At 35.6% G+C, this 60,948-nt stretch overlaps 1 protein-coding gene and 1 pseudogene across 3 annotated transcripts; both read right to left on the bottom strand.

The window, feature by feature from the left end:
- Positions 1-628: 628 nt before the first annotated feature.
- LOC114512921 lies at positions 629-4,015 on the bottom strand (annotated as a pseudogene).
- A 7,077-nt stretch (positions 4,016-11,092) lies between these two features.
- On the bottom strand, positions 11,093-54,141 carry CAPS2 (calcyphosine 2). Of its 3 annotated transcripts, none has more exons than XM_036018665.1 (17): positions 54,081-54,141; positions 49,983-50,090; positions 42,850-42,902; positions 40,912-40,957; positions 39,254-39,430; positions 38,355-38,477; positions 35,187-35,254; positions 33,942-34,061; positions 28,923-28,997; positions 28,017-28,112; positions 27,835-27,928; positions 25,080-25,198; positions 23,987-24,063; positions 22,312-22,466; positions 19,492-19,611; positions 16,997-17,093; positions 11,093-13,158 (listed from the first exon to the last, which is right to left on the bottom strand). In XM_036018665.1, exons 2-17 carry the CDS (start codon positions 50,058-50,060, stop codon positions 12,983-12,985), a joined length of 1,674 nt encoding a protein of 557 aa, XP_035874558.1. In that variant the 5' UTR covers positions 50,061-50,090; positions 54,081-54,141; the 3' UTR covers positions 11,093-12,982. The 3 variants fall into 3 exon arrangements, with proteins under 3 accessions (XP_035874558.1, XP_035874557.1, XP_035874559.1); XM_036018664.1 differs by lacking the exon at positions 54,081-54,141 and adding an exon at positions 53,660-54,049; XM_036018666.1 differs by lacking the exons at positions 39,254-39,430; positions 40,912-40,957; positions 42,850-42,902; positions 49,983-50,090; positions 54,081-54,141 and adding an exon at positions 36,478-36,555 and having other exon boundaries at positions 38,355-38,469.
- Between the last annotated feature and the right edge of the window lie 6,807 nt (positions 54,142-60,948).

The following is a 60,948-nucleotide window of genomic DNA, read 5'->3' as shown; positions in this document are numbered from 1 at the left end:
GAGCTTTGCAAAAAAATTTTTGATTTTTTTCACCTCTTTCATACTATCATTCCTGCCAAATTTGTACAACAATCTCAACTAGCCCTCCAGCCCCTGGATTCTCTTTTTTAAAAAAAATATTTATTAGTTCAGTTCCTAGGCTTCCTTCCTTATTTACCTTGGGTTTCTAATATCACCAGCAATCTGCAAAACCCAAATGTTAAAGCAGCATCAACCAACCTTTTTTGTTTCCACCTATCGGTAGTTGAAACCACTGGACTCTAGCCTCAGCAGATTTCAGCCCCTACTTCATGCTCATCAAGAAAACAAAGGCTCTGTCCTTCAGCTTCCCACATCGTTACCCACAAATCCATTATCTCCATATAAACAAGTAACCGAAGATCTTTTTATTCAGAGAAAAACATGTAAACGATTTTCAATCATTTCAGAGGCCCTAACTCATTTGATAGCTTAGATTTCTTAGAATATAGAAATAGACCCAAGCTGGTCTGAATAATTAAAGACAACAGGTGTTCTAGTCTATGTATTCCTGCCTAAATGACAACTGGACAAAAATACTTCCTACTCCCCCATTTATTGTTTATAAACCGTACACATGCTTTAAATTCTGACACAGTACAACAGACTTCTAAAATGGAGAGCATTTCAGAGACCATGCTTTTTCAAGCTGAGAACGATGGTCTATCTTTGATGACTGGGTCATAGAGAGAGCTGCTGAGACTTCATTCTCTGCAGCTCCCCTGTCAGAGCCCTCACTTTCATCAGGACAGCTGCCTGCTGGTATTACTGACAACTCAGGAACACTATAGTTGCTGTCTTGAAGAATCTGGGTTCTCTGCCTAGAAACAATCCAAACCAATTTTTTTTTTTGCAACATTCAAGAGAAAACGTTCAGCTAACCATTTAGAAACTGCTTCCCTCCAGTAAAAGAACTCCGTGTCATTAATCTTTGAACACTTTACAACAAGCAGGAGGATTTGCAATAGTTTAATGAGCTATATTTCTACTTCCCCATTGAGAAAGCAAAAAGTGAATACAGATGGCTTTGCTTCTGAAAAGACTAGTAGAAAATTTTATGCTTTCAGCTGAGCTTCCAGTGTATCAGGACTCAATATTTCTTCTCTTTCTGAAATATAAAATATAATGTCTTATGTAAGCAAAAAAAAATAGTATAAGACACCAGTATGTTTCATTTCATAAGTCAGATTTTCTCCCCAGGAGAATTTTTCTTTTCATTCTCTGTTAGAAGCAGTGCACTTACGTTGACTAATTGAGATTACTCCATGAGTGGATGAAACATTGCATTCTTCTTCCACTGTTCTGGAAACCAACAAAATAACAGACTCCAATGTAAGAAAAAAATTTTAGGTTTCCTTTCATAAAAACCCAGGATCTGTCTAAAATATTGGTAGCCAGGTTAAAGGTTATGTGCAAGATCCACCCCCCACCAAAAAAAAAGTTGGTTAAATACCTTATTTTTGACATTTTCTTGTCTTTGATACAAAATGTTTTTGTTCTCAAAGGTAGCTTTCACCAAGCTAAGCCCTTTTTCCTTGGGGTTGGAATTTCTACTTTTATTCCAGGTAGAGTTTCAACAACTCAGATAGTGGTGCCCATCCACACTGCTAAGGCCTAGGCTCCTGGCTCCTTCACCAAGTGGGAGATGCAGCAGCTGACCCAGGCAGCGCTGAGCATAGAGGGGCAGAATGGACTCTTCCATGGTTCAGGCACTGGCCAGCTCAGCATTGCCCCCAACAGGCATCCAACCCTCCACTGCCATTGCCATCTTCTCCCCAGGCTCACAGCCCAGCTTCATGCCACTGCCCATGCCCACCCTCTTGCTGGCAGCCCCTGATCCTGCAGACAGCTGGCCTCTCAGCAACCCTGGGGCCATGCCATGCCACCTGCAGAGACCAAAGCAAACATCTTTTTGTTTATTATATTTTTAATTTCCAAAATTAAAAACTGTTTTCTGGTTTTTCTTTTTATATATATATATATATAATTTTTTATTGTCATTTGTTTGGTGGCTATTTATTTATTTATTTATTTATTTATTTTAGAGAGGAAAAAGAGGGAGAGAGAGAGAGAAACATCAATGTGTGGTTGCTGGGGGTTGTGGCCTGCAACCCAGGCATGTACCCTGACTGGGAATCGAACCCTCGACACTTTGGTTTGCAGCCCGCGCTCAATCCAGAGCTACACCAGCAAGGCTTTGGTTTTTCCTTTTTTTATGAGTGTTTTTGTTTCACGGGCATTTTCTCTTTTCTTATATCCTTGATGATATTAATTTATTTTTGTTTCTTCTATTCCATTGTTTTTTGTTCAGTTTTTTTCTGTTTTTGTCTGTCTTCTAAGTTATCTTTTCTCAAATGTCTGGTGATTGTTGGACATCTTTTAATACATGAAAATCGGAAGCTTCCTGCAGGAAGTGCAGTGGTGGGTATAGGTGGGGCAGTCATGAACCTGGATGTCTAGGATTCCAGGACCAAGGCAGGAAAAGCAGCCTGCTTGCTAGTCCTGTATTTCAATATGTAGATTTTTCCATAATGCTACTATCCTTAGTTCCTAGTCACCCTACCTTATCCTGTGTCTATGGCCTCTGAAGCCTGAAGCTCCTTGGCTCAGTTTCTTCAGACTAAGCCTATTGCTTCCTGTATGGATGTGAGTAGGGTAGTTCCCAGAATGTTCAGGGAAATACAGAAGAGCTGGGAAGCTCCAGTAATTGGTACATAGATTTTTCACTCAACCATGTGCCAATCATACTTCACCCCATACTATGAACATTCTATAAGGCAAATTAGATCGGATATTATAGGAATTCCACCTCCTGCAGCCACTCACTTCCTATTCCTTCTAGTCTGCTAGGTCTATTAAGTCTTTGCCACCAGTTTATTGTGCAAATATTTTTGAAATTTTTCATGCACTATTGTCTCTTATGTTCTCTTTGTCCTCATGGTTAACAGCTCTTTAATTCTTCACTGATATTTCAATAAAGTTTTTGAGGAAGAGATGCTGAACAGGATGATCCATCTGTCGAATTTAACTGGAAGGGCTCAGTAGTTAGCTGTTGACATTTCTGCAACACTGGACATCGTAAGTGTATATATGACCTGAGAGCAATATGTGATGCTATATACCATTTGTGGCATTAGCATACCTTTTTGCTCAACCTTCAATGTATAATCAGCATTTAATTCCTCTAGCAGCTATCATCCTAATCCAGTGATATCATCCTTGATCGAGACATTACAATCTCTCTTGTGAATGAAAAACAAATGTAGGAAATGACAAAAACTAACCTGGATTTACCCTGATGCCTGAAATCTGCCCAATAGCTGACTTCAGCCACACACCCAGCATTGGAGGAGAGATCCTATTTCATGCCTGTACCATTCAACGAGCAAATACCTAGCTGTCATTGTAAGTAATAGACTTCCAATGTTCCCCAGTTTTAAATTTGACCTAACATTCATCTGCCACCTTCATATGTGTTCACCCGCTTGTTAACTGCCTTTCCTGCCTGCCTTCAGTAGGAGGGGTCTGTATGGCTGAGAACCCTGCATTCTATGGCAAGAAGAAAGGGGTGCAGAGTGTGAGAGAGGAAAGCCTCATGAGTCCCTTTGGGCAGGAACCATCTTGGCTGATATTTTTTAGTTTTGTCAAAATAACTGTAGTAACCTTTCATTGAGTAATCAGCCTCCCCCTGCTTATGGAGTACTTGTGGTTCTTAGTTTTGCTTTTAACAAACCCATAAAGAGATGTGTAAACCACGTGATGCTAAGGGTAGGTAGCTGAACCAGTCCTAAAATGAAGACCTTATCCCTTAACACCCAAACACGAGCACAGCTAATACAGCTCATAGAATGGGTTCTGGGAGCATGTGAAGTACCACTTTCAAGTGAAACATTGTCAAAAGAACCCCTCACCTTCAGCATAAAATCCAGGTTTCTTTACATGACAAACAAGGCTTTCCAGGACCTGCCCCTACCAGTACCTTTGAGGCTTCTGCCATTCCTTATCAGATGAGTTAACTTTCAGGAAAACTGAGCTGTACACAAGCATGCATGTGTGTGCACGCACACACTGCGCCTTTGCTCATCTGGGCCTATCTAGAATGCCTTTCTCCTCTACACATCTCCCATGCCCAATATTCCCCAATATTCACGAGCTAACTCCTCATCCTTTAAGAAGCACCTCTGGCTTCAGCTCCTATAAGTATTTGTCTCTGATCAATCTCTACCACCACATTGCTGGGGCTTTAACATTTTAAATGTAAGTCTTTTATATAGTACAGCTGTTTCCCACATCAGACAAATAGTCACATGAGTATAGTGACTGTGTGGTTCATGTTTGAATACTCTCCATGTCTAGCACAGTGCTTGCCAGAGTACTCAATATATATTTGTTGAAGTAAAGAACAAAGGAGACGAAGCACTGGGCTTGTTTAAGGGTAAAAAGCAATTAGGCTAAACACTTTCAATTAAGATTAGTGTTTATCTATAGCTTCAGAATTATCCAACCATAAAGAATACCATTGAAACTCTTAATGAAAGAACTAAACTTCAATACTTTAATTGGGAAATAATACTTGCACAGGGACTGCAGAAAGTTAATGTCCCTGTTGTGGGCATGTGTACACCTACACACATATTCCTAGGTTCTGTTTTTCCAAGATAACTTCTCGCTGAGCTCTGAGGAAAAGCTGGCTCAGGGGATGCACTTGTTAGGTCCTAACTTGAGGTGGAGGGAAGAGAGCTTGCAAGTAAGAGAGGAAAATGGGGAAACATGCATCTGACTCCGGTAGGAAGTATCTTTCATGTAAAAAAAGGTGTAGTGATACATAAACATGCCTGTTATAAAATATAACATTGGGGTTCAAGAAAAATATAAGGAACAGAAAAAATTATATGAGAATAAAGATATGGCTATTATGCCATGAAATAAAATCTTAAAATGGGAAAAAATCTGATTAATAGAGGAAACTGATCAAGATTACAATGAAAAAATTCTGAAATTAAAAATAACACAGATGGGCGACAGAAAAAAGTAGAAAATATGTCTGATATCAAGTGAACAAGCTGAAGTTAATACTGTGATAGGTCACACTGGCTGTAAAACTCAAGAAGAAAAATAAGAAATCCCCAAACTTTAAAAGTAGTAGGAAAGGACACAGATTACTCTCAGGACACCACACTTCAGAGAGCTCCTGCCTGCAAAAGACAGCTATGTGACCTCTGCAATGGTCTTACTTAAAGAGACAGCACGCGACTGAGGCTGCTGGGCTCTCGTTCCCAGACAGGCCGACTTCCGATATGTTTTCTACTCCCGTGTCTTTCTTTAGAGAACAGTCGAGTATTGTACTTAGAACACAAATAGCTAAAGGAACACTCAAAATAAAATTTTCAAATGCATTGTAAACAAACTACTCATTCTAGTCAGACATAAATAATATAAAGGAAGAAAAGATAAAAGAATGATCATTAAGAGAGTAAAATACAAACACCCAGACAGAGAAGTTGGTATAGATTTTAAATAACTCCAATAATTTTTGGAACAAAATCATACTTTAAGTGTCAGTTCTTTTTATAAAAATCATTAAGAATATGACAGGACAGAAACAGAAAAGATTAAAAAACATAAAATACCCGATATAAAAATATTCAAAAGTTTGGGGATTGCTGAGGCAGATGCAATATTATGTATTATATCAGTCAACAAATATTTATTGTGTATTTATGTGCCAGACACGAAGACAGAAACTGCACTAGATAATGAGAACATAGTGATAAACAATAAAAACAAAATGCCAACCGCATCTCAAGTAAGAATAATTGATGCAAACAAATGGAAGTGGCAGAGTGATCACAGAGGATGCTCAGAGGCTATGGAGGGTATAAGGAGGGGTCCTAATGTTCCTGGCATTACAGGTAAGAACTGAAAGTATGATTTAAATTGTTTACAAGAAATTTCATACATAGAATGCTTACATTCTGAATACTTTTCCTTCTAGCCTTCATTGCCCTAGATTACTCCATTCAAGCTTGCTCAAGCATCATCTTCCTCTCTTCCTTCATTTTCACAACGCACTTCATTTGCACTCACCTAGAGTGTTATTGTGACATCTGTCCATGCTGCCCATCACTTATCTCAACCACTATAGTCACTGATCTCTCAATCTGTAGGCTCCATGACACAGAAAGCTTCTCGAGGACAGAAAACATGTTTGTTCCACTTCACACCACCAGGGTCTAGCATAGGAAAACCCCATCCTTCTCCGTCTCACTGTAAACTCTCAGAAGTCCCCTCTTCCACTTCAGGTAGGCCTGTGTGCATTATAATCTATTTAAACAAACTCATCTAAAACACACACACACACACACAGCCACTCAAAGACAGAGGGAATATCAGATCCTGAATTGAGTTCTTGGCATTTCTGCTGCCAGCCCCGGGACAATAAAACAAAAGCTTGCTTGTGTTCTTGGAATGGGTTGGGAGGGGGTCTCCTTTATTCTTTTCCGTGTTTTTAAGCAATGAGAACCAACATAAATTATTTCTACAAATTATCTTGCCATATTTATTATGGGCAAAATTTTTAGCAAGAAAAGTATATACTACTTAACACAATAATAAATAAACTCACCAATTGCCATAATAAATACAACATAATGAGTAATTATTAGTGGTAAAATATATGGTCTGCAAAGCTTCAACTTTATGTTACGTTTCAATTCAGTTTATCTTGAATGAAGTGTGGCCTTTTGCATTCTGTGCATGACACAAGCCATCGGCTCACTTTCCTGCACACAACTGAGACCACATAGACTTATCTTGCCATTTTCACCTATAATGTGTCAAAAATTTTTTCATAAACGTGGGCCATATTAATTTAATCCCCTGAATATTTAATAAAATGTTTTAATATACTTGCTTTATTAGAATTCTAACTAAAGATTTGTTCTAATTACTATTTTCACATAAAAAAATAACCCTACCTCTTAGCAGCTTAAAGCAACCATTTGATTTTGCTCACAAAGTTATGGGTCAATTACACATTAATAAATCTGAAGTAAAACAAGGAATATGAAAGCGCTCAGCTGGGTGTCTGTCACTGGGGCCTGTCATGTCACTATAGGGAGACCTTGGCTGGGGCTGCAATCCACCCAAGATGACTCACTCAGGTGGTAAGTTGCTGACACCAGCTGGAGTTCCTGTAGGCTGTTAACCAGAGCCCTTACATGCAGCTTCTCCAGTATGGCAGGCTCACACAGTCTGACTTCTTACCTGGTGGTTCAAGCATTCCAACAAACAAGGCAGAAGAGGCTGTCTGTGGCCTAGTCAGAGATGTAACATAACATAGCTGCAGCTACAAACTATTGTTACAAAAATGTAATGTCACCCAGATCTAAGGAGAGGAGATGCAGACACCAAGTTCATAACATAAGACATGGGGTGAAAGACACTACTGCAGTCATCTTTGGAATACACAATGTCTTAAAAGGGTTCAAGGCCATCTATTGTTTTGGTGTATATACCAAAAATATTAAGAATGTTTCCTAAAGTCTCTACAGATATAAAATTAGTCATCCACATGTATCATCTTTTAATTAATTTCAGTAACAACAAAGTTTTGCTCTTTTTTATTGTTGTTCAAGTACAATTGTCTCCATTTTCACCCATCCATGCCCCCCCCACCCCACACATCCCCACCGTCCACCCTTGAAACCGCCCCCTTTGGCTTTGTCCATGTGTCCTTCATACATGTTCCTTGATGGACCTTCCCCTAATATCTTTAAGGAGGATAAGAAGGATATCCTTAAGAAGGATAATACCATTATCCTTCTCCCCCCTCTTCTCTGGTTACTGTCAGATTGTTCTTTATTTCAGTGTCTCTGATTGTATTTTGCTTGCTCATTTGTTTTGTTGATTAGGTTCCACTTAGAGGTGACATCATATGGTATTTGTCTTTCACTGCTTGGCTTGTTTCACTTAGCATAATGCTTATAAATTTTGTTACTAACGGGCTTTTTAACCTGTCACTTCACTACATACTTTGAAGGAAAAGATTGTTACTAGCCTTAATACTAGATTTGGATTTCCCTTCATGGGCTCTGATGAAGGAAGATATAATAATGTTTATTAGATTCATGAAGTAAGAGTGACAAATTATTCTTACAGATTAAATTATGTCTCTTTAAAAGAATGGCTCTTATGGTTGCTCTTTGAGATTAATCAAGAAAAGACTAAGGTCATTTCTTCATTAGTTTTTTATTAATTCCTTTAAAACTTCCCATTAAAACAGAGATAAAGTGTAAGTTACATCTGTCTGCTCTGCTGTGATAAGTACTATGTATCTAGACATACATATATCTACATCTACATCTCCAAGTGTATCCATATCTATATTCAATCCTCATATCAACCCTCAGGGGAAGTAAAGGCTCAGTGACATTAAGCAGCTCCCCAAAGTCACAGCACTAATCTGCAGTAAAGCTCGTTTTCTGTGACTTTAAGCGTGTGCTCTTTCCACATCATCTACACTAAAATACTAGTATAGATACATAATGTTTCCTGATTGAGTGGTCATCTGAGGACTTTCTCAAATTTCTTTTCTTTGACAACATTTATTTTCATCAATAAGTATCTCTTCAAATGCTAGGTAAGTATATAGCTTTCATAAGTGACACATAATGATTTCCTTGAATTGTAGTCATCTGTTTCATATCGACTTTCTCATCAGCTGAAAATGTCAGGAAATTCAACACACAGTTGCAGAGGTGAGAATCTTTTCATTTATATCTGCATTCATTCAGCCATGGCTCAGAAATTCCATTCTAACCTGATAAAAAGAGTACTTAACACAACAAGGACCTTAATTGTTTTCTTATTGAATAAAATTTGTCACCAGATAGGTAATTTTATAACTCAAATCCTTCCAAATAACTTTACCTTGCTTGGATATCCAAAAACAATACTGATCAGCTAGCATATATGCATTATTAGAGAGTATTTCAACTAATACATTCCTACAATCTATATGATTGAATCTCTAAAATTTTTGCTATTTCAGTTTTTATGTAGAACACTTTAATTGCCACCTCAGTAATACTTTAATAAATCACATGTTTCCAGAGCAGTGAAGTATTACTTCCTAAAAGGATAACAACAGTTCTTCCATGACCCACTGTGCCTCGTTTATGCTTGTGTTATACTAATCATGGACTAGGGGCGTTTGAAATCTTTGATCTTCCACTTTAGGCACTTTACCGTATCATTGTTGGGGTCTGTGAGGACTACTGCAGTGTCTGACAGAGAACTGCAGCTGTGAACTGACAACTAAATTAAGAGCAATTTAGTTGTACACAAGTAATAAGACTCTTTATGGTGATTAACTGTCATTCCCCACTAAAATCTTTAAGGTAGGTGAGAATTAGCTGTTTCTCCTAACCTCACTATCCAGTTTAATGAAAAAAATTTCAGACCAAATTCTCCCATACATACAGTCATGTATTAAACCAGTGTGTCCTAGCAAGGAGGCACACAGACTGCACGCACTGTTCTGTAAGCTCAGTGAAATCCCAGCAGTTTGTCCTTGGGAGTTCCAGCCACCACTGTGCACCACTGTGCGTGAAAGGCTCACCAGAGCTGAGTACAGGAAGATGAACTCAGGGAAATGAGATCATTTTGGTTTTATGTGTTAAGGTAAGCAGTTTGAACTTTTCTGAAAGATAGGCGAAACCATGGGAGAATTTTAATCATGGAAGTACCGTACATTTCAGAAAAATCGCTCCAACAGCAATGCGTAGGATGGACTGAAGTAGGCCTGCGAGGAGACAGGGCTGATGAGGGGTTAATGCACTGGAGAAGTGGTAAGAGCTGGGTGGAGCAAAGCACTGGTAAGAGCATAAGCATCTAGAGCAGTGAAGGGGACAGATTCAGAAGAAATAAGCCAAAGGAATTGAGAATGAATGTGCTATAGGAGTGTAACAAAGTTCTAGAATTTCTCAGAACCTTGGGCAATTGCGTGGATAGTGCTGCACAATTAAGCAGGAATGACTGAAAATCAGTGACTACTTAGGTCAACAGTGGCTTTAACATGGGGCATTTATTCTTTATATATGAAGCATCCGATGAATTAGTTTTCCTTACAAGTTTTATAACCATAAAACACAAGCGGAAGGCTATGACTAGAGCTTTTTCCCATTATCAGATACTAATACATCCCTGCCAGCCCACTAGATTCTCTTTTCTCTTGCTTGGCTTGAGTGACATAGGTCCAGTTCTTTTTCCTTCTTGAAGCACATTCACTACAGATGTTTGCCCTCATTGGTCAGCCTCACAGTAATGACGGTTTTTCACAGTGTGTGCGTTATTGTGAGGTGCTGGGAACTCCAGTCCCACAAATGTGTGTTAATCTGCAGTAAGCATAGCTCATTGTGTACACATTTCTCCTGAAGTAACTGACAACTTAGACTGACTGGAAATCGAATGTAATTAATAAAATGTGTTTTATATCTGTATCAAAATTGTGAATTATTCTAAGTGATTCTTCCTGTGCAATCACTTCATCAAACGCTATATATTTATATACCATATAGTTTAAAACAGTAACATACACTTTTATCTATAGTTGCTCCATCATGTAAATACATATTAATTTCCTAATTAAACATAGCTAAAAAATTCCTAAAGGATATCCCTTGTTTTCTAATAAAATGTGAATTTTTCCTGACCATCCTGTAATACTTTATTTATAAGAATAGAAATAGTAACGTAAATCAATATACTGAACTCAATAAACAGTACTGTTAACTGGGAAAGCAATGCTGTATCAAAATAAGTACTTTTTAAAGATCTAGAGAATGATAAAATACACTTTAACTATGAAATTCACGTAACATCATTACAACATATAACAATATTTGAAAGTTAATCAAGAGATATTTCAGAGTCCTCAAGACTGTTAAGAATGCAATTTCAATAATCCATTATCACGTTTTAAATGTTTGAAAATATAACTTCTATTAGATGCTCTTCTATTAAACTGAATACTAAACAATAGATTTTATACACAAAAGTCAAAGAATGCAGACAGTGAGGCAAAAGCAGAATGATTTATTGTGCCACCAATTCTAATTTAACAAAATACACTAAATAACATTGAATATGTATTTTCTAACTTTACACAGAAATAACTGTGTAAGATAAGAAATTAACTACTAAAGTTACATCTTTTAAATAGAGAAACTTCCTATAGCTAACCACATATGAATATTTATACTAAGAGTGTAGAAGTTTATTTAAAAGTATGCGATCATATTAATATGTTAAATCCTAGAAGAATCATCCCCCTTTTTTTATATGTTTTCTGATTATATTCACAGGAAAATATGACATAACAATATCAAAAATAGAGATGTTAAGGAGCACTAAATACCACTTTATCAATGAAAATACTACAAGCATAGTGAGCACCCACAGCATTACTAGTCATTTCAATAGGAAAGCCATCCATAGGCTTAGGATGACTACACTCATGTGTTTCCAAGTAAAAGAATGATGCAGAGAAAGCGGTAAAGACACATCTGCCAAAATGTCTTCCGGCACATTGTCTTAATCACAGTAACCTAATTGAAAAAAAAATCCAAAGAATAAAGAATTTATCTACTGAAAACAGCACTAAAATAATTATACATATTTTCTTTCTGATATTTCAGTAGTGAGTTTTGGTACCTCCTCAAATATTGAAAAGGTACTACTTTGAATTTATTTAGTTCACACACATCACATTTTTTATAAGATTGCCAATGGTATAGATGAATAAAAGTATCTGCCAAAGGTCATTTTCAACAAAGTATTTTTACTTTTTAACCACTTATTTTGTTCAATATTATTTTTTCTAATTTATATTGACATATCAAGATTTTAAAAAAAATTATGAACTCAGAAACAACTTTATAAAATTCTCTTCTTCTTTATATTTCCAAAGAGAAGTGAGAAACAAAAAAATTTAGAAAATTGATTATAATATGTCTAACCATTAAATAAGATCTATTCAGAAAAAAATGTTTCAGTTGTTTCTATGCCAAAAAAAAGGGTGTTTAGAATAACTTACATTCATCTTAAGGCACAAAATATCTTTTTATATTTTCATTGAGAATTACTAAATTATCCCTCAGTACATGTATGTGATAATGTACTTTTTGAGATGCTTATTTAATAATCTAAAAAACCATCCCATCTCTTATTTTGTATTTTTTCTCACTAAATAATTCTGTGCAGGTTATAAGGATCACGGTTAAAAAACAAAATAGAAAGACAAATAGAACTGATCCCTAGAATAATTACATTGTGTTCTATTGAACAAACAACAGCACATAATTTAGAAGGCAAGGATTCACAAGTCTGTGTTTAAATATGCATTTTAGGGGTAGGCCTCCATCATTCAAAATATTTATGTGACAGAAAACATCCGTAATCACCCTGCACTGAAATTTTCTCTTGCATGTCCCTTAGTTCCGTTAACATTTTCATGTTTTCAACAAGTTGAACTAATTCAATCTTAAAAGCCTTGAGCCCAATTCCAATTTATCAAATTGAGAATGGTAGCAATTTTATTTTGGGAAATGAATAGAAAAAAATGGAAAGAAACTTGGTTACTACAATAAATGATTTCATATAATCTGATACAAATGTTACTTTCCTATGAAAGTTAATAAAAATAGCTCTGAAATATATTCAAAGTAAGTAAATAAAAAATAAAGATAATTTCAAACTTATAGACAGGCAAGTACTCATACTTGCACATAAATATATACATACCCCTATATACTCCTTTCCGAATATTTCTCTTTCCAGACTCAACTTTTTTGAGGGGGAAAAAAAACAGAGTAGAGCTCTAGACAAATATATTCTAATGGTTGATCATACTTTGCATTAAATTCATCTCTCCTTTAAAATGCTTAGGGCTAATTTTAAAAAATTAAATCCCCCATGGAGCACGTAAGATAGTAACAAAGTCCTCATCCTCTACCACTCCTATACTCAGACCTTCGTAGTAATCTTCAAATTCCCCATATGACACTTCATCAGACTCGCTGCAGGTGCCTTTTAGTGTTTCTAGAAAAGATAATTTGATTTCTTCCTCTGTGGAATGACCTGCAAAATAGTACTGACCATGTAACAATCTCCTTAAAATTTCAGGAAAATGACTGATGGTGGTAAAGAAATACTTAATCACCCTGTAAAATCTTTTCAACAATTCGAAATCTTACATCAAACTACCCTACAATTTATCTAAACATTTTCTTGCATAAACCAGAATTTAATGATAATGACTTTAACAAACATTGGAGGCATCTTTTAAACTTCTGATAGGGTGCGTCCTCTCTGTAGAGGCAAAATAATAGTTAACTACCACAGATATCCTGATATTTCTTAAAGTTTTAAAGGACTCACCTTCATTCCCATTAGAAAGAAGAAAACAAATGCTTTCAAAGATTAACACAGTGATGTGATGTGTGGAAGATATCTCTACATTCAGGCATTAGTTATGTTGTGAATCAGTTACTCACAACTGCAGCTAAAAAATATAACTGCAAATACAAGATTCAAGGGCCTATAAAAATGTTTGCTGGAAGAACTTACACTTGATAAGTCATTCTATTTCCATCTCTTACATTAAGTAGGCTATTTTTATTGGCTTATATTAAATGTGATTGACTTTATCCTATTAGAAGATTCTGAGAATCATATATGTATATAATTGCAATTCTTTAGTTTGTTATTTAAAGAGAAAACATAAAATATCTGAGTCTTTTTAAAAATTCACTTGATTTTTTAATTCAGAAAGAGAATAAGCTATTTAAATAAGTAACTTTGACCATAGTAAGGTCAGTTGGAGCAGAAATCGATCTCAGCTTAAACACCATTCTCTTGGGAAGTTTTCACTGACCACCCCGAATGTAGGTTCTCCATCATAGAACTCTTCTCACTAATTTGCCACCCCCCTCACTGCCTACTCTTGCTTGCACTGACCTACTCTCAGGATCTCAGAATAGAATAGGAAAAGAGACATTCATTAATTTTTTGATAGGAAAAGAAGACTTAAGAGATGAAAGGAAGCTACAGATAGATAATAAAGAAAACAGAGGTCCATATACAAGAGCAGAAAAGGTGTCTAAAAAAATCTTTGGACTCCATAAATGATTTAATATTTTTAATTTATTTTTATAAGGATAGTTGGTATAAATCATTTTAAAGTCATATTGCATTTTAAAGTAACAAACTTAAATTGAAATACCACGTTAACTAAGCTGGCTCTTTCTCAAACATAAGAGGTTCTCTGACGGACTCAGGTAACAACTTATTGTAAAGTACCTTTCGAACTAAAAGAATAAAATTTGTTTTGAATAGCAAAATGCTTGCTGTCTCTTAGAAACATGAAAGAAATAAAGAACATTGACTATTTAAAAAAAACAGGTCAAATAAGGACTGAATACTTATGCTACACAGAGATAGTAATATAAAACAATAAAGTGAATTTATGATTGAATGTCAATCATGGATAAAAATTAATCAAGATCTAATCTATATAAAAATATATAGGGAGATTTCCCTCTCTTTATAATCCATATGTTTGAACAGATAAATTTTCATACTATTTTTCTAAGAAAAAGATTTTTTATTTAAATTTATTTCAAATACTCAAGAAATTTGTATTTCCTTTGCATTCTCACCCAGGAAATACCTATCTTCTGTCATTTGTAACTAACCCTTCTTTCGCTTCTCTTAATATTTTAATAAACAACATTAGATTTCTACTACAATTACACAGAAAAACACTTGATAAATTCCATTTCTATTAAAGCTAAATATACTTTTTAAAATAAATTATTGAAACAAAGTAAAATATGTTTTGTAGTTAAATTAAATTATGTCTGGCATAAAAGACTCAATTTGAAATTAATTAAAATTATAAATGCTCTATATCCCAAAAATGGGCATGTGAATAAATTACAATTTGCAACGATACTTTATAAAAAAAATTTTTACACGGTAACAGGTTTTCCTCTTTTTAAAACTGTATAGTTTATTAGCTTATCTTCTTTAATCTGAATATAAAGACAATGGACGTAATTTCTTAAACTAACAAAAGTTTATCCAACTACAACACAAAAACCTTCACCAACAATTCAACAACAATTTAAGATTATTAGAAAAGACAAAGAGAGCCCTGGCTGGCATAGTTCAGTGGATTGAGCGCAGGCTGAGAACCAAAGCATCTCAGGTTCGATTCCCAGTCAGGGTACATGCCTGGGTTGCAGGCCACAGCCCCCAGCAACCACACATTGATGTTTCTCTCTCTCTCTCTTTCTCCTTCCCTTCCCTCTCTAAAAATAAATAAATAAAATCTTTAAAAAAAAGAAAAAAAAGAAAAGACAAAGAGAAAAAAACAGATGGTGTTAAATCACCTAACTTTGAAATACGTAAACTATCTTGTTTTTATCTTTAATATGATTAGTTAAAGGAGTAAAGCAGAGAATGACATGGGTTTTAAGGGAAAGATATAATATGTATAACTAAGTAATTCTGTAAATTCTCTTTTGGCAACTGTAGTTCATTTAAAGTCATTGATAAGCAAATGAAGCTATTTTGACCTAAAATATATTTTTAAAAATTGGGAAGTTAGTGGTGATTATTAACTTTAATCTTTGTAACAAATTCTGTTTCTTTTAACTTCACAATTAAACATAATAAATAAACTAAAAGGGCTAATAACAGTAATAAACCTAAATAATTACAGTATATTTTTAATATTCAAAAGGAAATTCTAGAATAGTGTTCTGTAGTATTTAATTATATAATCTAAAATATGAATTAGAAATTATTCATTAAATGTAAATTATAAATGGTCAACAAATATACAAAAAATATGTTTAACTTCCCTAGTAACCACAGAAATAAAAATTGTAAAAATTTAGTCTATTGGATTGTCAAAAATCTGAGGTAAAATGAATTCTCCAACTAATGGCAGTACAATCTGGTACAGCCATCTCACAAAGCAATTTGGAAGTATCAGTTAAAACTTGAAATACACATATTCTAAGTCATGATAGTACCCCAAGAAAATAGCATAATATAGGCCCAGGTAAATTGTAGTACATTGATTTTCAATAGAATATGCAGAAGAGAAAAAGAAGATAGCTCAATGTGGATGAACATAAAGAGCTCTAAAACATATTGTTGAGTATAAAAAGCAAACTACATAACACTGTGTTTCATGAACACTATGTTCATGAAAAAAACTTCAAAAAGTATTAGATATTTATAGCACATGTAAAGCTATGAAAATCCATAGAATAAGGACTAAAACATATGTATATATGAAAAAAATAGTAATTGCTACCTTTATAGAGGGAAATGTAATGTAAAGAGGGGAGTTACTATGGCCAGATGCTTTCTATATAATGAAAATTCACTTATAAGTCAATTATGTAAAAATTAAGGTCAAAAGAAATATAATAGATAATAAATCTCTAGAATCACTTTGAGATATGTTCTATATCCTCACATTTTTATAGACATATGTATATTCATCACATGTATAGCTCTATCCCTAGAGAAAGACATCCCCTCATTCTGCCTTAAATCTTCAAGTATAAACACATTCAGTAAAACTAAATCAGAGAATTTGCACATGTACTTATCTGTTCTCTATATCTATTCTGTCCTTTTCAACTCAAATTTCTCACTATCTCAATAGGAAATAAAAGTTCACTATTGACTATAAACATCAAAGAAAAAAATAAGTACATTAGACCCAGGAATTTTTTAATGAATGTTAAATAGCTCTCACTTTTTCAGTTTTAAAAATAATTGTTTATTCCTCCCTTAATGGCCTCAGGTCCACATTATGAATTAATATTATTTGAAGATACTGCTTTTTTTAACTAACATTTTAGAAATCTAATGCATTTTGACTCATAATAATTACCTGAAATCACTTCAGGATGCTTCTTTGCACAGTAACATTTTCTTATGTCCATAATAGGCACACTTCCAGTTTTGTTGAAATCCAGTTTCATAAAGGCCTAAATAATGGCAGAAATATTATTTTCTCTATAAAACCACTGGGCATGTGAACCTAACTTTTTATTCTGCAGTAGTTATTTATAGGTTCTTAACAAGACAGTTTAAGAATACTAAACTGGTATAAGATGGCAGAATCATGAATACAAGGAAGAAAGGTATTGGAGCAAGATGGTTGTTGGCACCGGTTCAACACCAACTGGAATCCCCAATCTGCACTACACAATGAAGAAGGAAAATGTATCCAGTGCAAACAACTCAATTGTGATGTAGCACAGCTGTGGAACAACTCCATAGCGTTACAACTCTATATGAAACAGCAGGCTGTGCAAAAGCATGGCTGCAAGGTGGTCCTCAGGAGGGGTGGCCCTTGAGTGAGGCCCCTCTCACAAAGCTCTGCTCCCATCCAGTCTGCTCCACTCTCCTCTGGTCTGGGTCTGCCTGCTCTGCTCTGGTCTGCTTTGCTCTAGTCTGAGGAGATGTTTTCAATGTTTCAACTACAACTGGGGGAAGCAGTTTCAGTCTTCAACAAAAAAAGAAAGTGCCCCGAGTCAAAGGAAAGCTGACTTATAGAGAGAGAAGACCCCACCCATGGACCCTAATTGGTCCATCCTCATGCAAATGAGGACTCCAAATCCTAGCAGTTTGGTTTAAAAGGCACTGTCCTGATTGGTCAGAATGGAGCTTCTCTGATTGGTTGGTAGTATGCTAATGAGAGTATAGCTGCACAGCTCCAATTGGCAAGGAAAGCCTAAGTCCTATTGGTTGAAATACAATCCCAGGAACTCCTTTATAAGGGCTGGCTCCTATAACAGGAACACACTGCAGCCAGGCAGTTCCCTGCAGGCTTCTCCCTGAAGCATGGGCTGTGTGAGATGCTCCTGTTTAGGAATGGCTGCTAGGCTCTGTTTACTCATTTGAGAACAGTCACCAGGAGCCCTTCTGGATAGGTATCTTCTTTCCAGTTTTATCACTTCTTAGCACTTTGACTTTGATAAGGTAACCTAACCTCTGTTGCCTTGGCTCTCCTCCTCTGCACACTGGAGTTAGGTTAAAAATCTGTCTGGTAAGTTCCAATTTAAGATTCACATGAAACTGATCAATGGCTAAAACAAACTGCCAGAACTATTTTGACATACAAGTGAATTTCCAAATATTCCATCACTAAAATCTAAGAAGTTATTAAGTTAAAAATGGAATCATTGGGGTGGACCTAATCCAATGTGACTGGTGTCTGTATAAAAAGAGATTAGGGCGAAGACAACACAGACTGAGGGATGGCTATGTGGACACCCAGGGAGAAGACAGTTACAACCCAAGGAGAGGAGCCTCAGGGGAAACCAAACTTGCTAAAACCTTGGTTTTATGCTTCCAGCCTCCAGAATTTGGGGACATAGATTTCTGTTGTTTAAGCCACCCAAACTGTGGCTCTTGTTATGGCAGCCCTAGCAAACTGATACAGTACTTTATAACACTACTTTTGTCCTCTACTCCAAACACCAAGATAAACAAAGGAGACAACTCTCAGGTTTCAACTTCCAATACTCAAACCTGTCACCAGGATATGTAAAGTACCAATAAATGCAAATTTATAAATACTATGAGGTGAATTTGTTTGGCTTAAGGTTTTTTTGTGTGTCTGTTGGCCAGTTAAGATTTTGATATTTCTCTATTTGTGATTGATACTTGATGTAATTGTCTATACGCCTCTATGTGCAATAGCTTTGTTCAGTATTAGATACATATACATTTTATATTAGGCACATGAACAAAAGGAAAAGAAAACTACGTTGCTCAAAAGTACGTTCTAAAACTGGCTACCAGAACTGGATTGACTTGTAGCTTCCTGTAAAAACCAGGACTCCTGTTTTTTAATTCCAATTTAACATAATTGTTTTAATCCACATTTTAACATTTAGCATGCATATGATAAAAACCAGAAAACCATCTTAGTCATCCTAAGATAGCACATACTGAGTGCCTTGACCACAGCAAAGCCACAACATAAAGCTGTATATATTAGCTCATTCAGACCTTGTAACAACTCTGTAAGACAAGGAACTGAGGTTGGGGATATTTAAAAACACATATAGTCACAGAGCTAGTAATTTATGGAACCAGCAATTTATGGAACTAGTAATTTATGAGCCAAAATTTGATTCAGATTTTATTTTCCTTTTATAATATTTCCTAAAACAAATGCACAAATTATTTAGCTTTATCCTGGGAGAGTTGTATTTGTACATGTTTTTTTTGTTTGTGCTTTACTAAAACCAAAATACATTATAGGTAAGGGATTTAAACATTTTCAATGGTAATTCATTAAAGTTTTAAAATAAGGAACCTAACAATCTACTAAAAGAAACTACATGCATTTGAAAGATCACTTAACAAACTTACCTTTCGAACAAACGATTTCCTGTATTCATTCATTTCACCAATAGTGGCACGTTTGAATTCTCCGTAATCAACCCTGCCATTGCCACTGTCATTCAGAATCAGCCACAAAGACTCAAAATCCTAGAAATAACACACAGACCAACCATTCTTATACCCTCTTAAGTTGTACATGGCTACACGATAATAATATTTCATTACATCTTTTGTAGTCCTAGACAAAGTAAAATATTCTGTATAAATCCAACCAAAGCCACTCAGAGAGCTCTTTAAAGCAACTCTGTGGTGGGCAGTTCTGTAGACTTAATAACCATTTCAGAGAGGCATTAAGACACAAATTAACTTTAAATTCAATTCCTTTCTATACAAAAATAAAAAACGCCAGTTAGTTGCATTTGAACATTTAGTTCTTTTTACATATTATATCTGTGACAATTAGAAGGTCACTTCAGGCTCTGGGATGCCTCCAACAGCATTAGGACCACTATTTCTGCTCGTCTTCATGCTTGAAAGTATAAAACATATTTGAATAACTCTAATATTGTTCCATAATTTATACCAAAAGATTTTACTTTGAGTAAATCCCTTATGCAAATTTGTTCATTTTACCATTGCCACTTACTGTTTTTGTAAATGCACTATTTAATAGAATGCTCTATTCCCACCCAACTGTTCTATTTGCTCACCCAATTCACAGAACACTAGAAATAAAAAGATAACACTAGAGGCTTAAAATAAATAATTTTCAAGAACTGAATAATTTATCCAAAGTGGCAACAAATTTATGTAACTCTTTTTCAGATATGGTACAAAATGAAAAATGATAATTCAGTTGAAAATAACTGAGGCTAATTCAATCATACTATTTCTATAGAAATTAAGCTATTAAGTTGTATACCAATTGTTTGTTTTTTTTTAATTTTCCATCAGGGAGAGCAACTATGCCTTATGACAAACTAGTTCTACAATTAGGTTGGTGATTCTTATCTTCTTATTTTACAGTCACTTACATTTGTTTATCATTGTAGGGTCAGTCTCCAGGGATATCAGAGAGGGAAAACAGGGACTATTATTTAAAACATATGAAAAAGGAGGAAGCTTACTCATATTTTCATTATGTATGTTCTCCCTATAACGGGTACCTTATATAATTTTTTTTTAGTTTTTAATCCTGAACCTAATCATAGAAATATAGCAAACCAATCAAAAAGGGAAGTTCTGTGGTGATACAGAGAATACAGCCTGGTCCAGATTATCTGGGTTCTAATTTTACCTCAGTTATTAATTACCTGTATAATTGCTGATAAAGACACCAAGGCTTTCTAATTCTCTATTGCTGTCTTTTTTGGTTTTGGTTTTTGTTTTGTTGTATGAAAGGAAGAGGCTGTTCAATAACTCACAGTGTGTGTCACAAGGTGGGCAGTGAGATTAAACAGTGCAAAACCACAAAAGTTAGGTCTGTCACAACAGTAATATACAAAATCACACTGGTACAGGTTTTATAGTCAATGAAGTATATTCCCATGTAATTTTCTCACTCGAGCTTCACAGCTCAAATACTCTGACTCTAAGCATTATCTCTGGATTGCCCAGGCAGAGCCTATCAATTCAAAAAGTGACAAGACCTACTCAAGATCACACAGTTCAAGTAGTAAGCCTAGGACTTGAACCTCTATCTCATAAATTCAACTTCCAGTGTTCCCTCCACAAAATACATTATATCTTGTGACAAGACTGTTGAAGCCAAAATGAACAATGAAGAAGATTTTTTAACTAAACCTCTTAAGGTAGATTTGTTCCAAATTCATACTTTTATAATAAAATCCAAACTTCTTAGCAAGGCATGAAAGGCTTTAATGTAATAGACCCTCCTAAGCCTATTTCCCTTCATTCTTCTCTTCTCCTCCCACCCATCTATCCATTTAAAGTAATGCATTGTATATTTATTTATTCAGTGTTTGCTGTATGCCCGATTCTATTGAGAGGTGTTAGAAACAGAGCAGGAAACTAGAAGCACCCTGGTCCCTGCCCTGATGGGGTTAACATTCTACTTGCAGATGAAGTGGCACAAAGAAAATAAAATGGGGAGTGCAGAGGACCAGATATCAGAGGGGGTTCGCCTATAGACAGAAGTGTCAGGGCGTACTCTCAGTAGGGAAAGCTGTGGCCTGAATGATGAGAAAATCTAACCATACAAAGGTCTAGAGGAAGATTACTCACAGCAGAGGGAACAGTATGTGTGAAGGCTCTGGGGGCAGGGAGTGAGGGGACACTGGCAGTTCCTGGGCAGGCCACACTCCCTCTGTCCTCCATGCTTTCACAGTGTGCTCCTCTTTTTGTGAACTCTCCAGTGTCTGATCCACACTCCTCCCCTGTTGTCTGCTTAATTCCTCATCTTTAAAATTCAGCTCAGATATATCCCTTGCCAGGAATCTTTCTATGATTTTCCCTCTCCTTCCCTATAACATGGTTTGGAATTTATGTCGGGTGTTCTGAAAGCATTCTCTATTTAACACATATCATATTGTTTTGTAATCATTTATATTTTTCAATCCTTTTGTTATGAAGACCTTACAGTGTATCTTCTCAGAACTTAAGACAATGGCTAGTTAATATGCTCTTTATATATGTATATATTAATATAATAGAAGAATGAATGTTGAAATTTTCAAAACCAACAGGGTTTGTTACCTGATGGCTGAACAGTAACATCAGGGCCTAAAGAAAAAGGAGACAAATGAACTACTAAAATTTCAGTAGAGAAGTGAATATCACCTAAGAATAATAAATCATTTACTGCAGTGAAGTATCTGTGGTACATACCTTTTCAGACACTTGTAAGTGAAATGCTTTTAGAGCTTGCTTAAAATCTGATTTATCTAAAAGTCCATTTCCTTCTTTGTCCAATTGTTGAAAGTATTTTCCCAAACCAGTCAAAATACGAACACCTTTCTTACGTAGCTGTTTTTTTAGCTCATCTGTTTAGGAAGAGGAGAGATGGGAACTAATACTTCCTATTCACAAGTGTATCAAATTGCAATTGTCTCTCATGTAAGAAAATTAAAGTGATGTCACTGTTATAAGAAGTGCCAACCAAATCATATGTATGACTGACAAAAAAAAAACTTTGGAAAATAGATTTCCTTGTAATAAAGGTTAGATATAAAATTATGTGTAAATATACCAGAACTATAGCACCACTGTGTGGTGAAAGTATTGTATTTTAAATGTAGGAAAATAATGTCACTTGAGCAGTATCAAAATAACCTAAATGTTACAAATAAAATCTTATTTTCTAGGCATTCTCTTCATCTGATAACACCACATTTTTCAACTCTTTCTTCTGTCTTTGTTGCTACCAACTGAATTACAAAATTGACACCAGTCAAGTCACTCAAAAATTATCAGTTCAAAATAATTTGCAATTTTCAAGTTACAACGTATATGTGAAATGGCATCAAGGCTTTGGAGTGTTATCCCATGCTGACCCTTTTAAAGTAACCCTTTCTTCCAGGAATTCATACGAGGTTATATTCTCAGGCCCCAGCATTCTCTTTGTGGGTCAATAACTGGTTTCACTTAATGAAGTTTGTGCCATTTTAAGAACATATAGGGAACTTTACTAAAGTAGTTACTAAATGCAATACATTAGAGGAAGTACATGTCACCGGATAAAACAGTGACAAATACTGCTTTGACCATGATAGAATAAACAATTTACTAACAATGACATCAGGAAAATATGAGACTTCAAATACCAATTCCAGACAACTTTGAAAATTTCTAGTCTTCTTACTCCCTGATTATCTTTAAATGATAAACCAGAATTTATTAAAATTCATAAATTGCATGTTGATTTCCTGTGGTTACTTATAGACTATGAAATTGAGTGCAAGAATTATCTGAGCCTATTATACTATCATAGTTAAAAAATTAGGATCTAGAAACAAAATACGCAACATGTTTGAGTGTCCAAAGCCTGCATATATTACAACTCTCACAAGTTAATAAAACAGATTATTTTCCCCATTTTAGAGATGAAGAAAGAGGTACAAGAGATTTGCACAGTCGTATGTCTAATGAATGACAGAGTCCAAACAACTGTGGCTTCTACTCTCAGGTCTTTTACACTAGGTCACCACCTGTCTCTTTAGGATGTCATCTAATGCATGAGACAAGTATTATGTTACAAAATTAACTACATTTGATTCAGTTCATGAATAAAATCCATATCACCGAGTTATTTCTAGAATTGTTAAATTCATAATTCAAAGAATACCAGTTATTCAATTAGAATCATTAAAGTAGGAGAAACCTTAAAAGTATTTTTAGACATATATATATATATATATAATTAACTTTCAAAAAGATAAGCAAATTGGAAATATAAATTAAGTGCCACAAAACTAAGAAATATCTGAAAAATACTGTTTTACTATGTACAAACAAAATTGTTAAACATTTGAAATACTCAAGAGTGCAATAAAATGATACATACCTTGAATGGCTTTAAAGACCAGCCTATCATTGGCTTCTTGACTGGTTGTATCATCCTCATGTTCCACAGAATCTGTCCTGCAATTGACATGTTCACAGTGATAAAAATACATTCTGTTTTGCAACCTTGAGTATGGAGACTCTAAGCTCTTCCCCATTCTAGATTAAATGAAAGTCTCATCAAAGTTGGAAGAGTGCCAAGATTAATCACATCCCACCTACTACCTACTGATTTAATTCACAGGAAGATTAAATATACTAAAGGCTAAAATTCTTAAAACTTTCCAACAAGTATCTTTAAGATTATATTCATTTTTTAGCTTTTTTGGTATCCTTTTAAAATAATTAAAACTATTAAATTTAAAAGCAGTTTTGCCTTATAAAGTATAAAATATAAAAATGTTATATTAGAAAGCCAAAAAGTGCATTCATTTTGAGCTACACAGTAAAATGACATAGTAAATAAAAACTACCTTATAGCCAGTTTGTGGGATATGGCCTCTGGTGCACATACAGTACAGCAATTATTAGCATTCTGAATTATATTTATTACCAAGAAATACTTGTAAGAATAGCATGTATTTACCACTAAGAATCACTCAGCAAGAATAACAGCACATAAGAGCATATATAAAATATAATTGAAACAGCTCAAATTCATTTAAATGCATTTTTCATTCATAGCATTATTCTTTTATTATTCATATTACCAATAAATACTATAACATGTAGAAGCTGAGACATTTTTTAGTGCTAAAAAATATCACACTAAAATGTGGGGAATAATCTTGTACTGTATCCCATCCTTCAAATTTTATTGCTTTGTTAGCATCTCATAAAAGTGTTATAGCAAAGGCAAATTAATAAAGTACCTTTAACATAAAATGGGACATTTTTGTTTTTTACTTGATTGTAACTATTCCAGCACATGGAGTATAAGATAACACATAACATAGATAAATATAGCTATGCTTTGTTTTAAAAAATAGAAATCTAACTAAAGTCAAAATACTTTCAGATTGAATCTCATTTTAAAGTAACAAATAATAGTGTTTTCACTCACCTTCAAAGTGACAAATGTATGTTTGGCTTACCTGAATGAATCGAAAGCTATCTGATCAATATTTGTGATTCGAAGTATAAGTAATGTGCTTTCTTTTATGCTTTCTGGAACTGTGTGATGATCAGAACTTAAAAATGTCAAGTTTGCACCCTAAAAGAAATAACAAATGAATTATCTAAAGCTTAGAAAATCTTATAAGGAGTAAAACACAACTAATACTAATTTTAAATATTCTATTTTGATTACATGACATGGTGTTCTTTTATAATGATTTTTGGCAATGGGGAAAAGGTGGGATAACTGTAACTGAACAATAAAATTAAAAATTTTTTAAATAAAATCATAAGAATTAAAAAAGAAAAGATATTTGATCATATCAACATAAAAATAAATAAAAATAAAAGCAGAGGAATTTGAAAGTAAAACATAAATAAAAAATAAAAAGCATTTTAAAGGCCATTTAGAAACCACATGGCCTTCAGTTAATAATAGAGGAAGAACTTCTCAATCAATCTCTAAATTATAATAATCTTCTATTTAATAATCCTTGTAAAAAATAATGTCAGAACTCCATTTTTATAAGAATCTGAGGAAGAAAAGATAAATTCTTTGAGGAATTGTTTAGGAAAAGACCTTGGTGGGGCATATAGAAAAGATACATTACAGAGTAACATCTGGAAAGCAAAAGAAAATCCCCTCCCCCAACAAAAATGAAGGAAAAGGGAGAATATGCCCTGGCACGTGTGGCTCAGTGGATTGAGTGTTGGCCTGCAAACCATAGGGTCACTGATTCAGTTCCCAGTCAGGGCACCTTCCTGGGTTGCAGGCCAGGTCCCAAATAGGGGACACATGAGTGCAACGACACATTGATGTTTCTCTCTTTCTCTTTCTCCTTCCCTTCTCCTCTGCCTTAAAATAAATAAAATTTTTAAAAAGAGAGAGAGAGAAAAAGGTAGAATATTTCTGCCATTCCTCTCTCTCTGTAAATAGAGCTTCAGTGAAGGAATAATAATAATAATAATAATAATAATAATTTTTTTAAAAAGAAATGGAATTTTTAGGGAGGAGGAAAAGATGCAAGGAGTCAAAAAAAATGAAGAGGAGGGCTTTTACCATGGGAAATACTCAAGGGACATATTTCTAAGAATGAGAATGTCTACTCATAAATTGTAAGTTGCTGACACGCTGTAGTATTAACCTCTCTCCATGTTCCTTTCAAAATGTCTGTCACATACACAAGGCATCATCTGCACGGTTTGTGTGCAGATTCCACCCACCTCCCTCTTCCTTCTTTTCTTCCTTCCTTTCTTTCATGGAAGTCATTAAAGGGAGCAGAGTTCTACATCTCCTCAAGTGACAAGGAACAGAAATAGTGGGAATAAGGCATCAACGACACTAAATTAGTGGAGACAGCACTCGGAGCTGGAGGTAACTGCAACTGTGGGACAGGCATAAGCATCCTTTCTGTGAGCTGTGAAACCGGAGTTGAAGCTGGTTTCCTCCAGATCCCAAGACGCAGGCTTGAGTGACGTGTATATATATATATATATTTTTTTTTTTATTTAACTCAAGTTTAAAATGTGAAGTTTTCCTCACCTCCAATCTCTCACCTAACAGTTACTACAAGTTAATGATTCTACATCCTAAAGATTTTTTTTGTTTTATTTTTCTAATTAGCTCACAGCCACAGCCATCTGTCTAATTCAGGTTGCCATAACATCCTTCCTAAATTTACATGTTCAACCCAATCTGGTTCTTTATACCTAGTCTTTAATCTGTTCCCTACATTGCAACCAAGCGATTTTCTAAATCACAAACTTAATGTCACCTCTCCCCCTTCCATCCACATCTTATCTTTCAATGACTCTCCAACACATTTCAGGTAACTCTTTAACAGAGGCTGCGCTTCAGTTCCCACTCATTCCTGACAACACTAACCTTGAACTCTATACTCCAGACAGATTTTCCCTACCCTCGCCTATCCCCCTACACCACCTAGCTAACTCCTTCTCTAGGTGAAGTTTACATGGCATTTTTTTCAGAAAGCCCCGTGACCCCATAAAACTAAATGGTTATCTCTCCTATCTGAATGTTTTCCATCAGACTAAACTCCACAAAAGCAGAAAAAGTCTTACTCACTGTTCTATTTCTGATGCTTAGCCTATGAATATATATTTGTTACGATCCCTGTGAATAGCACTGCATTTTAATCACAAGATAATGTGTGACTATAATGATTCAAAATGTAAGAACATTAATACAATTTGTGACATTATGTATGATTGACACATTCTAGAAAGATCTGTGTAATTCACCATGTGCCAGAAGTTATATGAGATGGGAAAATCACAAGGATAAGTTAACAGATATATGACAGCTCCAGAAGCCAACTACCCCTCTGCATGGGGGAAAAAATGTGCATCCTCAGAAGATAAGCCTGTTCTAGGGGGAGCATCACTCCTAGTTCTATTGAAGTGTCCACTTACTTAATGGTACGGCCGTGTAAAGCCTTTAAAAATACCAAGAGACAAATTCTCCTGGGCTTATACTATGGATTAGGGGGCAGGAGGAGCAGAAGGTAGTGTTAAAGGGAATAAAAGCTGAGCCAGAGAGGCAGAACTTCCTGGGACACATTAACCATGAGCCATTCACACAAGTAAATGCCCCTGCTCAGGAAGGACAAAAAAATCAGCCAAAGATGAGAAGCCATGCTCTGCCAGCCCCACAGGATCCCACAAAACCCAATATCTGGAATTAAAACTTCTGTATGCACACCCTTAACTTACAGTATAAAAATCACCAAGTTGGTATTGTTTTCCTTTTCTTCGCCCACGCTGATGACTATAAATGTTTTTTTGAATAAAAGGAAGCACATTTGTTCTAGAAGTTAAATGACAAAAATGTGAAGTCATTCGGCTTCTCTCAGAAGTAATCATCTTGAGAGTTGTAACAGTGCTTTATGGCATACCTATTTTTTCCAAATTGCCGATATTCATAAATTGTAAGGGACTGGTCATGAATAAAAAAGAACCCAACCAGCTCTCTGCAAGCATCACGTCCATTTCTACAAAAAGAGAATAATATCAAAGATTTTTGTCAGAGGAAAAAAAAAAATAACTCCCTCAAATGTGTGGCAATAGCAAGGGATACGGGAAGCCAAGGAGAAAACATGCCACAGCTTGCTTACGTATCAATTTAAGGTGCATTTGGATGGAGACAAGCTTTAATTACACTGGTATGAATATGGAATACAGATTACTAATTTGATAGATAGAAACTTTTAAGATAAAGTGAAAGATCTTTTAAAAATGTTGAGCTTGCAAGAAGCCACTCAATGATATACACTTATTACCCTTTGTCCCAGAAAGTTTAAAATCATTAAACAAACATGGTAATTAAAAATAAAACTTTACCATTAGTATACACAAAAAATATCAAGTAGCATTATGTTCTCCTGGAAGTTTGTAAGACTGAGAAAAGAGATTTAAGAATCACCTACTTAGTCATCTTCTTTAATCTACCAATAATCCATTAACTAAAACCATTACATGAAATTACATAAAGCAGCTTACATAAAGGTTAATTTTGTAATGGTTTATGATCTTGTAGTAGTAATATATACCTTTGTAAAGTTCACTTCTATATTTCTGTTTGAAAGGCATTTTAAATGACTTCTAATTAAAATGCTTTTCTTTAGGTCCATACTTCCAATAACTTTTGTAACAGATTAACTTATATATGTTACTCAAAAATGTTCTAAATTCACATTTTCACTTGTTTGTGATCAATTTAATCTCATTATTGTTACTTGTATTTGAAATCAAAATACATTTTATAATCCCAAGATCTAAAAGTTTAATAAAGTCATAATTACCTTGATATGATCCTACCATCAAATTGAACTTTATGAGAAAGCACGTTTTCGGTTAATGTAGAATGCGTTCTTACCCTGTTAAGGAAGGGACTAGTCAAAGAACATGTATGGGTGGCCCATGGACATGGACAATGGCGTGGGGACTGACTGTGGGAGTGGAAGGCAGGAGGGTGGAAGGGGGAAAAGGAGGAAAATTAGGACAACTCTAATAGAATAAACAATAAAAAAAGAGAAACACATTAGTCAACAATTATTTTAAAGTCATATACATTTGATATAAACAATAAAAGTACAAAAAAGTTAATATTTTGAAATGCACAAATTGAGTTAGGATGAATGTATAAACCTCTTTTTTTCAGATTGTTCACTATAACCAACACATGAGAAATAACCCTAAAATACAGTATTTAAGCATGAATGACTTCTATGTAGAATGAATAGTGACATAGTGCTATAAAAGTAAGTACCGAACAAAGACAGCACATTTGTGACTAAAACTACTGCAGCGTAACCCAACAGGCATTTCTAGCCCTATTCCCCTTGCTTCCCTTCCACCACAGAATTTGTTTTCTTAGCCTCTTTAATTTGAGGTGACTAAGGGATCCAGTTCTGCCCATAAACTCCCAAGAAAAACTTTGTTTTGTCCTGATAAGAGAGTGGCACGTGAGTTCCTGCCTGCGAACACGGCAGGGATATGATGCTTGGAGCTGCTGTGGCCATCAAGCAACCATGTCAGAAAAGCCAAAGAAACCTCAAGGAAGCCAGCCCAGAGCTGCGCCATCTCTGAGCCACTGAACTAAAACCAGCAACAATCCCAAGCAGCTAGTTATATATGAAAAATAAATCCTGACTTGGTTAAGCCACTATCAGTCAGGTTTTCAGTTAGGGGTAGCTCAAAACATTCCTTACCAAAGTTACAGAAGAGTGGAAGAGTGTTAGATGAGGTTTTTAGCCTTGAAATCAGTCTAGCTATGAGACCTCAGACCAGTTATTTAATCTGTATGGCCTTGAGACAGCATTGAATAATCTTACAAAGATGGGTAATTCTTAAAATTCTGTTTAATAGTATTAAGCAAAACCCAAATGCACACACTTTGGCACTCTACTACTGTCTTTTTTATGCTAAGAAATCTAAAGGTTCAGTGATATCTTTATTCACCTATCTAAATAGTTTTATAATATTCCCTGTAGGTATAATAGTATCGAAATAATGTAAACAGTCGTATGGGGGCATGTGGATCTTGAAACATTATGCCTTTATTAAATCTAGGTCTCTGTGAATGGTAAGATATAGCCAACAAGAGTCAGTGGACCAAGTGAGTTTGTGAACACAAACTCAAGCTATAAAACCTTGGACATCTCAATTCAATTTAACCCATTAGTATTAACTTGTTTATTGAATGCCCATTCTGAGCCATAAACAATTCTAAATGCTGAGTAAATAACAGCACTAATAATAGCTACCATTTATTGAAAACTTCCTAGACACTAGTTGTTATTAAAATCACTTTAATGTGTATTGGTTCATTTAATGCTTGCAATAAATCCGTGAAGTATTATTATCCCATTTTACAAATAAATTTTACAGAGCCATAATACAGTTAGTACACAGCAAAGCTAGAAAAAAACCTTGCTCATAACCACCACATTATGTTGCTTCTCAAAGGTGAACAGAACTCAGTTTAACAGTGATAGGCCGAAGTAATAGCTTCAAGAAGTCTAGAGTCTCCTTGAAAATATAAAAGAATAGGCATTTATACTACAATGGCAAGTTTCATGTTAGACTTTTAGGTATCTGATAAGCAGCACCAATAATCTACCCAAGTTTTTAACCAATATAGAAATAAGAATTAAGTGGATCAAGACCAAAATATGAATTTTATTATTAATGAAACCTTTGGCAACTATGCCTTAGGAATGCAGCAACAGGAGGCTAAGCCTTTGACATCAGAATTAAACAGACTAACCCACTCTTCCCACTGGGGGTGGGCGGGCATGTAAAGCTTCGTGCGTAGGACAGAGTGTAGGCTGCTGCGGGCGGCTGCCCCTCTGGGGAAAGACAACAGGAAGGGTTGCACTTCACCTGCCAGTTTCCCGCTTCTGACTCTTTGAAGCAGAATTTCACCTCTTCCTCTAGAAATAATGAGTAAGAGGGGAGGGTGAAATCCATAAACTCAAAAATTCTAATCAATATCCCCATAGAGTTTTTCATAGAACTAGACTAGCTAAATCAAAAATTTCTATTAAAGAGAAAAGGGTCTATTATGGCAAGACAATATTGAAGATAAACAAGCTGCAGGTATTTAATAAAAAGCAATACTAATTAAAATAGAAAAATATTGAATATAACATAGAAAAATACAGGTAGATGAAATGAAAGAAAAAGCCTAGAAACCTACCATGCATTTATAACAACTTCATATATGACATAAATGGCATTATAAGTGAGAGAAACAATGAGTTTGTGGTAAGCAGAGATTTCTTCAAGAAGATAGAAAGGACATTAACAACAAACAGAAAGAATGGAAAACTAGTCTACACTGAAATTAAGAACCCTGATCAGGAGAATGTAAAGGTAAACACAGAGTAGGAAAATATGTGTCCAAAAACATACGTGAAAGGGACTTGTAACTAGAATATATAAACAAGTTCCACAGCCAATATGAAAAAGATAAGCCAACAGACTTGAAGGGAAGTTTCATGTAAGAATATATTTACATGACCAGTATACATATGTGAAAGTGCTAAACTTCATTATGCACCAGTGAATGTGAGTTAAAATTACCACACATCCTTATAAGAACTAAGTTAAAAATGTAAACAATACCAAGCATGGGCAAATATACAGTGCAAACACCACCCTCTTACTTCTACTGGTGACACTGTTAATTGCAACAACCACTTTGGGAAACTATTTGGCAATATTTTTTAAAGCCAAACACATGCATGTTAAATGGTCCAGCAATTCCATTTCTAGGTGTGCACTGAGCAGAAAGGTGTACATACGTTCACCAAAAGGCATGCACAAGAGTTCCTGGCAGCACTATTCATAAAGAGTCCATCAACACCTGTACATACATTGTGATATATTTGTACAGTTAAATTCTGTACAGCAATGAAAGTAAATGACAACTATGATTAATAACATGAATAAAATGCACACCAACATAATGTTGAACAAAAGCAGCCAGGTGCAGCCCTGGCTGGCGTAGCTCACTGGATTGAGTGCGGGCTGGGAACCAAAGTGTCCCAGGTTCGATTCCCAGCCATGGTACATGCCTGGGTTGCAGGCCATAACCCCCAGCAACCCCACATTGAAGTTTCTCTCTCTCTCTCTCTCTCTCTCTCTCTCTCTATCTCCCTCCCTTCCCTCTCTAAAAATAAATAAAATCTTAAAAAAAAATGCAGCCAGGTGCAGAGTCGAAATTTTGTGCTTTCACCTAAGTGTATAACCAGGCAGTTATGATCTACAACAGCAGGGGAGAGGCCCACCGGCTGCGGCAGAGGAGGTGGGTAGTGCCTGGGAGACAGCGCGGGGATGAGGGGCTGGGTTCTGCCTCCAGCCCACTTCTTCATCTAGAAACTTGTTCAGGTTGTGAATATTCATTATGCTATACATCTAAAATGTGTGCACTTTATTTTTTAATATTTTATTTATTTATAGTTTTAGAGAGATGGGAAGGGAAGGAGAAAGAGAGGGAGAGAAACATCAGTGTGTAAGAGATACATCACACCCCCAACTGGGGAGCTGGCCTGCAACCCAGGCATATGCCCTGACTAAAAATCAAACCAGCAACCTTTCAGTTCGCTGGTGCTCAATCCACTGAGTCGAACAAGCCAGAGTTAAAATGGGTACATTTTGTGAATATATATTTTATTTCAATAAAAGTTTACCTTAAAAAAGAGATTTAGAGATGACCCCCTAAAGATGTCCATGTGCTAATCCTCAGAACATGTAAATATGTTACTTTACATGATGTAGTAAAAGGACTTTGCAGATGTGATTGAAGATCTGGAGATGAGAAGATTATTCAGCATTTGCTGGGCAGTCTCAGTGCAATCACATGGGCCTTAAGAAGAGGGAAACAGAGGTGCATGTGACACAGAAGAGTGTCAGAGTGAGATGACACAAGAAAGGCTTGACCAGCCACTGCGGGCTTGGAAGGTGGGAGAAGGGGCCAAGAGCCGAGGAATGAAGGCAGCATGTGGAAGCTGAAAAGGCAAGAAAACAGATTCTTCCCTGAAGCTTCTAGAAGGAATGCACCCTGTCAAGATCCTGATTTTAAGCTTCTGACCTCTAGAACTGTAAGAGAATAAATTTGTGTTATTTTAGAAGACTATTTGTGGTCATTTGTTACAGCAGCAGTAAGAAATTAATACCTGATACATTCAAATACTTAAAGTTATGAAAACTAAAGCTTCAAGAAAATAAGAATAAAACAAAAAGATAAAAGTTATAAGAAAGTAGCTGCCTCACAATTACAGCTGTCTGAAAACATAAAAGAATTACTGCAGGAACTGGTAGATTTTCTGTCTATTAGAGCTGAGGCTAGATGTCAACAGGCAGTGAAGTTGTTGAGAAATTAAAGTGAATTACACCAGACTGTGAAAGTTTACACCAATCTAAAGATTTTATAAACTACAAACTAAATGCAAAATAATAATAACTTTTAAACAACACCAACTTTGAATATATTATGTATCAATGAGATGTGGCCACTATGTATTGTGCACATACCAAAGTCTCAGTTAATATGTTATACATTTTAACAGAAGGAGATACACATTATCTCCTAAGGTTGTGGCTATTATTCCTAAATCACAAATAAAAACCTGAAGATTAAGGTTAGAAAACTTTATCCCAATATCTTAAAGTGGCAGGAGTAGAGTCTAAACTTCAAAAATGCACTTATCTCTAAAGAGAAAAGGCAAAAACTTTCTCAGTTGGACACAAAGTAACATTTTAAATAATACACGTGTAAATAGTACATCCTAACTTTATATACATAAAAATCTTACTTTGTTTCATGTAGCATTCTTTTCCTAAGTCGAAGAGGTGCTATGTTTGAATCTGGAAGGATAAAAGCACTTTCTTGTTTCTCAGTGGATAAATTTTGTTCTGGATCACTGATTACAGCCCTATACCGCAAAACGCAAAGTTCAACAATTAAATGGGATAATTTATTGTGCTAGCATTCACATATTTGTAAGCAGTTTTGAAAAAGCCCGTATGTGAATGCAAATTTACACTGCTATCAGAATTACATATCTGTCAGATATTAAATGAATAATCACCTTGTGGTGGTGTGGTTGGGGGTAGAAATATTAATAAAGTGAGTTCACGAGATAATGAAAAGAGACACATTGGAGACTATAATTATTTCAATTTACAGAAAAACATGCAGTAGAATATCATTCTTTTTGCCACCTAATGAAACAATTTTCTTCAAAGCTAAACTTAAGTCTTACTTCTTAAATCTCTCAGTATTTACATGTTGTCATGCAATTTAGCTCAGCAGGTGCCAAAACTTTATCTAGTTTTTAAGGGTTATGAAACTTAGATTATGTTTGGCAATTCACATAGTTAGTCCCACAGTTCCTGAACTGTATGCCAAGTCACCTCCGGGATGCCCCAGACACTTCCCAGAGACACTGCAAGGTATTTTTAATTTTTGAGAGAAACACAGTATTTGATATTTATTAGACACCACAGGAATTACTAGCTCAAAGTAATTTACAGTTTCAATAAGACACATTCCTTTAGTGATGTCTCATCTTTGCAAAGCTGGGCTTTCTACTGTCCTATGATAAAAAGCAAGCAGCATGTAAAATAGAAAGTGAGAGTGCCAGCATCGTAAACAGTTCTAACAACTCATAGCTGGAGATACTGTGCAGTGCCCAGAATGGTGCATGCATCCCATTAGTAGGTGGTTATGACTACTTAAGAATGAAAATATATATATCTTCTTTTAATTTATGTGTATTATTTTTTCTAATAGCCATTAAATTGTTAGGAAGTAAATATTCATTAAGTTGTTTGGACAAAAATATTTAATAAGTGGAACTGATGGGTATTTCTACTGGCCTAGGAGTACTCTGAAAAAAAAAAACTACTAAGACACTATGAGTGGATTGAACAGAGAAAGTGTGGGAATGTCTGCGTTGGCCACTCCTTGATTGACCAAGGATATGGGCCGTCAGCCATAAACAAAATATCTAATGAAAACTTCTTGGATGCACTTCTGGTACCAGTCTAACTCTCACCTGGACAGGTGGTCTCTCATCACTTGCTCCTCAACGGTCTGTTTCTTCTTCTCAGCAGCCACAATCTCCTGAGAAGAGAAAATAAAGAAAATTTCACTGTCTGTAAAGCAGAATAACACTACAGTTAACACAAAAGTCTTAAAATCTAAACCATTCACGGTGCATGAAGCTGAAACTGAACTGAAATCATTCAACTCTATACGGAAACTCTAAAAACAAACAAAAGAGTCCCATTATTAAAGGGACACTAACATTTTCCACACATATAATCCATTAATAAGCCTTGATCAACTTTTCTCAATTAGTGTTTTGACTAAACTCTCCTCATAACATTGTTTGCTTTTCCAAAATTATCTCTGCTACACTTTAGGTCACATCAGATTGGTGCATAATCACTCAATTCCAATTAGATTATCTTGAAACTAGAATCACTAAAATGTTTCTTTTGAAGGGCAAATAAAACAGGTTAAAAAATTAAGAAGTCAAATAAAACTTGTTCTATTTTTATTTTTTATTTTATCTTTATTGTATGTTTTCCATTACCATTTAGTCCGCTTGTACCTCCTCCCCACACCAATCACCACACTGCTGTCCATGTCCACGAGTCTTCTTCCATTTTGCTCAATCCCTCCACCCCTAACCTCCCCCCATCACTACCTGTCATCCTGCTCTCCATCTATGAGTCTGTCCCCATTTTCCTTGTGAATTCAAACTTGTTCTATTTTTAGAATGTAAATTACTGTCACCCATCCCCACTCCATCGTTTCAATAAATGAAATCAAGTAAGGTCATGTTGTTTAAGATGGAGGCTCTTCAGCTTTAGAGAAAGTACACCATTTAAAAGTGATGCAAAGTTCAAATAGGAATAACTAAAGACATATTGTAGAAAAAGGTAGAAACTGCTAAGAAACAAGGAAAAGCTGAGCACAATTATATAAATGTTAGTCTATAATTGAATTTAGATTTTTGTTTGGCAGAAATTTAGGAGGTATACTTTATACATCCAAATATGCCCCATATAGAGTTCATATAATTTAATATGTAATGGCATCTTCTATTCTTAAGCTAATGACACTTCATAATGATTTTTAATGATTTTTTTAAAGTTAGAAGAACTGTATAATTACAGGTAAGCAAGGTGTCAAAGGGTGATACCATTTTTACAGGTATCAAAGGGTGATTCAGAAAATGGACACTGACTAAAATGTGAAATTACATATAAAAGAAGATCATCCAGAAGCAAGCAAAAAAGGTTAGATTAATAAATATAGAGCCCATGCAGAAAGCCCACCTTAACTGTTGACATTTATGGTGGATTACATTTTGTAGAGAAGGTTAGAACCACCCTCAGGCACTTTGATTTAGATGTCTATGTAATCATAAAGCCGATTAGAAGCAGAAATCAACTGGTGAAAAGAATCTGATAACACTGAAAAATGTCAAGCAAAGTAGAAGAGATGAACATAAAAAAACACACACTGTTTCTGTTGTAGAGTTAACTAATTAAAATTAAATTTAAAAGTTGTTGCCTACATTTTAAAAATAAATAAATACTAATTTTTGATGTACTCAAAATTAACTTGCATAAACATTTCCTTGAAAAAACACAAATAAATGAGTACTACCACAATTAAGTGACATACACTTGATAGTGAATTTATATATATTGCCACTAACAAAGTAATAGTAAAGAGAAGAAATCTACTAATATCCAGATGGCTTTGGATTATACCAAGAACAATATCCAATGTACCTTAAGTACATATTGGTAACATGCATTTCAAGTATAACTTTAGACCTATCAATAAAGCTTCATTTGAGACACTGTTTTGCCTTATAAAGTAACTGCTTTATTTTTCAGGATGACCCTGCTATATTCCTTATTCTATTAAGCATAACTATCTAGATAATAATAGGCATACAAAATAATGTGTTTGTGGTTTTAGTAAAAGAACTGTGACAAGTTAGCAACTTGGGACATCCAGAAAAAAATCAGTCCACCTGGTTGAGATTGATTACACAAGGCTGTCAATTCAGAAGACCATCATTCTGCATGAGTACAACCAAAATAAAACACATATTAAACTTCCCCTCAATGACCATGAAAATGTAACTGGCTAAATCCATATTGCGTTATTATTACTTGGTCTATCTAAACAAAAGTTTCCTAACTTTCGAGCCAACACACATGAGCATTCCATCAATCCATTATAGGTGTGTCTGAGATTTGAATCACCTGGGAGTGTCTGGAGTGGCCAGTGGGCTCCAACTTCACGCAGCTTTGTCTGATGGGTAGTGAACACCCAATGGGATATAAAGATGATGCATCATAGCACTGTACATTTGAAACCTATAACTTTATTAACCAATGTCACCTCAATAAATTTAATCAAAAATAAACGTAACATTCCCAGCCAGGGTACATGCCTGGGTTGCAGGCCATAACCCCCAGCAACCGCACATTGATGTTTCTCTCTCTCTCTCTATCTCCCTTCCCTCTCTAAAAATAAATAAATAAAAATCTTTAAAAAAAAATAAAATAAACGTAACATTAAAGTACATATATTGAATAAAAATAAAATTTTATTTTAATGTAAAAATATTGTGTAGTTATCTATTTGTACCAGGACCAGACTAAGCAATATTCACCTAACAATATAAATGACTTTCTAAGAGATATAATATACTTAATATTGAGAGTCTAACTTCAAAGTTTTGCTTCCCTCTTCCTAAAGAGTATTTACTTTATTCCTGTCCTTTTCTTTAACTACTCTGAATTTCTCTAGTTGTCTTAGCTTCTGACTTAGGAAAAATAACCAGACTACTCTGGGGGAGGGTCAGTGCCAAATAAGTCCACTGTTATAAATAGCAGCCAATTAAAATTTGGAACATTATAAACAAAATTTTTATAAACTCTAAAAAGTTTAAGACAATTCTCCACAGTAAATATATCAACCATCAATCATTTATAAAAATGAGGACTCAATTTGCACACTAATGAATGTTCACCGCAGTCCAAATTCAATTGCTGAAATTATTTATGCTGAAATTATTTATGCTGAAATTATTTATTATTTATTCATTATTTTTACAATTATAAGTCTGTAAAATCTTACAGGGCAAATTATCTTACCGGCCGCCACATAGGTAAATATACTGCCAACTTACGGCGTCAGATTTTCTCCCCCGCTGCTGCGCGCAGTAAGGGCTGTCTGCGTATCGCTGCTGTAAGAGGGCCTTCCGATCCGGAGTGGTAAGGTCACCTGTGAACACTCCTTCCCCTTGTGCACACTGCACATGAAAGCAACAAATGAACCTCATGCACATACTTTGCATATTTGTTTTTAACAACAAAAAAAGGGGTTCAAGACCTACTAAACGCTTCAGTGGTTATTTGTGTAGGGCCTAACAGTACTAGCTCTGACCATCAGACTGCTTGTTGGAATTCTGCTCTTCCACTTTCTAGCTAGACAACCTTGGTGCCTTGGGTCACACATGGAAATGGAGATAAATAATAGTCACTACTCTACAAACACACACAGAAAAAGATTAAAGGAGATGACACATGTCCAACACTTAAAAAAGAACCCGACATACAGTAAGCATAAAATAAAAAGTAGTAACTATTATAACTATTACTGTCCATTTAAGTTAATGAATGTGGACATGCCCACTCCTTATAAACTTAAATTTGGAGCTAAAGTACAAAAAAGATGGGGTGTATCCTTTGAGGCGAAGATCCTCCGGGGTCCTGAAAAGATAAGACACTACATTCTTCTCTGAATATAAGATATGCTGATGTTCCGTTAACAACAGCAAAGGTGTTGCAGTAGGATAATCACTGATGAAAACTTGTCTTGTTTTTGAAACTCCTGTCTAAGAGATTTCATACCTTAAAATGCTAATAATAATCCATTAGAGTTATTATGAATCATAAACTAGTTAATCTAAGTAAAATACTTAAAATGATCTGAGGCACACTTATTACAAGTAATAGCAAGACATATCAGACAACAAAAGATGTTTCTATAATATGTGTGCTCTTTTTATAAAGCCTCATACATTACCTTGTCCTCTATCTTGTTTCTTGGAGACGGTTGATGTGTGGTATTTGATTTTGTCTTTTCTGCATTCCTCTGACTATACTCTTTATATCCCTCTTCTGTATCAACTTTGTACTGCTGATATTTTTGTTTATAATTTCCTGTTGTTGCTGGCAAATCTTCAGGTATAATGTCCTGCTCCTAAGGCAAAAAGAAAAACTATGCTGTCTGCCAGAAAAAAATCAAAATAATTATTAATCTGTCTTATTAACAATAAGTTTATCATTTACCTTAAATTTAATACTTATGTTCTCAACAGAAGTGACAGTTAAAACATTTAGCTGTACAGCATCACTAAGCAATCAGAGCAGGCAGAACTGCTCAAAATGGGCATTGGCCTCCATTACCAGTAAGTCTGAACCTTGTTTCCCAGTGAAAATCATCCCTGGTTCTAAAATACTTTGAGAAGACACTGAACAACTTTCCTTTGTTTTTAGAAGTTCTAGATAGGCCTTTCCTTCCTGCCCCAGAAACCTCCACTGTCAATCATTTCTTCCAGAACAGTCATAGGAACTACAGGTCACTACTACTGAGAAGTACTGGTTGCCATTTCCAGAATATTAAGATATTCTATCTTCTGGCATTATTTGGTTCCCTGCCACACTTCCATGGAAGTGAGACATAATAGAGTCAGAGGATAAGAGAAACCAGAAGCATTAAACAAACCCTAGGGCATATGCATCGGCCCAGAGAGAGGCCGTCACTTCAAAAGGAGTATAGTGCCAGTACAACCCTTGAAAACTACTGATAACATCCAAGTTAACACAGAAGAAAAGGATGAGGCAAAGCTTCAGGGTGAAAACTGAAGCATGATACAGACTAGGGTACTATTAACACAATTATCCACAGTGAGACTGAGGAGAACGTGAATAGAACCAGTTAAGTGAAAAAGACTAACAAAGACAGAAAAGTAAGCCCTACTCAGAATTCTCAGAACTTCTGTTCATAATGTGAAATAAAAAACACTAAATACTGTGTGAAGTATAGTATGTCCCAAGAAGATACCTTGAAATTAATATACTTATTTATTCTATAACATACTAGAATAAAGCCTAAAGTAGCCTAAAGAATGAGTCAACTTCTAAAAAACAAATAGAATATTGTTAAACTACCAAGATCTGATCTATTCTGCCAAAATTTTTAAATTCCTGGATTCCCTATTAGGATAAACCTATACTTTACTAATTTTATAAGATACCTTAATAATACTATTCTGATGTGAGAAAAAAATAAAACAAAGTAAAATTATTTCACCAACATTATTGTTTAGGATGTTAATATATATAAAATACTTAAACTAAATAAAACATAGACTAAACCTAATGAAATTTCTGGATTAAATATAGTGCTAAAATGCACACTATAATTCAGAATGTTGGTAATAAGAAATAAATACTAACCAGTTCATTTAGGTGATGCTGAGTATATGGTATTTGACATGGTGTGACCCAATCAAGAGCAGAAGGTAAATTTTGGTGGGTCAAAATGAATATGCACTGTACTAAGTGGAATATATTTTTTAAAAAACCTAAAAATAAAATTAAATGAAACTTACTATATGCTATAATACTTGTAATATTGTATCCAAATGTTTGCTATATTAAATACTAAATAAAAATTACCTCTTCATCAGAGCCAACAAGGCTTCCCAAATCAAGTCGTGGGACCCTGAAAGAAATAATCTATGCAGCCCATAATTTTTATAAATAAAACTTTAGTAGTTGAAAATTATATATGTTAACTCATATAAAAAGGTACACTGAAGCCAACAGTGCACTGATGCCTACCAGCTGTGCTAGCTTTTGTTAAATGTTCAGTAATTTTTTAGCGTATTGTTAACAAAACATCATTAAAAACAAAATAATATAAACTTAAGAGTTAAATAAGTTACATAAAAACAAAAGTAATAAATACTCAAAGTCATTTCTTGCTAGTGATATTATGATATTTCACTATTATTTGTGCCCTAGGGGTTATTATATACATAACTGTATGGTAAGATAACGGTATACATCTCTCCAAATCTGTGTTGAGTGTTATTACATAGATAACTTGAAATAACCACAGTGGGGTTATTTACACAGAAATTGGCAAAAGCTATCAATCAGAACTTCATTTATTACTACTTTGTTGATGCCTGAGACTTTAAAAAGTGGTGGAGAAAATTTTAATAATGCAGACTAAACTTAAAAGTGTATCATGTCTTTCCCTGGCCAGTGTGGCACAGCTAGTTGGAGCATTGTCCCATGAACTAGAAGGTCGAGGATTCAATCCCCAGTCAGAGCACATGCCTGGGTTGTGGGTTCATTCTACTGTCAGGGCGTATTTGGGACACAACCAATCGAAGTTTCTCTTGTATTGCTGTTTCCCTTTCTCAGTCTGAATGTATCCTTGGGTAAAGATTAAAAAAAAAAGTGTATCTTGACTTAACTGACACACTGTGAAGAACAAAAAAATGGAAATATTGCTTCAGTATTCAAAACTATCACTTGATTCAGCAAAGAAATCATATCACTCTACAATAAGTGAAAATGTGAAAATATCAACTAATATTTATGTTGGAACTACACTGGTGAATCAATTACAGCCATAGGTTGACTTCAGATATAAGAATTCAACAAAAAACAAAGATATGTTTCTGTGACAATCAATTCATTATATGGCATTTATAATAAAGACTTTATATATTTTATTAGTGTTTATAAATTGCTTGCTACATATCCTTTATATCTGTAAAATTTATAATCAACTTAAAATATACTTAAGATTATTTATAATTAACAATTGAAATTTATATTAAATTTACAGTACAGTTTCAGAAAACCAGTTGTTAAAAACATTTACCAGCACACAACTGCCTGCTGTTACATACTCAACATCCTGTATCTAGTGCGTGCACCTAGCTCTGTTCATTGCCTAGAGGAGCACACAGATACCTGTTATGTAGAATCTCAAGAAATTTCTGATATTTGCCAATTTCACATAGTTCAGCTTAATAATTATTGTTTTTCATTTCTATTTGCCAAGATGCCCTATAGTGTAAAATACTGGAAAGGACATAAAAATATATACTTCCAAATTTTAAAAGGGAAAAATATAAAGCATAAAACCAGTCAATGTATCAAATTCAAAATAAAATCACTTTAATAAGATTCATAAAATTGTCATATTCCTCAAAATAAGTTCCAAATTCATTTTGACGATCCTAGTTATAAAATGCAAAATTGTATATATTTCTTTAATAAATGCACTTAGCTGAATTTTCTAAATAAAGAAATATTTATATATTTTCAGGAGTATATAAGAACAATATTAAATAAAATAAGAAACAAGAGTAGTATGATCCTTAATCCTGCCATCTTATACAAGAGCCACTTTAATTTTGTCATAATAATTTCAGGCCATCCACATGCATATATATTTTTCTGTATTTCACATAGTTTTTTATATATATATATATATATATATATATACATATGTATATATTTTACTTTCTTTTTATCCTTATCAATAAATATTTGCACATTAAACAGCTCAAATGTGAAAAAAAAGTGACTTACACAGGAAAGGAAGGAGGATTCTGGATTGCCGATGATTTGGAACTCCATCCGTGCTTTAATTTTTAAAAAAATAAATCAGTATTTTTCCTTCATTTATACTTTAAAAGATAAACAATGAATCAATGTCATGTGGCTAATTATAACTTTTCTCAGTAAACTATATAAGAAATATTTATTAAGTCCCTCCCAAGTATGCTTGAAACACAGAGATAGAAAGCTAAGCAACATACTGGGTTGGCAAAAAACTGTTACGTTTTTGCATACCATGGCTCTCATAGTGCTTAATTGTCTTTTAACTTAATTCTAAACAATTTTGTTAGATTGTATTGTGATAGCTGTCATATCATCATGCACTTAAAAAAACTTATCAAAACTGGTAAATTTTTATGCAGCCATTTTAATATTGAAGATGGAAGAAGATTTTCAGCATATTGTGCTTTATTATTTCAAGAAAGGTAGAAATACAACTGAAATAAAAAGAAGATTTGTACAGTATATGGAGAAGCAACTGATCAAACATGTCAAAAGTGGTTTGCAAAGTTCCTTTGTACTATTGACATTTTGGCTAAATAATTCTTTGTGTGGGGTTGTCTTAGGCATTTTGTTAACAGTACCTCTGGCCTCTACCTACTAGAAGCCAATAGCAGGAAATAGCCGACATACTCAAAATGTCCAAATCAATAGTTATTGGTGAAAATGAAAAATGTGTCTTTTATTTTATGGAAAAAACTGAATGGATTTTTTGGCCAACCCAACAGATAATTCCTACCTGCAATCCAGCTGCTGAGGAAGACACTCACTCAAACAAACAATAATGGGAAAAATAAGCGCTATGGCAGAGCAGCTTACATATACCATGTATGTCCAATCTAGTGGAGGGAATGGACAAAATTTACCAAAACTAAAGCAACCTTTAAATGGAGCTCTGCAGGGTGAGTGCTCCCACCCACCAGAGGAAGAGAGAAGGCAGAGAATTGCTTCAGCAAGAGGAGCAACTTGTGCTGAACTAGCCCCAGGCAAAAGCAGCTGGAGAGGGTTGAAACCCAGAGTGTAAGAAAGTAATGGCTAGAACTGTTGCTTTGTAATAGAAGTAAAGGAAGTTGGCCCTTGTCCTAAAGGTAATGTGGAAAATAGTGCAGACTTTAAGCAAGGAAATGACAAATAAATACATGTATATATTTGTAAATATTCAGTCTTATTGCCCCCCCAAATTGTGCATGGAACAGAAAATTACAGTGAGCTTAGCCACTGTAATATTTTTGTATGAGTCTCAGGGAAAGTTCAAGTTAATAAAAACAGAAAATAATTCACCCATCAGCACTTACACCTCATTCTGAAATATCATCTAACTAGTCATTTTTGTGATTCTCACAGCAAGTACAGAGATGATATATAAGACTGAGCTTCATCATTCTGACCACAAGAGTAAGAAAACAAATTTGCCTCTGTATCAACTTTAATATGACACTGTTTTAAATACTAGCCTAATAAATAGCCAAATGTAGATATAGAAAATCACAAGATTATTTCAATGTAAGTATATCTTAATATATAATAATCAAGTAAATATATTAGTTATATTTAATTAATTTTGTATAGTAATAAAATAATATACAGAGGGTCCAGCAGAAGTAAGGCCTGCTTGAGTGTGGTTGGTAGGGTAATAGTATGGGTGTAATAATTTACAGTTTTAATTTGAACATTTCACCTAAAATGTGATATGGTATGCTTGAGTATGATACTGTTATGTTACAGAATTGCATGCTTATGATTTTGTAATAAAAGACTTTGTAATTTTAAAAGGGCATTATTTCGTGGCTGGCATAGCTCAGTGGATTGAGCGCGGGCTGCGAACTAAAGTGTTGCAGGTTCGATTCCCAGTCAGGCCACATACCTGGGTTGCAGGCCACGGCCCCCAGCAACCATTCATTGATGTTTCTCTTTCTCTCTCTTTCTCCCTCCCTTCCCTCTCTAAAAATAAATAAATAAAATCTTTAAAAAAATAAAAATAAAAAAATAAAAAATACAAGGGCATTATTTGTGCCAGACCCTGTATATCAGCCTAAAATAGCAGTACGTTTTCATCACACATCAAAGATTTTCTTAATTCTACTTGGGAACACCATGACATCATCTAATTGTAGTAAGAAAATCCAAATAGAATTTAGCTGTAGTTGTCATAGTCATGATCATCATCATTATTATTCCCCAGAAAGAGCTTTAATGAACTTGTAGACAGTCTTATGAAGTCATAGGAGTAATGGTAATTATCTTTCTTTTGTGCTAGCCAATTTGATGCTAACCAATCCAGAATAAAGATAACTTACAGTTTATAAATTTCTAAGCCAATCCAGAACACAAAATTGTGTTAGCCAACCCAGAATACCAGAGAGTTCATAAATCCGTAGGGCCAGGAGTCAGCAAACCCTAGCCCAGCTGTTTCTGTAGATAAAGTTTTATGGGAACACAGCCAGGCTCATTTATCTACAGATTGTCTGGATTCTCACTACTATAGCAGAGGGGAGCAGCTGTAACTCCACAGCCAACATATTTAAAGCTAAAAATATATACTACCTGGCCTCTCATTTAAGATGTTGGATTATTTGTGTCCTGACTTTTTTTAATAGACTTTATTTTTTAGAACAATTTTAGATTCACAGCAAAATTGAGTGTAGGGTATAGAAATTTCTTATATACCCCTGACACCACACATGCATAACTCCCCCCATTAATAACACTCCCCACTAGAGTAGCACATATGTTACACCTGGTGATCTACATTGACACACCACTATCCTCCAACTCCATAGGTCACATTAGGTTTCACCCTTTGCATTATACATTTTACATAGGTTTAGATGAACTTATAATGGTATGTATACTATCTTTTTCAACTTTTATTATAGGCTATTTCTGTTACTACTTAAAATTGTTATTATTATGACTACATAATATTCTATCTAAAGGTTGTGCCACACTTTATAGAATATCTTTCAATTGAGGACTGCTGGTCAAGATGGTGGCATAAGTAAACACAGCTTGCTTCTTCACACAACCACAACAAAATTACAACTAAAATATAAAACAATCATCACTCAGAACCATCAGAAATTGAGTTAAATAAGTCTGACAACTACGAAATTAAAGAAACCACATTCAACCAGACTGGTAGGAGGGGCAGAGACATGAAACAGTCTGGTCCTATATCCATACATGGTGGAAAAAATTCGGAAAGATTCAGGAGCAAGGAATCACAACAATACACCAGAGCCCCATCCCAGGGTTCCAGTGCCAGAAAGATAAGTCCCTATAACTTCTAGCTGCAAAAATTAGTGGGGACTGAGCCAGTAAAAGTAAGTTCTAGAGTCCCAAGCAGTTCCTCTTAAAGAACCCATACACGGACTTACTCAGACTCACTCTCTCTGAGCTCTAGCACCAGGGTAGCAGCTTGAAAGGCACCGGTGGCATACAGGGAGAAACTGAAGTGTCTTGCATCAAGGTGAGAGCTCAGGGACAGCTTTCTCCCAGACAGAAAGGCAGGTAGAGGCCACTGTCTCTTTTCTGAACCCTCCCCCAACAGAGCCACAGAGCTGGCAGGGAGGTGCCACAAGGCTCAATATCTGAGACTCCATCAACCTGGCTTAACACTATTTTCCGACCCTGAGATCCCCTAAGACTATGCTCCATCCAAATTATGGGCCCACCCAAGCTGTTAACAGAGACTTTTCCATATGAATGGCTGGTATTGGCTCTTGCTTCACATCTTCCTAAATCCTCTCAAACAGGCAACAGTTTGCCTCAGTGATCACTCAACCTCCATACCTCTTGATAAGTGGCCCAGGCCCTAATATTAGCAACAGCCAGCCTAGGTTCACAGCTTGGCTTCACCTGGGAATCTCCAAGCCCAGCACATGTAGCAGCAATTTCAGATTGTTTTGTAGCCCAGGATGGCCCTGGACAAAATACAGGTAGGGGCTGACCTTGGCCTGCACTACCCAGGAAACTCCAGAGCCTGCATACCCAGTGGACAGCTACAGACCATGTCAGATATCAACAGCCAACCCCTGCACAGCTGATCCTCCACAGAAGATGGATGTTGGTGGTTAGCGGCCACAGTTAATTCTTGCAGCTGACTGGCCTGGGTAAATCCCTCCCATTGATCAGCCAATAGCAACCAAGGCTCAACTACAAGAGGAGGGTGTACTCAGCCCACAGGAAGGGTGTACCTTGAGTATGCAGCATGGGTGATGGGGTAGGCTGTGCCACTGGACTTTACAGGACACCTAATACATCAGCCCATGCTACCAACACAGGGAGCCATAGAAGCCTTACCTAATACATAGAAACAAAGACAGGGAGACTGCCAAAATGAGCACACAAGGAAACATGGCCCAAATGATAGAACAGATCAAAACTCCAGAAAAAGAACTGAACAAAATGCAGATAAACAATCTATCAGATGCAGAGTTCAAAACACTTGTTATAAGGATGCTCAGGGAACTCAAGAGCATAAAAAATATCCATTCAGAAACAAAGGATTCACTAATTGAAATAAAGAACAACTTATAGGAGAACAACCTACAAGAAAACAACAGTAGAGTGACTAAAGCTGATAATCAAATCAATGATCTGGAACATAAGGAAGGAAACAAAACAATCAATCCAAACAACATGGATGCAAAGAGGCCCACTCCAAGACATGTCATAATTAAAATAACAAAGTTTAAAGATAAAGAGAGAATGTTAAAAGCATCAAGACAAGGCAGCTAGCTACCTACAAGGGAGTTCCCATAAGACTGTCAGCTGATTTCTCAAAAGAAACTTTGCAGGCTAGAGAGGATTGGCAAGAAATATTCAAAGTCATGTAAAGCAGGGACCTACAGCCAAGATTACTCTACCCAGCAAAGCCATTATTTAAAATTGAAAGACAGATATAGAGCTTCCCAGACAAGAAAAAAACTAAATTTACTTCATCATCACCAAGCCATTATTATATGACATGTTAAAAGGACTTATTTAAGAAAAAGAAGATAAAAACTATGAGCAATAAGTGGCAGTAAATACACGTCTATCAACAACTGAATCTAAAAAAACAAACTAAAGAAACAAGATGAACAAAGACAGAATCATGGATGCAGAGAGGGTTCTGATGGTTGCCAGATGGGAGGGATGTGGAGAATGGGTAGAAAGGTGAGGAGATTAAGAAGTACAAATAGATAATTACAGAGTAGCTATGGGGATGTAAAGTACAGTATAGGAAATGGAGTAGCCAAAGAACTTATAGGAATGACCCATGAACGTGACAACTGTTAGTGGATTGCCTGAGGGAGTGGGGGCTGCTGGGTGGAGAGAAGCATAGAGGGGAAAAATTGGGACAACTGTAATAGCATAGTCAAAAAATATTATTAAAAGAAATAATGATATTGTCCAATTGCTACTATAGCTTAATACACATCATCAATATCATTATAAAAAATGTGGCAACAGTTTAAAATGCACCAACTGTACTTCTGAGTACTCTCAATATTACATTTCTTCCCTAATTTAATCGAGGCACAAAGGTATATCATTATGTTAATTTTCATTCCCTTGATTATTAGTAGGTCTGAATAACTTCTTTATATTCTTATCTCCCACATGAATTTATCAGTTGATCTCTGTAATCATATTTGAAGCATTAAGTACCACTTTTTTCAAAAAAGTTTATGAATTATTTCTATCTTTTACTTCCAATTTTAGAAATAGTAGCTGATAACTACAATCGTGATAGTTTGCTATTAAACTCTAAGAAAGAATAACCTGGACATCTGGGATTATTTTTTCTTAAGGAACAAGAGTTCTGGAAAAAAACACATCAACTTGTCCTCTAAAACCAACACCAGGTCTGGACCTTTCTAATAGGGAGATAAAGGCATTAAGTTTAAAGGAAGATATTATTTGGGGAGAAAAATGAAGGTAATTTTAGAAATCTTTCTTTTAAAGAACTTAAACCACAAGCTTTTATTAGCAACCAGGAAAAAGTTGCTAATATGATAAGCAAACAATCAGTGAGAAAGAATGTAATACTGTACTTGATGTTTTGACTAATAAGAAGTCTGCTTTGATTCACATTATCAAACACTTCAGTTTGTTTTAACACATAATATTATGAAACATTGGAATACCAAAGTACCAACTTGTTATAAGGGAGATGGTGGAACTCAACAGAGAACACAGATCTTGAAGTCAGCACTGAAGTTCAAAATCCTGGCAAGTCAGTTATCTCTGTAAGCCTCACTTTTTCCATATTTAAAAGCAGGTAAAATAAATCCTAATACAAAAGCTTTTGTAAGAGTTAAGTGAGATAAATTATCAAAACCTTTATCATGATCACTGACAAGCAATAGGCATTCAATATTTAGAATAAGAACAGCAAGGAAATATACATCAATTTTATATGTTTCTAAACTAAACTTTATATATACCCAGTTATGTGGTGGATAGAGGAACAAAGTAGCTTTAAACGTATCAAGGATATACACAACAGTATATGACAGAAGTTGAGAAGAATAAAAGTCACAATAATAGCAGCCCAGATTCTCTTCCTACCTAGTTAACACAAAATATGAATTAAAATATTCATATTTTATTCCTCTTTCTACTGTTTTTATTTTTTTATATTTTTGGCAGACATACAAATAATTTTTAAAAGTTTTTTTAAAGATTTTATTTATTTATTTTTTTAGAGAGGGAAGGGAGGGAGAAAGAGAGAGAGAGAGAGAAACATCAATGTGTGGTTGCTGGAGGCCGTGGCCTGCAACCCAGGCATGTGCCCTGACTGGGAATTGAACCTGCGATGCTTTGGTTCGCAGCCCACATTCAATCCACTGAGCTACACCAGCCAGGGCTAGATAATTTTTAAATAATAAGAAGAAAATAGTAATAAGCTTAATATTTTAAAATAAAACTAAATTCAAGCAGTCACCAATTTTCAAGTAATGATTACCTTCAAGTTTATAGGTTCAATTCTTTAAATCAGGGAAATATTGATCTTAAATATTTGTGAGTATAAGTAGTCAAAAAACTTCAAGAAAGGAGTCAGAAAATTATTTAATGACTCATACTACAAGAGGGAAATTATATAGCACACCTACTTGTAGTGGCTTCTTTCTTCCAGGGAATGTCTGAGTTTGACTCCTAGAAGCGGCAACTCTTTTAACCTCTAAATCCATTCGAGTTCTTTTATAGATTGTGCAGTATACCTTGAAAAAGACAAATATATATACACACACGTATAAATATAATAATCCCTACCCTAATTTTAAATAAATCATGCAAATTACATAATAATGTGTCATAGAAATCCTGTGGTCACTTTTATTTCTTTCACCAAATTTAGGTAACTATTGTGGAGCAATTACATTATGTAAGGAAACATTTATGGGGTAAATTCTATTCTGAATAACGGCCCTCCAAAGATATCTATGTGAAATCGCTTGACCCTATGAATATGTTATCTTATAGGACAAAGTTAAGGGTTCTGAGGCATGATTAAGGTAAGGGTTTTAAGATGTGGAGATTATCCTGGTTTTACTGGTGGGTCCACTAGAATCACCAGAGCCCTTATAAAAGAGAGATAGGATGATCAGAATGAGAAAGAGATGTCAGGGTGGAAGAGAGGTCACAGACAACAAAAGCATTTGCCACTGGCTTTGAAAATGGAGGCAAGTTCACGAGTAGTTTCTAGAAGCAAGAAGAGACAAGGACTGCCTTCTCCCCTGGAGCTTCTAGAAGCAAATACTCAGGCTGACACCTCAATTTTGGTCCTGTAGAACTCATTTTGCATTCTGACCTTCAAAACTGTGAAGTAACAGATTTATATTGCCTTAAACCACTACGTTGGTGTTAACTTTTCACAGAGGCAATAGGAAACTAACGCATGTACCTCTTCACCACCACAAAGTGGTTTTATTTTCTTTACTCTTTTCCTAAATCTTTATGAGTTTGAATTTTTCCTGGAAAAACATTTTCCAGGTTGATGAAAATGTTTTTTAGCAAGAAGTATTATTTATCTAATATAAAGAACAAAATGAAGTAAATGATCCAACTAGTAACTATGAGGTGATAGGTAAAAATGCTTGCAAAATAATCAACTTGGAAATATGTACAAAATAAAAATCATATAAATATCTGTCATCCAAATTCTGAATATTTTATTTCATACTTCAACCTCATATTACCAAAGATACATTCTTGTCCATCAATGCATTCATACTTTCTTTTTATATTACTAGACTTGGATTTATTTTAACAGTAAAATATTTTTGGTTTGTTTTATTTTGAAGGAAAGTTAACATGGCATAAATGCTTGGAGTCAGAGACTGACATTATAATCCTCATTTTTCCATATGGGACACTTTCCCATAACATAAGCTTGGGTAAGAACTTACTTTTTCTGAGCCAATATATGTAATATGTAAAATGAATTTAATGGTAGCACCTTTACCCTAACCCTAGGGTAGCACCTAACCCTAACCCTAACCCTCCTGTATCATGTGGAACATGGTTAACATTCAATACATGGTAGCCATCATTATTAATATTACATGTAAAATACAGTTTTATTTCATGTCCAATGAAATCCTCTCACCTGAAAGATATACCAACTCTTTATTATTGTATCCATGATTCCTTTCACCCCATTGTCAAAGCCCCCTCCCCTAAATACTCCATTCCCTGACACTAGAATTCTACCAGGGAAGTAAAGTCAGGAAGACTTACCAACCAACAGTAGACATTATGAAAACATAACGAATCATTAGATTTCAAAATACTACTACAGCACTGACAGATGGCTTGCTTTTCACAGATAGGTTTCTCAAAGAAACAACTTTTTTTAAGTTGTTATTGGTTTGGTGGGCAGAAGGGTTTGTGGTTTGCTTTTGATCATATCCCAAGAGTTGTTGGTATTTGCCATGATGATTAGTGGCCAACAAACCCAGGCTGACACAAGGTGTGGAACAATCAGCTAGGTGATTTTTTCCAAACATCAGTCACACAACTATTTATACCTTAGTGATTACTATAGTCACTTCAAATAGCTATAGGTCACTTTAAATCACTATAATTAATTTGCCAACATGAAAAGCAAAAAAATTTATACCCTCAAATCTCCAGGTCCACCTTAATGGCTTCTGTCTTCATCCAAACTGCTCCTACTCATGACAGGTTATTGCTAGCATGTAGTGAACCTTACTATATCATCTTCAACACTACCAAAAGGAATTAAACTCAATTCCCATTTTTCTCATTTTTTAAGGATGTTTATTTCCAATTCTAATTATCATCACTTTTCTCTTGGTTAGTGATATTAGTGGTTCTATTGTTGCTTATACCAAATCAGAACATAATGGAAAGCAAAGAGTAAACTGATCAAATCCAGCTCATAATCAAGGAGAAAGGAATAAGATTTGAAAATACTATTTAGTATTTTTTTTTAGTATTTAAATTCATATACTTTCTTTTTTTCAAACCGGAGAGGAAAGCTGCAAACTATGGGAAGAATTTTACTACAAAGAGATCAAAAGTATTTAAGGAAGCACATTGGAACCCTACAATATTCAATAGATACTGGCAGAATTTTTAAAATACTCTAGGCCTGTAACCACATTAGTTAACCTTTCTTTTTTTTCTATGCCTTTTTAAAATTTTTTTTCTATTTAATCATAGTTCAAGTACAGTTTTCTCCCTTTTACTCCCATTCCAGCCCACCCACCCTACCCTCCCCACTTCCCTCCCATTACCACCCTCCCCCTAGTTTTTGTCCATGTGTCTTTTAAATTTGTTCCTGTAAACCCTACCCATTCTCCCCTGAAATTCCCTCTTCTCTCCCCTCTGGTCACTGTCAGTCTGTCCTCTATTTCAGTGTCTTTGGTTATATTTTGCTTGTTTCTTTGTTTTGTTGTTTGGGTTCCTATTAAAGGTGAGATCATATGGTATTTGTCTGTCACCACCTGGCTTATTTCGCTCAGCATAATGCTTTCCAACTCCATCCAAGCTGTTGCAAAGGGTAGGAGTTCCTTCTTTCTTTCTGCTGCATAGAATTCCATTGTGTAAATGTACCATAGTTTTTTGCTCCATTCATTTACTGATGGTGCTTCCAGCACCTAGCTATTGTAAATTGTGCTGCTATGAACATAGGGGTGCAAATGTTCTTTTGTTAGATTTGGAAATACTATTTAGTATTTTAAGCTCCATGCAGGCAGGGACCAAGGAAATCTATCTCAGTGCCCAAGTGATAACAAACTCAGGTATCTTCTTTTCCTTTTGCGTGTGTGTGTGTGTGTGTGTGTGTATGTGTGTTCTTACATTTTTTTATTTTAATTGTTGTTCAAGTACAGTTTTCTGTCTTTTACTCCCATCCCAGCCCACCCCCTCCAGCCCTCCCCACCTCCCTCCCATTTCCACCCACCCCTAGTTTTTGTCCATGTGTCCTTTATATTTGTTCCTGTAAACTCTTCCCCTTTTCCCCTGAAATTCCCTCCCCTCTCTCCTCTGGTCACTGTCAGCCTGCTTTCTATTTCAGTGTCTTTAGTTATATTTTGCTTGTTTGTTCTGTTGATTAGTTTCCTATTAAAGGTGAGATCATATGGTATTTGTCTTTCACTGCCTGGCTTATTTCCCTTAGCATAATGCTCTCCGGTTCCATCCATGCTGTGGCAAAGGGTAGGAACTCAAACTCAGGTATCTTAATTGAACCTGGGATCATTGATAATTTCAAACGAGGCAAAGTAATTCCCGGGCATCCCTCCCCCCAAAATTGAGATTATACCTTTAGGCCATAGTACTTGACAAGTACTAGAAGGAATGCTCCAGGCTCTTCCTATCTGGGACACAGGGGACAGCCATCCAGACTTGGTTCCCTAAGGTGGGAAAAACCCTGGCCCAAAGTGGGAGTACTGGGAAAGCTATAAACTGGGGTGATTCCACCAACAACCCTCTTGAGGCCGGTTCATACAGGCCAATCTGAAACAGGTACATTTCCCAGCAAAGGCTCCAGCCAATTCAGGCCTGCGTCTGCAGGTTGCCTGGCAACAGGCGCTTCGCCTGGGCCTCTAACCTTTCTCTCAAATCCACAGTAAAGAAAATGATCGGCCCAAGTCCCTTGCTCCTTCCACAACACCTCCTTCAGACTGTGTTCTCCTCCCTCAGTATATGGGGCAAAACCCTGCTGCCCCCTCAGAGGTACTCACCAAGAAAGGGAAATCCCAGTAGGAGCCAGGATACCTCACCCCGCCCCGCCCCGCGCCCAGCCTCGTGACGCTTCTAAACCCTGGGATGGAGTTGGAGCGGACTCACTCAGCTGAGCTTCGCCTGCTGCAGCGAGAGGGCCAAAACTCGGCCCGGAACAACGGCAGTTGCATAATTCTTCCTTTAGGTGAATTCTAGTGTAACATATTTTATAGAGAATCTACCAGGTGTCAGCTCCCAGATGATTTTTTTAATTTAGTGGGGTTTTTTGATTGTACTATTTTTTGTTGTTGTTCAGTTACACTTGTCCCAGATGTTTCGAAGACAAAAATATTTAAGCATGAGCTCTCAAGGAGTTTGCAATTATTTAAAAGGCAAGATTGCAGTATGGTATTATAGAGCGATATATGGACATAAATGGAAATATTACTTTATGTGTGCACGTGTACACAAATACATAAGATAACTTGTAATATTATGATTACAAATTAAAATACTGATGCAATAGGAGCACACCTAGGAATCGGGAAACCTCCGCTTCATTCATTGCTCTGCACACAATGCCTTTGGGTGTCAGCTCCTCTTCCATAACAGGAACAATCTGGTTTGAGGTATTGCTATAGTTCCATTCTGCTCTAAGATGCTTAATTTTCCTGAATAGCACAGGTAAGTGTCAGCTACCCAAACTAGAGCTAAAACCATCTGAAGCCTAGTCCAGTTCCCTTTCCACAAAATCAAGTCCTTTTCTACCCTGTGGTTTCTTTTCAAAATTAGCTTCTTGCCCTGACCGATGGTTTGGTTGGTTGAAGCATCTTTTGTAAACTGAAAAGTTCCCTGTTCATCCCCAGTCAGGGCACATACCTAGAGTGCAGGTTCTGTGCCTGGTCAGGATGCATAGGAGGGGCAACCAGTGGATGTTTCACTGTCACATTTCACTCTCTCCCCCACTCACTCCGCTTCCTCTCTCTCTCTAAAAACAAAAGCAATGGAAAAATGTCCTCAGGTGAGGATAGCTCCCTTCAAAATATATGTATTTAAATTTCCAATTGGAGCCAGTTTGAGAATAAAAAGAAAAATACATTTTTCAATCATAAAAACAGTAATGTTAATGGTTATAAGATAATGACTTCCTTGCATGCCATAAAATTCACCTACTCATTATCCCCACACAGAAAGTAAAGCAAAAATAAGTTGAAAAGTAATAAAGAAACAAAAACTAAACTTCAGCTTTTAAAAATTTATTAAAGACCTTCAAAATTCTACTACCTAACCAACACTGCCCATTCCACAAACAGATATTCAAGAAAACAAAATATCTTTGCCTATTTCTGGCACTTAGACTTAGTACCCCTAAATTGCTTCAGTATTTCTGGATGGGGTTCTCCAAGCAATTAAGAACGTGGTCCAAATAAACCAAATCTATCTAATTCAGATATTGCATTAAAACATCTATATAAAAACAATAATATTAGGCCCTGGCTGGCATAGCTCAGTGGATTGAGCGGGGGCTGCGAACCAAAGCATCACAGGTTCGATTCCCAGACACGGCACATGCCTGGGTTGCAGGCCATGGCCCCCAGCAACCACACATTGATGTTTCTCTCTCTCTCTCTTTCTCCCTCCCTTCCCTCTCTAAAAATAAATAAATAAAATATTTAAAAAAAAAACAATAATCTTGGATTATGTGTTGGTTATATATACTTTTTTGCCACAATGCAATTCATTACTTTACAAAAGTTCTGTTATTGTGCCAATTAATTTCTCTACACACAAAATGAAACTAAATTAACCATGTTCACCTATATTATTTTCAGTATCAAAATAATTTGCATTTGAAGCTTAACAAATGACGCAGACACCAGCCTATAGTGTCCACAGTATTAGGGATAAGACAAAATACATTCACTCGGGCTACCAAATCCTATGGAGGAAAAGGGACGGCATGGCTACTGTCTCAAGGGGAGAGCAAGCCTCAGGAGCACCTCAGCCACCCTCTCCAGAGGAGATCCCTCCAACTTTTGCCTCCAGAAGCTTTTATTGGATTCCATTTCCATAGGAATACAGGGTGTATAGGTAAAGCTCATTAATCATTATCAGGCAGTAAGGATCAACCAATAAATAACATGCAAAGAACTCTGAGCACCTATTTTGAGTCAGGGTCAAATAGCTAAATGGCTATAAAACTTTGGGGAACAAACTCACTTCCTGCTTGGACCCTTATCATTTAATTGAGAGCATTCTAAACAAAGCAGGTTCCACAGGATTTTACATATTCTTTCTTAGGCCCGATCACCCTAGGGAACCCGCCCTTTCCAGCACAAGGCTGCACCCACCACCGGCATTTTTTCAGGCTTAAGGCATTATTTCAGGCTTAAGTCAGGCAGGGGAAGTAAGGCAGCCAAGAGATTAGGAGACTTCTCAAAGACAGAATGAGGACTCAGGCTATGTCAAAGCCGAGAGGCGAGGGTCCATCACCCCTTTTCTGTAGCCTACAAGTCCTTCCCTGTGGGGGGGGGGGGGGCCCTGTGATCATGCCTGTCTTGGATCATCCCACCCTTGAGGAATCTTAGCCATCATCATTGGCTAACCAATCAAGCATTGAGGGCCAGGCAGGGTAAAGTAAAAGAGGCAGAGGAGGTGCCCCTGCCAGGGAGATAAGCTTTGTCTCCTTAGTGGCTTATGGTCCGAAGGTCACTCACTCAGCCTTAGCCATGTTGCAGGGTGGAGGGGGGGCTCGGTTTACAGCTCCTAAAACCAGGCAGGGCAGTTCAGAACAAACAAACATCTATTGAACACCTACTGTCTGAAAATACATCCAATGTCATAGAGAATAAAAATACATAAGCCTGCTTAATATTGTCTTCCAAGCTAAGTTTAAAATATTTGTTGAGTCACTAGTACATAACAAGATATAGTTTCTAAAGAAACTTACATTTGTATACAACATCATTGGAAAGTTAAAGAGTGCTCATTTCTTCATTAACTCATGAACAAAATTTTTGGGGGGGCACAAGGGATCAGTACCAGATCTAGTGCTATACAAATAACAGTGAAGCAAGCAAAGCCAGTGTTTTAGTGAAGGTTACAATCTAACAGAGGTGAAGAAAGAAAGAAAGAAAGAAAGAAAGAAAGAAAGAAAGAAAGAAAGAAAGAAAGAAGAAAGAAAGAAAGAAAGAAAGAAAGAAAGAAAGAAAGAAAGAAAGAAAGAAAGAAAGGAAGGAAGGAAGGAAGGGAGAGAGAGAGAAAGAAGGAAGGAAGGAAGGAAGGAAGGAAGGAAGGAAGGAAGGAAGGAAGGAAGGAAGGAAGGAAGGAAGGAAGGAAGGAAAGAAGAAGGAAAGAAAGAAAATGATTCAGGCAGCAATAGGTAGGGGATGTGGTATAATCAGGTACAGCTTTACTGAGAGGGATTCTGAAGGCAAAGGGAACAGCAAGGGTAAAAGGCCTCTTCTCTAAGGAGAGAGCATCCTTGTCAAGCTGATGGATGTGGCTGAAGCAAAGTGAGCCAGGGAAGAATGTAGGATAGGGGTCAGAGATAAGTCATGGTTAAGTTTTTAGTGCCTTGCAGGACATAACTAGAACTTTAGATTTATAACTATGACAGGAAGTTATTAGAGGATTTGGAAAAGAGAGGGACTTATGTTTTAAAAGGAATAATCTGGCTGTTTATAGAAAACAAATTGTGATGAAAAAAGAAAGGATACAGAAAAACTGAGTATAAGGACACTACTTGTTTGTTCAAATCCCAGTCTAGATGTTTCATGGGGATAAATTTTAGATGTGATTAACATTTAAATCAATAGACTTTGAAGACAGCAGATTATTCTCCATAGTGTTGGTGGGCCTCATCCGATCAGTTGATGAATTTAAGAGCAAAAACTGAAGCCTCCCAAAGAAATGCACTTCTGCCTCCACAGTGCAATGTAGAAACTCTGCCTGAGTTTCTAGGCTTCAACTTAAGTTCTTAACATCAACTTTTGAATTTTCAGCCTGTCAGGTTGCCTTATAGATTTTGAGCTAGCCAGCCCCTCCAATTATGTGAGCCAATTTCTTCAAAATCACTATGTGGGTGTGCATGTAGGGATATGTGTTCTATTGTATCTGTTTCTCTGGATAATCCTAACTAATACGAGAGGAAAAAAAATAAAATAATAAGATATAGGAACATGAATTGATTGAATCACAGGAGGTTCTTTCTAATTAGAGGACTTCATATAAGGAAATGACATTTGATTGGAATCTTAAAGGATTTGTTTATTAATTTGTTCATCAAGTATTGAACTCCTCTGTTGAGATGATGGGGATACAGTAGTAAGAAAAACTAATTAATAAGGAATCCCTGACTCATGGGTTTTACACTCAATTGAGGGGAGAGATGCTAACAATATAAATAAGTACATTACATCATATGTGAGGATAGAGTTATGGAGAAATATAAAGCAGAAAAGGGCCCATAGGAAGTGATAGGCATATGATAGGTAATATAAAATACCACTGTCATGTATTTTGAAAAGATGTAATTTGAATAAATATTTAAAAGAGGTTATAAATGTGGTTATAAAAACACGGTAGCCAAAAGAAACAATAGCTAATGTCTTGAGACAGTAGCACCTGGCTTTTTCAATAAATGTAAGGTGGGCCAGAGTGTCTGAAAAGGAAGTGGGAAAAAGTGAAAGAGGGGATCAGAGTGAGGCCCTGCTGTTTAGGGTCAGAAAGCTATTCTGAGGATTTGGGATTTTGCTTGGAGTGCTATAGAGAGCCATCAATTGGGAGATTTTGAGCAGAGGTGTAACATGATATGATTTACATTTAACAGAAATACTCTGGATGTTGTGTGAAGAATAGTGTTTAAATATTTGAATATGAAGATAAGGATACACAGAGGCAATAGGTATGAGGTTTTAGAAATACTCTTATTTTCCACTAGGTTTTTGTCACAGTTAAATTTTAATCTGGTATTTATGTTAGTGTAAGGAAAAGAAAGAGATTAAATTTTACATTTGTCCACAGGAATAAGTAGTTATCTGAGAATAGTATTTTAAAAGTCCAGGATGCCTAACTCATCAAAAATGCTGTCCCTGTGGTATACAAGTCCTGGGATGTACACATGGATACTTCTTAACTCTTTATTCTCCTCATTTTATCTATTTCTTCATCAGTAGTCCAGTAGCAAAGACTTCATATCACAAAGTTCACATTCTTTGATCACAAATGTACTAAAACTTAATCAATAACAAAAACACATACATTCAGAGAAACTTAATGACATACTGAATAAATCAAAGGAAAGTCATAATGGAAATTATGAAATATTTATACAAGAAGAGCAATAAAAGCAGTGCACCCTTGAACCTTATGAGTTGCAGATAGCATCACAATTCAAGGAACATTAATAACTGTAAATACATACATGAAGAAAGAAAAAAAAGTAAAACCTCTTTCTGATTTCTTGACTTCTATTAAGTATCCTTCATTTGTCATTTCCCCTTGAGTGGTTTGCTCTTTCTTTTAATAGCTTTTAGTTGTTTAGCTCTTTCTTTTAATAGCTTTTCTTAAATTTTGAACAGATGTGCATCACTTAACAAAATCAAAGGTGCTCAATAGTTTACTCTTCTCCCAGCAACACAAGCACTGTAGAATAATGCACCTGTAATCACTAAGCTTACCCATCTTCCACATGACATTTGCCTGGTATTATGTTCAACCTTGTATTTAATCTCATCCTTCCTTGAACACTCTTCCTCCAGCATCCACATGCTTTCCTCTTGCATGCCCTTCAAGTATTCGCTTAGAAGGCACCTTCTCAAAGCTATCCACACCGACCACCCTGTTTGAAATCACAACGTACAGCGCCCACCTCCACACACACCCAGTGTTCCAAAACTCCTTAGCATGAATTCATTTTGTCCATAGATATTTTCACCTTTTTATCATACTATAGAAGTTATTTATTATGTTTATCATTTATTGTCTCCTCCTTGTAATTCTGGAAAGGCAGTTTGCTTTTATTTTTTTTAATGGTTGTAATTCCAAGCACCAAGAAGAATGCCTGGTACATAGAAGACACTCAAAATATTTAAATATATGAATGATTATATGCCATCACTCTGACTGCTGTCTTGAGAATAGACTATGGGATGTTAAGAGTGGGTGCAGGAAGTTCCACTAGGAAGCTATTGCAATTATCCATGAAATCTAGGAGGGGCCATTTCAGATGGGAAACAGTGACCAAGGTCTGAAAATATAAAGCCAACAAAATTTGCTAAAGGACCAAATCCTCCAAAGTTTGGGATCTGATAAATTAATCAAAAGTATGGAGCTGCCATTAGCTGAGATGGGGAAGACCAGCGGGGAGAATCAGGATTGGGGTGTGGAGTATCAGCAGCTCATTTTGCACTATGAATGTGATGTTAAAGTCACATGCAGTGCAGTTCTCCAACAGCAGAGAGTAAACCAGAAACACTTTCTCTATTGTTCAGTAGAGTTTCCATTAGGATACTTGTAATTTTCCCCACTGTATAACTTAATTTTCTACTTTCTGTTAAAAAATGATGTCCTGGCTGGCATAGCTCAGTGGATTGAGCTCGGGCTGCAAACAAGGCATCGCAGGTTCGATTCCCAGTCAGGGCACATGCCTGGGTTGCAGGCCACAGCCCCCAGCAACTGCACATTGATGTCTCTCTCTCTCTCTCTCTCTCTCTCTCTCTCTCTCTCTCTCTCCCTCCTTCCCTCTCCTTCCCTTCCCTCTCTAAAAATAAATAAATAAAATCTGTAAAAAAAAATGTATGTTTTCATAAATATTTAAAAAAAAATTATGAGTAGTTGCATCAAAGTCCCCTGCCCCTCTCCCGTGTGGAGGTTAACTGACTAAAA

This window comes from Phyllostomus discolor, chromosome 2, assembly GCF_004126475.2.
Source record: "Phyllostomus discolor isolate MPI-MPIP mPhyDis1 chromosome 2, mPhyDis1.pri.v3, whole genome shotgun sequence".
NCBI lineage: Eukaryota > Metazoa > Chordata > Mammalia > Chiroptera > Phyllostomidae > Phyllostomus > Phyllostomus discolor.
The sequence above is the reverse complement of the archived record's forward strand: the minus strand, read 5'-3'. Positions and strand labels throughout refer to the sequence as shown.

Bases quoted from the DNA above. Each gene is read 5' to 3' on its own strand.
- CAPS2 (XM_036018665.1), bottom strand. From the start codon at position 50,060: ATGGATTTAGAGGTTAAAAGAGTTGCCGCTTCTAGGAGTCAAACTCAG. The intron at 34,062-35,186 runs GTGAGAGTTAGA...TTTGCGGTATAG, and splicing joins ATGAGAGACCACCTGTCCAG to GGCTGTAATCAGTGATCCAG. The intron at 13,159-16,996 runs GTAATTATTATG...ACTATTTTGCAG, and splicing joins GCATCCTGAAGTGATTTCAG to GTCATTCCACAGAGGAAGAA.